The 72,089-nt window shown below is 45.2% G+C and overlaps 1 protein-coding gene across 5 annotated transcripts; it reads left to right on the top strand.

Annotated features, from left to right (window-relative positions):
* The first annotated feature begins 28,553 nt into the window (after positions 1-28,553).
* On the top strand, positions 28,554-32,454 carry LOC123444037. 5 transcript variants are annotated; one of them, XR_006630935.1, is made up of 9 exons: positions 28,554-28,769; positions 28,946-29,823; positions 29,909-30,061; positions 30,205-30,417; positions 30,515-30,713; positions 30,909-30,971; positions 31,090-31,269; positions 31,846-32,020; positions 32,095-32,454. XR_006630935.1 is itself a non-coding variant. In XM_045120635.1 (8 exons), exons 2-7 carry the CDS (start codon positions 29,008-29,010, stop codon positions 31,221-31,223), a joined length of 1,578 nt encoding a protein of 525 aa, XP_044976570.1. In that variant the 5' UTR covers positions 28,554-28,769; positions 28,946-29,007; the 3' UTR covers positions 31,224-31,269; positions 32,062-32,454. The 5 variants fall into 5 exon arrangements, 3 of the variants coding, with proteins under 3 accessions (XP_044976570.1, XP_044976569.1, XP_044976568.1); XR_006630934.1 differs by having other exon boundaries at positions 32,084-32,454; XM_045120635.1 differs by lacking the exon at positions 31,846-32,020 and having other exon boundaries at positions 32,062-32,454.
* The last annotated feature ends 39,635 nt before the right edge of the window (positions 32,455-72,089 follow it).

Below are 72,089 nucleotides of genomic sequence, written 5' to 3'. Positions count from 1 at the left end.
TGTTTGAAGTTTTCTTCGGATTCCTATTCGCTCTCTCTTTTGTTTGATTGCTAGAATGATTTCTAGTATGAGTGCTTATGTGAATGATATGTTTGTTATATAGATTTCATCGAAGAGTGACGAGTAGTCTATCAAGTTATTTTCCCGAGAAATTCTTCTTCGTCAACATCACAGGCAAGTCACTTTGATCATACTATCACCTATGTTTTTATGCATCATAGTTCTACCATCCTATGCCCATTTGCATGCTGCCTAGGTACTTGGAAACTTTAGTGTAAGTTGTAGTCATGTGGTAGGAACACATCAACCCCGACACTTGGCCCCGGGACGACAATTTCTTAATGCTATGCTTGAGTAGACGGGTTATCGGTTGAGTGTATACCACGAGTGATGCGAGGTTGATATAATAATCAAGACCGGACTAAGACAAGATTTTCAAGACCTCGGATGCAATGCAACACTGGGTGAAGGACGGTTGATCGGCTCCCTGGAAAACCCAGTGGATGCCCAGGATGCTGGAGAGGCCATGTCATCCTGCGGAAAGCTTCACCCAGGCTCAAAGGGACGGACGGATATTTTCAAGACCCAAGGCTTACCTGCACAGCCACAAGTCATTATGGGCTCTGGCTTGGTTGGACAACACGGCGACTCTGGATAGGCGGTGCTAGTAGATGTAGAAGAATGGTAGGATTGGATGGGCACCGACAGGGATTCAGAGGGACTCGTTGAAAGACCATGTTTTGATCATCCGGTCTTCAAACGCCCTGGAGTGCGAGGACATACACGGAGGTGATCAAATCTTGTGGGGAACGTGTGCAAAACTCTGCAAAGTACTCAAACCTAATCGATTAGCCGTGTCCACGGTCATGGACAACTTGAGCCAAAGGAACTGAAGTTATCCGGATTTCTCAACACCATTAAATATATTTGATGTGGGAATTATTGACAACTCGGGTACGAGAACTGGTTGGCGGAACCATCTCGTTAACAACAAACCTTGTAGTAACATTTTGCCTTCAAACCCCTCTTGTTGTAGGATAAACTGGCTTTATGCAAAACTTAGCTCCACCGATCAAATATGCATGTAGAGATAGTTGATTATGACTTTACCCCTCTCTTATGTGACTTGACGGCATATTCAATATGCTGACCTACATGGCTGCAACGTCTTATGTTGCAGATATTTTTCTTCGACGAGTAAGAGTACGATTCAGGGTTACGGTCTACACTCAACTTGCCGTTGGTGTTTATTGGGACTCCACTCCCTTGACCGCTTCCGCTGGGATAATTAAGGTATATATCAGTTTTACGCTATTTACATGTGATTGCACTTTGATATATACATTGATGTACTGTGTGTGCCAGCATACTGATCCAGGGATGGCACAGAAACACAGAGGCTTGACTCGTCTTGAGTCGGGTCACTACAAGGACAGCCACATATCATTGGGAAATTGTATGTAGTGTTGAGCACCATGTTTAAGTAGAGAGTTATAGCAGGAAAATAGGTGTTACACTAATCCCAAGAGGGGGGAGAGTTGGTGTTGACGACGGCAAGATTGCTGATCTAAATCGTCGTCACACTCCTTGCCCCGTCAGCACTCCGGCACCAACGAGAGGGGGTGAGATTCCCCCTCCTTCTTATTCTTCCTCGGACTCCCCTAGATGGGAGGAGAGTTCCTCCACTGGTCCATGACCTCCATGGCGGCGTATGGGCAGGAGCTCCTCCGATATTGGATCTCCCTCTCTATTATCTTGTCTTTCTCGTTCCTGTTTTCTCGCCCTTTACCATTTCTTAAATTCCCAGAGTCCGTAACTACGATCGGGATAAAATTTTGAGGGGGCTTTTATCCATAAATTAGCTTTCTTGCGCCTGAAGAAGAGCCCCAACCGACGTACGAGGTGGCCACTACGTACCACCCCGCGCTAGGGGGTATGGGTCGCACCCTGGTACCTAGTGGAGGCCGTGGGCCTCCGTTTGCGTTCATTCCACCTCCCAAAAATCACATATATTCCAAAATAATTCTTTGTAAATTTTTATCGCGTTTGGACTTCATTTGATATGAATATTTTGCAAAAAAATAATATACAACAAATAGGAACTCACACTTGGCACTGGATCAATATGTTAGTCCAACAAATCATATAAAATGTTGCCAAAAAAACATGGAAGTTGTATAATATTGGCAAGGAAAGATAAAAAATTATAGATACAACGGAGACGTATCAGTTCACATCTTGTGAGATGCTTTGACTCAAGTCTTTGAGTAAAGCTCCCCTTTGATGTGACATCCCCCTAAGAGGGACAAACTAACCTTGGCTTTTGTCGTAGAAGACTTCATCTAGGTTGATACGTCTCCAACGTATCTATAATTTTGATGGTTCCATGCTATTATCTTCTCAAACTTTAGATGTTTTGTATGCCTTTTATATCTTTTTTGGGACTAACTTATTAACTCAGTGCCAAGTGCCAGTTCCTGTTTTTTCCGTGTTTTTGACCCTTATCAGAGGAGAATATTAAACAGAGTCCAAACGGAATAAAACCTCTGAAAAGATATATATATTTTTTTCCGGAACAGAAGATACGCACGGAGCGTGAGAACCAAGGCAGAGTCCACGAGGGGAGGTCACAAGCCCCCTAGGCGCAGCCAGTGGGGCCCGTGCCTAGCAGGCTTGTGGGCCCCCTGTGGCACCTCTTCCCTACTTCTTCCGCCTATAAATCCCCGAAAAAATCCAAAACCACGGGAGAGATCCATGAAAATACTTTTCCACCGACGCAAGCTTCTGTCTCTGCAAGATCCCATCTGGGGCACGTTCTGGTGCCCTGCCGGAGGGGGGATTCAGATACGGAGGGCTTCTTCATCAACACCGTTGCCTCTCCGATGATGCATGAGTAGTTCACCATAGACCTTCAGGTCCATAGCTAGTAGTTAGATGGCTTCTTCTCTCTCTTGGATCTTCAATATAAAGTTCTCCATGATCTTCATGGAGATCTATCCGATGTAATCTTCTTTTGCGGTGTGTTTGTCGAGATCCGATGAATTGCGGATTTATGATCAGATTATCTATGAATCTTATTTGAGTTTCTTCTGATCTCTTATATGCATGATTTCATATCCTTGTAATTCTCTTCGAGTTGTGGGTTTTGTTTGGCCAACTTGATCTATGATTCTTGCAATGGGAGAAGTGCTTGGTTTTGGGTTCATACCGTGCGGTGACCTCACCCAGTGACAGAGGGGTAGCGAGGCACGCATCATGTTGTTGCCATCAAGGGTAAAAAGATGGGGTTTATATCTATTGCATGAATTTATCCCTCTACATCATGTCATCTTGCTTAAGGCGTTACTCTGTTTTTCATGAACTCAATACACTAGATGCATGCTGGATAACAGTCGATGTGTGGAGTAATAGTAGTAGATGCAAAAAGTATCGGTCTACTTGTCTCGGACGTGATGCCTATATGTATGATCATTGCCTTAGATATCGTCATGACTTTGCGCGGTTCTATCATTGCTCGATAGTAATTCGTTCACCCACCGTAATATTTGCTATTTCGAGAGAAGCCTCTAGTGAACACTATGGCCCCCGGGTCTACTTCACATCATATTTTCAGCCCTACACTTTTACTTTGTTGCACTTTCCGCCTTCAGATCTCACCTTGCAATCAGTCGTGAAGGGATTGACAACCCCATTGTAGCGTTGGGTGCAAGTTTGCTGTTTTTGCGCAGGTACATCGGTGCTTCATCTTGATACTCCTACTGGATTGATACCTTGGTTCTAAAAACCGAGGGAAATACTTACAGCTACCGTGCTGCATCACCCTTTCCTTTTCAAGGGAAAAACCAACGCAAGCTCAAGAGGTAGCAAGAAGAATTTCTGGCACCGTTGCCGGGGAGCATCAAGTCAAGAATAGTCTTCCTCCAACGTGTCAATCTCTGGCATCAAGTCAATTGAAGCTTATCCAAGTAACCGTCGCAAACTCATCTCTTGCATTTACTTTTTTGCCTCTCGTTTTCCTCTCCCCCACTTCTGAAAAACAAAAATTTACAAAAATATTTGCCTTTTTCGTTTGCCTTTCCTTTTCTTGTGTGCTATGTGCCTTCAATATGCTTGCATCTTCGCTTGCTGAAAATCTGTTGATATGGATCCTCGTCCACTTGCTGATCTCTTTAAGATATCCAATTATGTTGATCCAATTGCTAGTGAGTTGAGTGCACTTGACTTTCTCTATGGAGTTTTGCTTGAGATGCGTGAATCTGAAAATCGTGATGAAGAAATTTATGAAGTGATTCACGAGGGCTCCTTGAATGAAAAGCATGATTGCAATGGTTTCACTATAAATCCTATTAGTGTCAATCATGCTAAAAATATGCAAAACCCTAAGTTTGGGGATGCTAGTTTTGCTATGTCCACTACTCGTTGCAATGATCATGATTGGGGTAATGATTTTTCTTATGATCTTGAAATTTTTCTTAAGCCTCATGATGAATATGATATTTCCAATAATATTGAAAGTGGATTTGGAGAAGTCATGACTTTAGTTGATGATAATCCCAGTATTTTTGAAGAGCGTCAACTTTGCATGCATGTGGATCATGAAAAGAATGTTGTATGTGCTGGTTATATTGTTGAATTCATTCATGATCCCACATGTAATTATTATGAGAGAGGAAAATATGGTTGTAGAAATTTTCATATCACTAAATCACCGCTCGTTATGTTGATATTGCTATTGTCTCTTTCTTCTTCCTTGCATATGGTAACTATTGGTTGTCTTGACAATTTGTTTTCCTATAAAATGCCTATGCATAGGAAGTATGTTAGACTTAGATGTGATTTTTACATGCTTTATGATGCTCTCGTTGTGCTTCAATTCTTGTCTTTTGTGTGAGCATCATTGAATTACCAATGCCTAGCTAAGGGCGTTAAACAATAGCGCTTGTTGGGAGGCAACCCAATGAATTTATCTTTGCTTTTTTTTCTTTCTGTTTTGTTGTGTCCACACCATAATAATTCTGTTGTGATTGTGTTTTTTGTGTTTGAGCCAAGTAAAACCTTTATGACTAGTTTTGGTGATGGTTGTTTGATCTTGCTGAAAAAGACAGAAACTTTGCGCTCACGAAATTATTTTTCATTCTTATCTAGAAAGAGCTTTTGAGTTGATTTTTTTTGTTTCTGGTTGATATGCCAATTTCCCAAGTTGTCGTAATTCTTCAAAAAATTTGAGATACAGAAGTATACGAAGTATACAGATTGCTACAGACTGGTCTGTTTTTGATAGATTCTGTTTTTGTTGTGTTGATTGCTTATTTTGATGAAACTATGGATAGTATCGGGGGTACTAGCCATGGAAAAGTGAGAATACAATAATCTAACACCAATATAAATAGAAATAAAGTTTGCTACAGTACCTCAAGAGGTGGTAGTTTGTTTTCTTGTGCTAATGATATCACGAGTTTCTGTTTAAGTTTTGTGTTGTGAAGAAGTTTTGGGTGATGTTCTCATGGACAAAGGGATAAAGAGTGGAAAGAGCTCAAGCTTGGGGATGCCCAAGGCATCCCAAGCCAAATTCAAGGACACCAAAAAGCCTAAGCTTGGGGATGCCCCGGGAAGGCATCCCCTCTTTCGTCTTAAATCCATCGGTAACATTACTTAGAGCTATATTTTTATTCACCACATGATATGTGTTTTGCTTGGAGCGTCGTGTATTATAGGAGTCTTTTCTTTTTGTTGTGTCACAATCTTCCTTGCTGCACACCTTTTGAGAGAGACATGCACTCATCGTGAATTTGCTAGAATACTCTTTGAGCTTCGCTTATATCTTTTGAGTTAGGCAGTTTAGCTCACATGTGCCTCACTTATATATTTTGAGCTAGATAACTTTGCTCTGAGTGCTTCACTTAGATATTTTAGAGCACGACGGTGTCATATTTTGGAGAAATAAGAACTCTCGATCTTTACTTATATCTTTTTGAGAGTGATCTCTCTGAGTAACTTGGTAGTTGGCTTGGGCTATGAAAGTAGTCCCAAAGGTGATAGGCACCCAAAGAGGATACAATAAAACTTCCATCTTCATGTGCATTGATTAGAAAGAGAAGTTTGATTCCTCTCAAATAGTTTTGAGACATGGATTTGGTAATATTAGGAGTTATGTTAGTAGGGTGTTGTGAATCTAGAAATACTTGTGTTGAAGTTAGTGATTCCCGTAACATGCACGTATGGTGAACCGCTATGTTAGGAAGTTGGAGCATAATTGAATTATTGATTGTCATCCTTTGTGTTGTGGTTGGGATCGCGCGATGGTTAACACCTACCAACCCTTCCCCTATGAGTATGCGTTTAGCACTTTGTTTTGATTACTAATAAAAACTTTCGCAATAAGTATGTTAGTTCTTCATGACTAATGTAAGTCCATGGTATAAATGCACTTTCACCTTTCACCATTTCTAGCCTCTCTAGTGCCGGGCAACTTTCGCCGGTGCACAAACCCACCATATGCCTTCCTCAAAACAGCCACCATACCTACCTACTATGGCATTTTCATAGCCATTCAGAGATATATTACCATGCAACTCCCACCGTTCCGTCTCATGACATCTGTCGTCACTTTCATATTGCCGTTGCATGATCGTAAGATAGCTAGCGAGATGTTTCAACGTCATACGCCAAGCTAGATTGTTGCACATCCCGGTACACTGCCGGAGGCATTTCCTATAGAGTCCTCATCGTTCTAAGCATTGAGTTGTGAGTAAATTAAAGTGTGATGATCATCATTATTAGAGCATTGTCCCATGTGAGGAAATAAAAAAAAGAGGCCAAAGTTGCCCACAAAAAAGAGAGATATGGAAAGAGGCCAAAGAGCCCAAACAAAATAAAATAAAAAAAGAGAGAAAAAGAGAGAAGGGACAATGCTACTATCTTTTCCACATTTGTGCTTCATAATAGCACCATGTTCTTCATGATTGAGAGTCTCTTGTTTTGTCACCACCATATGCAAGTGGGAATCTTCATTATATAACTTGGCTTGTATATTCCAATGATGGGCTTCCTCAAAATTGCCCTAGGTCTTCGTGAGCAAGCAAGTTGGATGCACACCCACTAGTTCTCCTTTTGAGCTTTCACATACCTTTAGCTCTAAGTGCATCCATTCCATGGTAATCCCTATGCTTTCACATTGATATCTATTAATGGGCATCTCCATATCCCTTTGATACGCCGAGTCGATGTGACCGTCTCCTCCTTTTTGTCTCACAACCTCCACCACACTCTATTCCACCTATAGTGCTATATCCATGCATCACGCTCATGTATTGCGTGAGAGTTGAAAAAGGTTTGAGAAAGTAAGAGTGCGAAAACAATTACTTGGCCAATACCGGGGTTGTGCATGATTTAAATTAGTTGTGTGGGGATGATGGAGCATAGCCAGACTATATGATTTTGTAGGGATAATTTTCTTTGGCCTTGTTATTTCGAAAGTTCATGATTACCTTGCTAGTTTTCTTGAAGTATTATTGTTTTCATGTCAATAGCAGACCATTGTTTTGAATCTTACGGATCTGAACATTCATGTCACATGAAAGAAGTTACAAAGGACAAATATGCTAGGTAGCATTCCACATCAAAAATTCAGTCTTTATCACTTCCCTACTCGAGGACGAGCAGGAGTTAAGCTTGGGGATGCTTGATACGTCTCCAACGTATCTGTAATTTTTGATGGTTCCATGCTATTATCTTGTCAAACTTTAGATGTTTTGTATGCCTTTTATATCTTTTTTGGGACTAACTTATTAACTCAGTACCAAGTGGCAGTTCCTATTTTTTCCGTGTTTTTGACCCTTATCAGAGGAGAATATTAAACATAGTCCAAACGGAATAAAACCACTGAAAAGATTATTTTTTCCGGAACAGAAGATATGCACGGAGCGTGAGAACCAAGGCAGATTCCACCAGGGGAGGCCACAAACCCCCTAGGCGCGGCCAGTGGGGCCCGTGCCTAGCAGGCTTGTGGGCCCCCTGTGGCACCTCTTCCCTACTTCTCCCGCCTATAAATCCCCAAAAAATCCAAAACCACGGGAGAGATCCACGAAAATACTTTTCCGCCGCCGCAAGCTTCTGTCTCTGCAAGATCCCATCTGGGGCACGTTCTGGTGCCCTGCCGGAGGGGGGATTCGGATACGGAGGGCTTCTTCATCAACACCGTTGCCTCTCCGATGATGCGTGAGTAGTTCACCATAGACCTTCGGGTCCATAGCTAGTAGCTAGATGGCTTCTTCTCTCTCTTGGATCTTCAATATAAAGTTCTCCATGATGTTCATGGAGATCTATCCGATGTAATCTTCGTTTGCGGTGTGTTTGTCGAGATCCGATGAATTGTGGATTTATGATCAGATTATCTATGAATCTTATTTGAGTTTCTTCTAATCTCTCTTATGCATGATTTCATATCCTTGTAATTCTCTTCTAGTTGTGGGTTTTGTTTGGCCAACTTGATCTATGATTCTTGCAATGGGAGAAGTGCTCGGTTTTGGGTTCATACCGTGCGGAGACCTCACCCAGTGACAGAAGGGGTAGCGAGGCACGCATCATGTTGTGGCCATCAAGGATAAAAAGATGGGGTTTATATATATTGCATGAATTTATCCCTCTATATCATGTCATCTTGCTTAAGGCGTTACTCTGTTTGTCATGAACTCAATACACTAGATGCATGCTGGATAGCGGTCGATGTGTGGAGTAATAGTAGTAGATGCAGAAAGTATCGGTCTACTTGTCTTGGACGTGATGCCCATATGTATGATCATTGCCTTAGATATTGTCATGACTTTGCGCGGTTCTATCAATTGCTCGACAGTAATTCATTCACCCACCGTAATATTTGCTATTTTGAGAGAAGCCTCTAGTGAACACTATGGCCCCCGGGTCTACTTCACATCATATTTTCAGCCCTACACTTTTACTTTGTTGCACTTTCCGCCTTCAGATCTCACCTTGCAATCAATCGTGAAGGGATTGACAACCCCTTTGTAGCCTTGGGTGCAAGTTTGTTGTTTTTGCGCAGGTACATCGATGCTTCATCTTGATACTCCTATTGGATTGATACCTTGCTTCTCAAAACTGAGGGAAATACTTACTGCTACTGTGCTGCATCACCCTTTCCTCTTCAAGGGAAAAAACCAACGCAAGCTCAAGAGGTAGCATAGGTGTACAAGTCGTGGATGCTCATTGTTGATGAATATCATCTTGATTTGGGAGCAATCCTTGTTGTTTCATACTCTTCTCACCTACATGGGTTAGTCCCACTCAAGGAACACATACAAGGATATCTATGGACATGGAGTGAAGTACATATGAGATGATGAACATAGATGCATTAATTACCTTGTCCCTTGCTCACCTTTGAGGAAATATGTGACTCCTTGAACTGATGCATAGGGTTGGAGTTGATTGCAAATAGTTCTTGCCAAAATGAAGAGAGTGAATTTTGTTGGCGGAGTCACCCCTCAAGAACTTATTTAGTTCTTCTTCTTGGGTACCCGAATCAACTTGATGGGGATCATTGTAGTTGAGGTGTCGATTGATGAAGTAGATCTAGTGGTGGCCTTGGGAACCCACTAGACCATGGCTTGGGATTCTTCTTCAAATGGGTCAATCTCCTCTTGAAGCTTGTCCTTGCCCTTGAGCTTGTGTTCTTGTGGTGGAAGGTCATCTTGAACATTTGTTCCCTTGGGGAGAGTAGGATCATACTTCTCCTTTTGGGGAACAAACTTTTGAATTGGGGTATTGACCTTCTTCCCATTCAAATCCATTAGCATTGAAGTAGCCAATTCCTTGTTTCTTCTGGTGTCCTCCTTACTTGCGTACAATCTCCTCGAATTGCTTACTTCCGACAAGACTCTTGAAGACACCTCACTCTATAATTCATTTCAATAATTTTTTTTCGTTCTCAAGTGTAACTTGTCTAAGAGAATCATTACTATAATCAATAGAGCTACTAGAAACAATATCATTTGATCTAACACTAGTGTTGTTGTTACTAGATGAAGAAACTTTCTTGCCTTTGTTACTAGTTTTGCTTAGACTTAACTTGTGGAACAAAATTAGACAAGAGTAACTGTTTGGCTAGATAAGAAAAACTCTTCTTTAGAAGATCATCATTGATCGCTTTAAGAAACTCATGCTCGTGCTCTAAATTTAGCTTCTCGGAGCGTAGCTTCTCATGAGTTCTTACGAGCTCTCTATGATCTTCTAGAGTGGATTCATGGGCTAACTATAGAGTGTTTAATTCTTTAGTTAGACGCTCATTCTCCTTCTTATCATCATCACACATTCACACGACTTACCTTGACTAGCATGATTATCATCAAGTTCATTTTGACTAACATTACTAGTTTTATCAAAGAGCACGTCATCCTCTCCAAGTAAGTCATCCTCATCACTATCAAAGTCAAAGTATTCAAGGTGTGATACCTTGAGGCCTTTAGCCATGAAGCAATTTCCAAATCCATCATTTGGTGAATCAAATATTTCATAGTAATTGGAGGATACGAGTGGTAGTTAGGCAACACCTTCATCTTGACTACAGTCGGAGTTGGAGTGGTAGCTTCTTTCAGATTGGTTGTCAGATTCAGAGCCGGGTACCCATTCACCAACATGAGCTTGATGTATTCTTCTTGAGTGGCTTTGTGTAATTTCCCTTCTTATATGATTCATTGCTTCTCCGGGAGGGTCTTCGTTCACAATGATCTTCTCTACTCCTTCTCTCTCTTCGAGGTGACTCATCTCTTGCACTTCATCTTCTAGGTGACTCTTCTCTTCTTTTATGAGGGGTCGTGCACTCATTGGAGTAGTGTTTGGGCCTTCCACAGTTGTAGTAATTACGGTCACGACTAGATGAATGCTTCTCTTCATATCTTTAGTTAGAGCTTCTCTCTTTGCCTCTACTCTTGTAGAACTTGTTGAATTTCTTGACCATCAGGATTATCTCTTCAGTGGTAACAAGGTTGTCATTTGGAGTAGCAATAGTGTCACTTGAAGCTTTGTATACACCGCTTGACTTGTTATGGAGCTCTTCTTTGTCTTTGAGTGACATCTCATGAGCAACAATCCTTCCAATGACTTCCGTTGGCTTGAGATCTTTGTAGTTTGGCATCATTTGGATCAATGTGCACACGGTGTCATACTTTCCATCCAAGGCTCTAAGGATCTTCTTGATGATGAATTTATCGGTCATCTCTTCGCTTCCTAAGCCGACAATCTCATTTGTGATGAGAGAAAGCCTAGAGTACATTTCAGCGACTCCTTCACCATCCTACATCTTGAACTTGTCAAGTGACTCTATAGCACATCCAACTTAGATTCCCTGACGGATTCGGTACCCTCATGCATATCAACCAAAGTATCCCAAATTTTCTTTACATTCTCAAGACAGCTAATCTTGTTGAACTCTTCGGGGCATAGGCATTTGAGTAGAATGTCACATGCTCGAGTGTTGTATTGCATCATCTTCAATTCTTCTGCGGTCGCTTCACGGTCCGGTTCCCTTCCATCACCAAAGAATTCACCTTGCAACCCAACATGAACAACATCCCAAATGATGGGGTTATGACCAAGAATATGCATTTTCATTTTATGCTTCCAACTAGCAAAGTTTGTACCATCAAAACATGGACCTCTACAGTGGTAATTTCCTGCACTAGACGTCATACTCTCCTAGGTTGTGAAACCAATACAATGGAAAACAAAGCTCTGATACCACTTGTAGGATCCGAAGTATGTCTAGAGGGGGTGATTAGACTACGTGACCAAATAAAAACATATCCTTTTCACAGTTTTAGTTGTGGGAAACTTTTAGCAATTGTAGCAAGTCACGCACACTCTACACATGCAAGTCTAAGAGTATAGCAGCGGAAATTAAAGACATGCACATGTAAATAGAGGGTTGGTATAGGAAGATCAAACGCAAATATTAACACAGAGTTTTTTTGGCATGGTTCTGATACGTGGTGCTATCGTACGTGCGCATTAATGGATATTTCAACCCACGAAGGGTAACGGCTGCGAGAGTCCACAGAGGGCTCAACTCGTGAAGGGTCCACGGAGAAGCAACATTGTCTATTCCACCGTGGCTTACGTCCACGAAGGACTGGCCCCACTCGAGGTAGATCTTCATGAAGTAGGTGATCTCTTTGCCCTTGCAAACTTCTTGGTTCAACTCCACATGAAGTTGGAGTCTCCCAAGCGACACCTAACCAATCTACGAGACACCACTCTCCAAAAGGTAATAGATGTGATAGTATGATGAACTCCTTGCTTTTGTGCTTCAAAAGATAGTCTCCTCAACACTCAATCACTCCCTCATGGGTTTGTCTTGAGTAGAAGAGATTGATTGGGTGGAAAGCAACTTGGGGAGGCTAGAAATCAAGATTCATATGGTAGGATTGGAATATCTTGATCTCAACACGTGAGCAGGTGGCTACCTCTCAGAAAATGGATGGGGCAAGTGTTGGTTCGTTTTAAGTGCTTCCTTTACGAATGAGAGGCAGGTGGAGGGGTATATACAAGCATCTCCAAAGCTCCAACCGTTACAACATTATTGTCCAACTCGGCGAAACCGAAGTAAAAAAACACGGTTACACCGACTAGTGCAAAATGTGGCAACTTTAGGCTTTTTGGTGAGACCGATATATGAATCTCGGAGGGTCCGACTTCGGCTAGCCTAGGCAGTTACCAGACTCGATGGCATCAATTTGTAAAACTTGGAAATTCTGATTTTAGCAAATGGCTATCGAGGGAGTTGGTCACTGTTTTTTGGTCCGACTGAAACCGAACTTGGTGGTACCGAGATGTTAGGGTTTGTCATAGATTATGTCTAGTGTAAAACTCGGTACAGTCGATTTGGAAGTATTAGTGGCACCGAATTTGACTATCGGGTTTGGACAAAATATTTGTGGGAGAATTTCATGAGTATTTTTGGTGGCTAATCTCTAAGCACTGGAGCAACCAGATCATCATAGACATCTCATCCCCTTTTAATATTATTGGCTTTCCTATGGACTCAAATGTGATCTCTCACAAAGTGTAAAATGTAGAGTCTTGAAGCTTGAAGCTTGGTCGTCCTATTCCTTGCATCTAGGGGTTTCTCCTCACAATCCTTAGCCAATCCATCATTGAATTTTTCGTGAAATATACTAGATATAATCATTAGTCCATTGACATATATGTTGTTATTAATTACCAAAACAACCTAGGGAGAATTTGTGCTTTCAATCTCAAAATTCTACGTTCTCACGAAGTCCTTTTTGTAAAAACCGACTACTTTTGTGTCGCGTGTGAAAAAGAAATTTTCCTACAGAGGAGCAAAGTTGGACATTCGGAAGACATTTGATACAGTCAATGTGAGTATATTATTGACCTCCTTTATTGTAGGGGATTCCCGGGCATTTTTCGAGATTGGATAACCGCCCTACTTTGCTCCTCTTCCTCGTGGATTCTTCTCAATGGCGTCACTGGCAGCCCAATCTTCCCTGGCCAGGGCTTTCGGCAAGGGCACCCTCTGTCCCCCTTGCTATATGTGATTGTGATCGACACACTGCAAAGAATTATTGAGGTGGCGGCTAGTAGAGGGCTATTCCATAAAATCCATGGCCGTCGGGTTCTTTTATGTCGGGACCCCGATCCTAAGCCATAGGAATCTAGCCTGTAACCCATCGCATCCCTTTGTGGTCTCACGCACGGTTAACTCCACGGCTGCAGCCTTACCTTAGCCGGGACCGTTTGCGTCTTTTGACTCACGTATGCGATAGTATCACTAGCAATCCAATGTCAAAGAACCCGGATCGACATGTCTAGTCATAAACCAAAGTGGCAGTACCGCACAAGGACAGGCATACATGACCCAACAAAGCAGCTGTCGGTCATCGGCGAATGTAGACGAGTCGTAGCAAGCTACAAGGACTCCATTACATCGCGTGACATTTCCCCAAAGGGGACAGACACAGCAGCTAAGAAGGACACATGCCGATCAACCAATGTGTCCGGAGCAGTAGCGAACTACCAAGGCTCGTTGGACCACAAAGGGGCATTTCCTTGTAAGGAGTGCTACTAAAGTTCACGACTAGGTAATCGAACCCCATACATATCAAGTACGACACACGTACGCATGGCATACCGATATGTATAGATGCATCGATGGCATCACAACATAACCATAAACATACAAGCTTTATTTAAGAGGCTCGGAAGAGCCACACACATAATATTACACATTAAGGGTCTCACGACCCATAATAGCAGTCATACAATACAAGCCAGCGGAAGAGTTATAAACTGTCTGAGTACAGACAAGGCAACTAGTAGGCACGTGGCCTGACTATACTACAGAGCCGGCATAGGTCCAGATCGTAGCTGGGACACCAGCTACTCGTCGTCGTCGATGTCTACGAAGAACCCTCCATTAGGGTCATTAGCAACCTCTGCAACATTTATTAAGCAAACATGAGTACGAAGGTACTCAGCAAGACTTTAGGAGAACTAACTACTCATGCAAGGTATCAAAAGGTATTGTGGGGTTTCATGCGGGAAGCCAGCATTTGTCTCGTGGCTAGACAACTTGCTTTTTGAAATTAGTTTTGACAACTTGATTTCTCGCACCCGAGTCCACTAACACCACAACAATACACTATCGTGGAATCATTCCGTCTCCATACGGAAATGCCGTCCACGACACTCACGCTTATCTTGACAATTTTATGAGTAGCCATTGAAGTTATCTATGAACAACATATGTCTCCAAGTAGTCCATATCCGAGGACGCGGCTATTCGAATAGATCATAACCCTGCAGGGGTGTACCTCGTCACACACGCTCTCGCCACTTATCGCCATGTGCACGTCATGCACCTCGGCAACCTTCAAGCGGAAGCCCAGCGAGGGAGTCGGCCACGACCGTTAACCACACTAGTACCTAGTCCAGGTTTATCGCCTATCTGAGAGTAACCCATACGGAAGTCCGGCCGAGGTTTCCACCACGGCCTCAAACGATGTGCGCAGGGTTCCCAAGCCCACCATCCGGGTGCCACTTGGTACACCGTGCCACTGCCTACCGCATCACGGTCCACCTCTCAGGTCAGCACCATGCACGGCCTCCAGCATTACTATAAACACCAGAAACTACTTGCAACTCCTGGACCGAGTACTACGCGATTAATAGGTCGAGCGGGGTCATATTTCAGGGCCCAGCATGTGGTAGTATCTAGTCTTGGATTACATACACGGAACTCAGTTCCTAAGGACGGTTCCAATGAAACAACCCGCTATGTACTCCTACACAGCCTTTCACCGGTACCTTTACCAAATCAAGTTCAACACACAACCTTTGCTCACCGAACACATTCCACATTTCTATTCATCTCCCGGATGACAGACCATACACAACTCTAAGCATAGCATGCATAGCAGGATAAGGCACATCATAGCTCAAGCAACTACCAGGTATGCTAGGTTGCAAGGTTCGGCTATTTACTGTGACAAGGTTAAGTCATGCAAAGGAAGTGGGTCCAACTATCGTGGCAAAAGCAGTTGAAGCATTTGATCCTAATGCAATAAATAGGTGCAGGAGCAAGAACATAGGAGTTATCGGGATGATCAAAAGGGTTGCTTGCCTTGTTGCTCAGAGGAGGAACGGTATCCGTCAGACGGATATTCGGTGGAATCCGGGGGTGCGGAGCCTACCGAAATGGATGGCAACATTCAATAACAATCATATGCAATCAAAATGATGCATGAGCATGGCATGAGAATGCAAAGTGATAAGTTATTATAATCAAGATGTTTTAGGTTTAGAGTTGATTTGAATCACATTCGAATAGTAATTCAAACGGGTATTCTCGGATACCGGTTTAATTGATTCGACCTGATGCTCAGATCAACCTAATGTTAACATGCATGAAATGTCATGTTATGGTACTGATTTATATCTAGGGCAGTGTGTGATCATTGCATTTATAATGAAATTTGGATATTTTTTGCAAATTCCATTTATAAAGTGATTAAAGAATTGAATTATTCCTTATTTCACAATTTAGGGTCCTGTAACTTTTTCAAACATAGTTGAAAATAGCATAATCAGAATCCTTGAATTTTTCTGATACTTTTTCATATATAATTTATTTTCATTGGAGTTACAGATTAATTTCTATGATTTTTGCAATTTTTAGCAATTTCCTGAATTAGTTTTAAACTGGAAATTCCATTTATTGCATCAGGCTGACATCAGCAGGTCAGCCGACCTGTTCAGGTCAAACCTGACAGGGGGGCCCCACTGGTCAGCCTCTCTGGGACTAATCCCGCGCTGACCAGCCCTAACTGAGGTTTGACTTGGCCTTGGGCCCACTTGTCAGCGAGTGATTAAGTCACTAATCGGCTGGGTTAGCTTGCCACGTCGACCTCCACCGGCGGCGAGGTCGTCCTCGCCGGCGGGGAGCCTCCGGCGACCACCAGCACGGCGGAGGGGCTCGGAAACGGCGCACAGGGGGCCAAATGCTACGCGGAGAGCACCAGAGGAACGACACGTCTCCCGCAGCTTCATTTCTGCGCCTAGCCGGGGCTGATCTGGCCGGAGATGACGCCGGCGACGAGCTTGGCGGCGGCCAAGGCTCGGGCGTCATCGGGGTCTTTGAATCAGAGGGATCTACGCTCGGTTCTTAGCTGCTACGGCATCTACGCGTCGTCCTGGAGCTGTTGGTGCCCTCGGAAGGACGAGCTGGACATCGGAGGGCTACCGGCGACGAGCGGCAGCGGCGGTCCTCGTCGGGCTCCGGTGAAACTAGGGCTAGAGGAGGGGATCGACGGGGAAAACTTAGGGGAAATGACTGCATGCTCACAGGGAGTGCAGAGCAGAGCTTAGACGGCTCGGGGAAGGCCTGGGGGCGACGAATCGACAGGGGAGGTCCGGCGGCCGGAGGAGGAAGATGACGGCGTTGCGGGCGTTGCAGGGCTCGAGGAGGCTTCGGCTTCTGCAGAGACGACCAGGGCGACGAGGCGGAGCTAATGGCGTGCTCTGGGAGGGGATCCTATGGCCAGGGGCACGGGCAGCTCGAGCTCGAGCTCGGCTCTAATGGCGGCAGCAGGGAGAAGGAGGGGATCCGGGAGGAGGGGAAGAACCGAGGTGGGGAATGGATAGGGGAAGCTCTGGGGAGCTTATCCCCGTCGTCGCCAGCGCGAACCGGCGGCCAGGCAGGCACGCAGGTGTGTGGCCGCGCCGGAGGAGGCGGCGGCCACCTCCTGCTGCCTACTGGCGCGAGGGAGGGGACGAGCGGGGAGATGGGCCGGGCCAGGCTTGGGCGACAGGTAAGTCTTTTTCCATTTCCTCTGTTTTTGTTTTTCTGTTTTGCTAATTATTGTATTGCTAATTAATTGAGCTCGAAAACAAAAAGTTAAAACTATTTTAGACCTCCTTAAATATTTGTTATAATATCCCCACTCATTTCCAAGGTTTTCAACATTTTTGGAAAATTATAGTTTCTGATTTCAATTTTTAAATTTGAAACCAGTAACTTTTGCATTTATTTAAAATGCTTAAAGTGTCAAGAAAATAGTTTTCTCCAATGCTCATTTACTTTCATGATTTATCAGAAAGTTTGAACATTTCTTGAGGCCATTTTGGGTTCATTGATTTTGAACTAGTTGAAATTTCCTTTAATTGAAATGGTGGCTAGGGTTTTGAGTTTTTCCTTTGCCACTTTGTTGTTTTTGTTGAAACTTCTTAGATGCAAATGCAAAGAAGACATGAGCACAATGCTATCTTGCTTAAGGGTTAGGGATGTCACATTTTATGTGAACCTTGCTTTATGCAAACAACGCAACAGTCTTCATGGCACCTATCAAACGTGATATTGACCACCTCTCCAGCATCCTTCGTCTCTTTGGCGATGTCACCAGTCTATCCACCAACTTTCACAAGAGCTTGGTCGTCCCGATCCGTTGTGGGCACTTCAACCTGCCGAACATCATTCAAAACTTTCCGACAGCGTGCAGATCCTTCCGTAAGAAATACTTAGGCCTTTCGCTCTTTGTGTGGTGGCTTGGGAAGGTGGAATTTCAATTCCTGGAGGATAAGGCAATGACAAAGTTGCAGCCTTGGGACGGGCAAAACATCACGTCTATGGGACACACCGCCTTGGTCAAGTCGGTGCTTGCCTCCCAAGCCATCTACTTCATCACTACGCTCTGTTGGAATTATGCCCTAGAGGCAATAATAAATATAGTTATTATTGTAATTCCTGTATCAAGATACGTTTATTATCCACGCTATAATTGTATTGAATGAAGACTCATTTACATGTGTGGATACATAGACAAAACACCGTCCCTAGCAAGCCTCTAGTTGGCTAGCCAGTTGATCAAAGATAGTCAGTGTCTTCTGATTATGAACAAGGTGTTGTTGCTTGATAACTGGATCACGTCATTAGGAGAATCACGTGATGGACTAGATCCAAACTAATAGGCGTAGCATGTTGATCGTGTCATTTTGTTGCTACTGTTTTCTGCGTGTCAAGTATTTATTCCTATGACCATGAGATCATATAACTCACTGACACCGGAGGAATGCTCTGTGTGTATCAAACGTCGCAACGTAACTGGGTGACTATAAAGATGCTCTACAGGTATCTCCGAAGGTGTTAGTTGAGTTAGTATGGATCAAGACTGGGATTTGTCACTCCGTGTGACGGAGAGGTATCTCGGGACCCACTCGGTAATACAACATCACACACAAGCCTTGCAAGCAATGTAATTTATTGTAAGTTGCGGGATCTTGTATTACGGAACGAGTAAAGAGACTTGCCGGTAAACGAGATTGAAATAGGTATGCGGATACTCACGATCGAATCTCGGGCAAGTAACATACCGAAGGACAAAGGGAATGACATACGGGATTATATGAATCCTTGGCACTGAGGTTCAAACGATAAGATCTTCGTAGAATATGTAGGATCCAATATGGGCATCCAGGTCCCGCTATTGGATATTGACCGAGGAGTCTCTCGGGTCATGTCTACATAGTTCTAGAACCCGCAGGGTCTGCACACTTAAGGTTCGACGTTGTTTTATGCGTATTTGAGTTATATGGTTGGTTACCGAATGTAGTTCGGAGTCCCGGATGAGATCACGGACGTCACGAGGCTTTCCGGAATGGTTCGGAAACGAAGATTGATATATAGGATGACCTCATTTGATTACCGGAAGGTTTTCGGAGTTACCGGGAATGTACCGGGAATGACGAATGGGTTCCGGGAGTTCACCGGGGGGGCAACCCACCCCGGGGAAGCCCATAGGCCTTGAGGGTGGCACACCAGCCCTTAGTGGGCTGGTGGGACAGCCCAAAAGGGCCCTATGCGCCTAGGAAAGAAAATCAAAGAGAAAAAAAAAGAGGAGGTGGGAAGGGAAGGAAGGACTCCCACCCACCAAACCAAGTCCAACTCGGTTTGGGGGGGGGAGCCTTCCCCCTTGGACTCGGCCGACTCCCTTGGGGTTCCTTGAGCCCCAAGTCAAGGTCCCATCCCTCCCACCTATATATACGGAGGTTTTAGGGATGATTTGAGACGACTTTTCCACGGCAGCCCGACCACATACCTCCACGGTTTTTCCTCTAGATCGCGTTTCTGCGGAGCTCGAGCGGAGCCCTGCTGAGACAAGGTCATCACCAACCTCCGGAGCGCCGTCACGCTGCCGGAGAACTCTTCTACCTCTCCGTCTCTCTTGCTGGATCAAGAAGGCCGAGATCATCATCGAGCTGTACGTGTGCTGAATGCGGAGGTGCCGTCCGTTCGGTACTAGATCGTGGGACTGATCGCGGGATTGTTCGCGGGGAGGATCGAGGGACGTGAGGATGTTCCACTACATCAACCGCGTTCAATAACGCTTCTGCTGTACGGTCTACAAGGGTACGTAGATCACTCATCCCCTCTCGTAGATGGACATCACCATGATAGGTCTTCGTGCTCGTAGGAAATTTTTTGTTTCCCATGCGACGTTCCCCAACAGTGGTATCAGAGCTAGGTTCATGCGTAGATGTCTTCTCGAGTAGAACACAAAAGTTTTTGTGGGCGGTGATGTGCGTTTTGCTGCCCTCCTTAGTCTTTTCTTGATTCCGTGGTATTGTTGGATTGAAGCGGCTTGGACCGACATTACTCGTACGCTTACGAGAGACTGGTTTCATCGCTAGGAGTAACCCCGTTGCTCAAAGATGACTGGCAGGTGTCGGTTTCTCCAACTTTAGTTGAATCGGATTTGACCGAGGAGGTCCTTGGATGAGGTTAAATAGCAACTCATATATCTCCGTTGTGGTGTTTGCGTAAGTAAGATGCGATCCTACTAGATACCCATGGTCACCACGTAAAACATGCAACAACAAAATTAGAGGACGTCTAACTTGTTTTTGCAGGGTATGCTTGTGATGTGATATGGCCAACGATGTGATGTGATATATTGGATGTATGAGATGATCATGTTGTAATAGAAAATATTGACTTGCACGTCGATGGTACGGCAACCGGCAGGAGCCATAGGGTTGTCTTTATACTAACGTTTGTGCTTGCAGATGCGTTTACTATTTTGCTAGGATGTAGCTTTAGTAGTAATAGCATGAGTAGCACGACAACCCCGATGGCAACATGTTGATGGAGATCATGGTGTGGCGCCGGTGACAAGAAGATCGTGCCGGTACTTTGGTGATGGAGATCAAGAAGCACGTGATGATGGCCATATCATGTCACTTATGAATTGCATGTGATGTTAATCCTTTTATGCACCTTATTTTGCTTAGAACTACGGTAGCATTATAAGGTGATCTCTCACTAAAATTTCAAGACGAAATTGTGTTCTCCCCGACTGTGCACCGTTGCTACAGTTCGTCGTTTCGAGACACCACGTGATGATCGGGTGTGATAGACTCAACGTTCACATACAACGGGTGCAAAACAGTTGCGCACGCGGAACACTCGGGTTAAGCTTGATGAGCCTAGCATGTGCAGACATGGCCTCGGAACACATGAGACCGAAAGGTCGATCATGAATCATATAGATGATATGATTAGCATAGGGATGCTTACCACTGAAACTATACTCAACTCACGTGATGATCGGACTTGAGCTAGTGTAAGTGGATCATGAACAACTCAAATGACTAGAGAGATGTACTTTTTGAGTGGGAGTTTAGCAAATAATTTGATTAAGTTAAACTCTAATTATCTTGAACATAGTCTAAGTCCACTTTGAATATATTTGTGTTGTAGATCATGGCTCACGCAACTGTCATCCTGAATTTTAATACGTTCCTAGAGAAAGCTAAGTTGAAAGATGATGGAAGCAACTTTGTAGACTGGGCTCATAATCTTAAGCTAATCTTACAAGCTCGGAAGAAGGATTATGTCCTTAATGCTGCGCTAGGAGATGAACCACCCGCTACGGCTGATCAGGATGTTAAGAACGCTTGGTTAGCACGTAAGGAGGACTACTCAGTAGTTCAATGTGCAGTTTTGTATGGCTTAGAACCGGGACTTCAACGTCGCTTTGAGCGTCATGGAGCATTTGAGATGTTCCAGGAGTTGAAGTTCATCTTTCAGAAGAACGCCCGCATCGAGAGGTACGAGACCTCCGATAAATTCTATGCTTGCAAAATGGAGGAGAACTCATCTGTCAGTGAACATGTGCTCAAAATGTCTGGGTACTCAAACCGTCTAGCTGAGCTGGGGATTGAACTCCCGCAAGAGGCTATCACTGACAGAATCCTTCTGCCGCCAAGCTATAAAGGCTTTGTGTTGAACTACAACATGCAAGGGATGAACAAGTCACCCGGCGAGTTGTTTGCGATGCTGAAAGTCGCAGAGTCTGAACTCCGTAAAGAACATCAAGTGTTGATGGTGAATAAGACCACTAGTTTCAAGAGAAACGGCAAAGGCAAGAAGGGTAATTCAAAGAAGAGCGGCAAGCCTGTTGCCAATCCGACGAAGAAACCCAAAGCTGGACCTAAGCCTGAAACAGAGTGCTACTATTGCAAGGGTATGGGTCACTGGAAGCGCAACTGCCCCAAGTATCTGGCTGATAAGAAGGCGGCCAAAGAAAAATCAGGTATATTTGATATACATGTTATTGATGTGTACTTAACCGGCTCTCGTAGTAGTGCCTGGGTATTCGATACCGGTTCTGTTGCTCATATTTGCAACTCGAAACAGGAACTGCGGAATAGACGAAGGCTGGCGAAAGATGAAGTGACGATGCGCGTAGGAAATGGTTCCAAGGTTGATGCAATCGCCGTCGGCACAGTTTCACTTCAGTTACCATCAGGATTAGTGATGAACTTAAATCATTGTTATTTAGTGCCTGCGTTGAGCATGAACATTATATCTGGATCTTGCTTAGTGCGAGACGGTTACTCTTTTAAGTCAGAGAATAATGGTTGTTCTATTTCTATGAGTAACATCTTTTATGGTCATGCACCTAATGTGAGAGGATTGTTCATATTGAATCTTGATAGCGATACACATATACATAACACTGAGACCAAAAGAGATAGAGTTAACAATGATAGCGCCATATTTTTGTGGCACTGCCGCTTAGGTCATATTGGTGTAAAGTGCATGAAGAAACTCCATGCTGATGGACTTTTGGAGTCACTTGACTTTGATTCACTTGACACGTGCGAACCATGCCTCATGGGCAAGATGACTAAGACTCCATTCTCCGGAACTATGGAGCGTGCAAGTGACTTGTTGGAAATCATACATACCGATGTGTGTGGTCCGATGAGCATAGAGGCACGCGGCAGATATCGTTATTTTCTCACCTTCACTGACGATTTGAGTAGATATGGTTATGTCTACTTGATGAAACACAAAGTCTGAAACATTTGAAAAGTTCAAGCAGTTTCAGAGTGAAGTGGAAAATCATCGTAACAAGAAGATCAAGTTCCTACGGTCTGATCGTGGGGGTGAATATCTGAGTTTCGAGTTTGGTGCTCACTTAAGACAATGTGGAATTGTTTCATAGTTGACACCGCCTGGAACACCACAGCGTAATGGTGTGTCCGAACGTCGTAATCGTACTTTATTAGAGATGGTGCGATCTATGATGTCTCTTACCGATTTGTCGTTATCTTTTTGGGGTTATGCATTAGAAACAGTTGCATTCACTTTAAATAAGGCACCATCAAAATCCGTTGAGACGACACCATACGAACTGTGGTATGGCAAAAGGCCAAAGTTGTCGTTTCTTAAAGTTTGGGGATGTGATGCTTATGTCAAAAAGCTTCAGCCTGAAAAGCTGGAACCCGAAGCGGAAAAGTGCGTCTTCATAGGTTACCCAAAAGAAACAGTTGGGTACACCTTCTATCTCAAATCCGAGGGCAAAGTGTTTGTTGCTAAAAACGGAGCTTTTCTCGAGAAGGAGTTTCTCTCGAGAGAATTGAGTGGGAGGAAGATAGAACTTGAGGAGGTTGTTGAACCTCTCATCCCTCTGGATGGTGGCGCGGGGCAAGGGGAAACCTCTGTCATTGCGACGCCGGTTGAGGAGAAAGTTAATGATGATGATCATGAAACTCCGGTTCAAGTTTCTGTCGAACCACGCAGGTCGACGAGACCACGTGCTGCTCCAGAGTGGTACGGTAATCCCGTCTTATCAATCATGTTGTTAGACAACAATGAACCTGCAAATTATGAAGAAGCAATGGTGGTCCCAGATTCCAACAAATGGCTAGAAGCCATGAAGTCCGAGATAGGATCCATGTATGAGAACAAAGTGTGGACTTTGGAAGTACTACCTGAGGGCCGCAAGGCTATTCAGAACAAATGGATCTTTAAGAGGAAGACGGACGCTGACGGCAATGTGACCGTTTATAAAGCTCGACTTGTGGCAAAGGGTTTTTCACAAGTTCAAGGAGTTGACTATGATGAGACATTCTCACCCGTAGCGATGCTTAAGTCCGTCAGAATCATGTTAGCAATAGCTGCATTTTTCGATTATGAAATCTCGCAGATGGATGTCAAAACGGCGTTCCTTAACGGTTTCCTTAAGGAAGAGTTGTATATGATACAACCTGAAGGTTTTGTCGATCCTAAGAATGCTAACAAGGTGTGCAAACTCCAGCGATCCATTTATGGACTGGTGCAAGCATCTCGGAGTTGGAACAAATGCTTTGATGAGGTGATCAAAGCATTTGGGTTTATACAAGTGGTTGGAGAATCTTGTATTTACAAGAAAGTGAGTGGGAGCTCTGTGGCGTTTCTAATATTATATGTGGATGACATATTGCTGATTGGAAACAACGTGGAGCTTTTGGAGAGCATAAAGGATTACTTGAATAAAAGTTTCTCTATGAAGGACCTAGGACAAGCTGCTTACATTCTAGGCATTAAGATCTATAGGGATAGATCAAAACGCCTGATAGGACTTTCACAAAGCACATACCTTGATAAAGTTTTGAAGAGGTTCAAAATGGAACAGTCCAAGAAAGGGTTCTTGCCAGTTTTACAAGGTACGAAATTGAGTAAGACTCAGTGCCCAGCAACTGATGAAGATAGAGAGCATATGCGCTCCGTCCCCTATGCTTCAGCCATAAGTTCTATCATGTATGCAATGTTGTGCACTAGACCGGATGTTAGCCTGGCCATAAGTATGGCAGGTAGGTTCGAGAGTAATCCAGGAGTGGATCACTGGACAGCGGTCAAGAATATCGTGAAGTACCTGAAAAGGACTAAGGAGATGTTTCTCGTGTATGAGGTGACGAAGAGCTCGCCGTAAAAGGTTACGTCGATGCAAGCTTTGACACAGATCCGGACGACTCTAAGTCGCAAACCGGATACGTATTTATTCTTAATGGGGGTGCGGTAAGCTGGTGCAGTTCCAAGCAAAGCGTCGTAGCAGATTCTACATGTGAAGCGGAATACATGGCTGCCTCGGAGGCGGCTAAGGAGGGTGTCTGGATGAAGCAGTTCATGAAGGATCTTGGAGTGGTGCCAAGCGCACTGAATCCAATAACCTTGTTCTGTGACAACACCGGTGCCATTGCCTTAGCAAAGGAACCACGGTTTCACAAGAAGACCAGACACATCAAACGACGCTTCAACCTCATCCGCGACTACGTCGAGGGAGAGGACATAAATATATGCAAAGTGCACACGGATCTGAATGTAGCAGACCCGCTGACTAAACCTCTTCCACGGCCAAAGCATGATCAACACCAGAACTGTATGGGTGTTAGATTTATTACAATGTAATTCGCATGATGATGTGAGGGCTAGATTATTGACTCTAGTGCAAGTGGGAGACTGTTGGAATTATGCCCTAGAGGCAATAATAAATATAGTTATTATTATAATTCCTGTATCAAGATAATCGTTTATTATCCATGCTATAATTGTATTGAATGAAGACTCATTTACATGTGTGGATACATAGACAAAACACCGTCCCTAGCAAGCCTCTAGTTGGCTAGCCAGTTGATCAAAGATAGTCAGTGTCTTCTGATTATGAACAAGTTGTTGTTGCTTGATAACTGGATCACGTCATTAGGAGAATCACGTGATGTACTAGACCCAAACTAATAGACGTAGCATGTTGATCGTGTCATTTTGTTGCTACTGTTTTCTGCGTGTCAAGTATTTATTCCTATGACCATGAGATCATATAACTCACTGACACCGGAGGAATGCTTTGTGTGTATCAAACGTGGCAACGTAACTGGGTGACTATAAAGATGCTCTACAGGTATCTCCGAAGGTGTTAGTTGAGTTAGTATGGATCAAGACTGGGATTTGTCACTCCGTGTGACGGAGAGGTATCTCGGGGCCCACTCGGTAATACAACATCACACACAAGCCTTGCAAGCAATGTAACTTATTGTAAGTTGCGGGATCTTGTATTACGGAACGAGTAAAGAGACTTGCCGGTAAACGAGATTGAAATAGGTATGCGGATACTCACGATCGAATCTCGGGCAAGTAACATACCGAAGGACAAAGGGAATGACATACGGGATTATATGAGTCCTTGGCACTAAGGTTCAAACGATAAGATCTTCGTAGAATATGTAGGATCCAATATGGGCATCCAGGTCCCGCTATTGGATATTGACCGAGGAGTCTCTCGGGTCATGTCTACATAGTTCTCGAACCCGCAGGGTCTGCACACTTAAGGTTCGACGTTGTTTTATGCGTATTTGAGTTATACGGTTGGTTACGGAATGTAGTTCGGAGTCCCGGATGAGATCACGGACGTCACGAGGGTTTCCAGAATGGTTCGCAAACGAAGATTGATATATAGGATGACCTCATTTGATTACCGGAAGGTTTTCGGAGTTACCGGGAATGTACCGGGAATGACGAATGGGTTCCGGGAGTTCACCGGGGGGGGGGGGCAACCCACCCCGGGGAAGCCCATAGGCCTTGAGGGTGGCACACCAGCCCTTAGTGGGCTGGTGGGACAGCCCAAAAGGGCCCTATGCGCCTAGGAAAGAAAATCAAAGAGAAAAAAAAAGAAGAGGAGGTGGGAAGGGAAGGAAGGACTCCCACCCACCAAACCAAGTCCAACTCGGTTTGGGGGGGGGGGGAACCTTCCCCCTTGGACTCGGTCGACCCCCTTGGGGCTCCTTGAGCCCCAAGGCAAGGTCCCCTCCCTCCCACCTATATATACGGAGGTTTTAGGGCTGATTTGAGACGACTTTTCCACGGCAGCCCGACCACATACCTCCACGGTTTTTCCTCTAGATCGCGTTTCTGCGGAGCTCGGGCGGAGCCCTGCTGAGACAAGGTCATCACCAAACTCCGGAGCGCCATCACGCTGTCGGAGAACTCTTCTACCTCTCCGTCTCTCTTGCTGGATCAAGAAGGCCGAGATCATCGTCGAGCTGTACGTGTGCTGAACGCGGAGGTGTCGTCCGTTCGGTACTAGATCGTGGGACTGATCGCGGGATTGTTCGCGGGGCGGATCGAGGGACGTGAGGACGTTCCACTACATCAACCGCGTTCAATAACGCTTCTGCTGTACGGTCTACAAGGGTACGTAGATCACTCATCCCCTCTCGTAGATGGACATCACCATGATAGGTCTTCGTGCGCGTAGGAAAATTTTTGTTTCCCATGCGACGTTCCCCAACGCGCTCGTCGTCCCTCTAAATACCCTCAAAAATCTCAACTAACTTGAGCGAGCGTTCCTTTGGGAAGTAACAAACAAGATCACCGGGCCAAATGCAAGGTTAATTGGGACACCGTTTGCCGCCCAATTGCCAATGGGGTTCTTGGAGTGCGAAACATGGAGAAATTTGCTAGGGCGCGTAGGCTTCGCTGGATTTGGTTTGAGTGCAAGGAGCCAACTAAGATGTGGGTTGGCATGGGCAACCCATGCAGTGATGCAGATTACAACTTCTTCTATGCCTCCTCAACTATTATCGCGGGCAATGGTGCACGCACTCCCTTTTTGGACTCTTCGTGGGTGCAAAACCGCAAACCCGTGGACATGGCCCCTCTCATCTACGCGGCATTAATGAGGAAGAATTGGAAGGTTAGGGAAGGACTAAAGGATGGTGATTAGGTTAAAAAGATCAAGATGTCGTCCAGTTTCTCCATAGAGCACTTCAGGCAATTTCTCAAGATTTGGGTCACCATTTAGGATTTCCACCTACAAGAGGATATTGACGACGACATTGTTTGGAAGCATTCTGCTAGTGGCCTCTATACATCATTGTCCGCCTACAAAGCACAATTTCTTGGGCTCATTCGCTCTCCCTTGGAGCATGTAGTGTGGAAAATCGAGGCTCCGCACAAGGTAAAATTCTTTGCTTGGGTGTCCATCCAAAACAGAGTCTCGACCGCGGATCGATTGGCAAAGCGTGGTTGGCCAAACTGTGTCACATGCCCCTTATGCATGCGTTAGAATGACTTGGTTGGCCATCTCTTGTTCAAATGCCGGTTCACCATTCGTCTATGGGGCTTGATCAAGGCGGGGCTGCAACTCATTCATGTTGATACCTCCACTTGGGCCCTGAGGCATTCCACCTTAAATTGGTGGCTTGGGTTGACCGATGCTTCCGTCCCCAGCCGAAAGGCCATGGCCTCGCTCACCATGCTCACCACGTGAATGATCTGGAACGAGAGAAACACGCGTCTTCGGCAACAAAGGCCGCTCCACCTAGAGTTATTCACGACAACATCAAAAGAGAGGCATCATTTTGGGTCGCCGCCAGACCTAAGAAATTAGGGTCCATCATGCCGGAAGAGTGATTTTTAATTGTATTTTATGGTTTCTTTGTAACACAAAATCTATTCTCTCTTGATTAATACACGTGGCAAATCTTTTGCCCATTTAAAAAACAATTTCAATGTTAAAAATGGCTTTTCACGATAAATTGATTTATGTTTTTTACACAAGCCACAAAAAATGACGGTTTCCCGCAAAACTAAACGCACAAACAAAGAATATCAAGATATATGCCTCCATTTTTTGTTTAATTTTTTTGATATTTTGAAATGCTTTTTTGAATGGTAGGAGCATATGCTCCCATATGCCAAAGTGAATTTCCGGCACCCACCGTAACAATTATTACGGTGGTTCTCCAACCCCCATCTGTCCACCCACCCTCCATCACACCACACGCCCCTGCTCGCAAACCCCTCTCATCTGCTCGCAATCCATGGCAATTGCGCTACGGAGAACTTGGTGAGGGGTGGTCGCCGGCTCAAGGTAGTGATTTGGAGACGCCGGCGCGATCTGCGGCCTTGCCAGGTACGGCCCCTTCCCACTCAGGTGCCCATTGTCTTACGAATCTAGGTTCTTACTGCCGGGCATGAGAAGCGCGCTCTCTCCATTTGTTCATAGTTCCTCCTTCCGTCATCAGCTAGTTTAAACTTCAAACCAATGGATCGATCACGCGCTCACTCGTATATCCTTTTTTTTTGCAGCGCGTTGTTCTAGAGGAGTCAGCGAAATTTACCTGTGTGCTGTCTGTTAGTTAGTTCGCCACATGGTGGCGCCACTGGACCAGGCGGCACCGCATGCCACATTGGAACAAGATCAGCGAGACGCCGCCACAGCCACAGAGAACAGCGGCAGGGATCACGGAGCTGCCGACATAGCGGATGCTGATCCAGGGGAAGCAATCTGCGCTCCTGGATCCGCACCTTCTGTCACGTCAAGGATTTCGGTGCAGAAGGTGTGCTCACTCGTGGGCAAGTTCAACAAATTCAAGAGGGATTTGGTCGAGGAGATCGGCTTTGGTGGGATGCTGGGGATCAAGATGCTGGCAAAGTTGAATTTGAAATTCAGCGCGTGGCTAATGGAAAGAGTCGAGGTCGAGTCGAGTGCACTGAAAATAGACGAGCAGAGGGTTCTGCAGATCCAGGACCATGATGTCCAGAAGGTATTCAGTCTGCCATGCGGCACCAGATCGATATGCCCCGATACAACCGAGCCGTCCGAAGCTTGCAAGGAGTTCATCCGAGCTTCTGCGTATTTGAGTAAAGGTGCACATAGTCTAAAGGCCGCGGAGGCTTATCTCCTGAGAGATGATATCAATGCAGATTCCAGCAAGGTCCGGATAGATTGCTTCAAGATAGCCTTTGTCATTTTTGTTGTTGGGCACCTGTTGGCTCCATCCACTAAGCATGACTACATCACCATAGATTTCTGGGCTGCACTCAATGATATCTCGCAAATTAAAGAATTTAATTGGTGTGCTTATGTGCTCGAGCATTTGAACAGAGCTGTTGGGAAGTTGAAATCTGACATCCGCAACCGGAACATCACTGTACATCTTGTTGGCTGCCACCTGTTTCTTCAGGTCCTTGTTTCTTCCTATTGTTTGTGTATTCTCATAATTTTGTTCAGCTCAGACCATAATATTTGAATGTACAAATGCCGTGTAGGTATTCTACTTGGACAATCTTGATGTTGGTCCACTTTCCAAGACAAAAGACCATCTACCAAGGATTAGTCTTTTTGACTACGAGTCCATTAAGAAGATGATAGAAGTGATCACTACCAACGTGGACGGAGATACATCATTCGCTGGGGCCAATGTGAGACTTCTTCCATTTAAATTTGCATACATACAGTATGTGCTGTCACAGAATGACAGAATTGTGTGCGGTTCAGTAACTGAACACATGCAGTGGTCATGTGCACGTTCACATTTTTTATCCCTTCCTGTTTTACATGCCAGTTTAGGCGCGCTCAAGATGTTTGCTACTCCAGAGTCCACTACGAAAGCCACACGCACCGACCAGATGTAGCTTCTGACCTGCCCCATCATGCCCCAGGTTTTGTTGGCACAAAGCACCAACACAACCCAATTACTCCCATGCTACGAAGCAGCTTCATTGAAACTGGACAAGAAGATCTCTCCAACCATCTCCGATCAAAATACCCGTCACTTGTGAGTCAGTAATTTCTTATTATTAGTTGTGATTTCTTCATGTTACATCGAATTGCGCTGCCTTCTGTTTATATGTAACTAATAGTGCAAAATGCAGGCAGACCACCCGCTTATGACCATTTTGGAAGAACATAATGCACACATGATGGAAAATATATCTGAAATTAAGCGAAGTTGCCAAGTGGCGATGTCTACCTTTGCGGACAAGCTTCTTGGCTATATATCCGAGAACCGCTGTTGCTGCAGAGCGGCAGGGCGAACCGATTGTTTACTGAGGTCGCCGCACACAATTCATGGTGAGAAGCACTAGAGCTTTTTTGTTTCAGGGTTTCCACCCCCTCTTGCATAACTAGCAAGCAACATCTTTGCTTCTCAAGGAAACACGGTTGGCACACCTACACGTCAATCCTGATTTTTTTATTGGGGCCCTGTTAGCCCCCCCCCCCCCCCCCCCCCCCTACTGATTTATTTTTTCTCATTGGGTGTACCAGAGATTTCAACCGAGCAGAATTCACTCTCTCACAAACGGGATGCACCTGGGTCCACTGGAGCAGGTAGAGCTTGTACACAGCAAATTTCAGACAATGGTCCATTTCCATTATTAAAACATGACATAGGATACAAATTATCTTATCTCTTGGTCACAATTCATGACACCTCTTTTTTGGGTAGGACATCACAAGAAGATCCGGGTGAACCAGCCTGTAGTTGAAACAGACCTTCAAGCAAGTATACCTGGATGCTCAACTAACAACAGTCTACCCCGCAGTCCTTTACAAGTTGACATCAACCTGGCTGCACCGTAGTCCAGATGAGGGTCTTTATTTTGCGTCCAGCATCGACTTTCACGCTGTATGTAACACTGGATCAGCAGCCCTCATGTCACTAGAGATGTCTTCGTAGTATAGTGTCTTAGGCTTTCATCACCAACTTGCACGATATATGTGAACTCTGATTGTTCACAGCTTAGGTTGCTGCATACTGTCTTAAGCGATCGTTTGGTGACTCTAGTCAGGCTAACATGTTTCTCCCTGAGTTGCTTAACCAATCAAGTCTTTTATGCACTTGCCAATGTCCCGTTGAGATTGCTAACACAACACCTCTCCACAAGTTTTGGACCATGGTCATCATGATTGAGGCTTATTCTGTGTTCACTAATGCACTGTCCGCCATCATCAGACATATCTTTATATTCTTTTCGGTCTCAACACTTCCATACCAAGTTTATGAAGGCTTTCAATTACCATTTTATGGGAGTTGGTTTCGACATTATTTTTTTCTTGGGGTTGCACACTTTAGACATGATGTTATATTATTGCTCCATTAGATATAAACCAGCACAAGTCACAGTTGATTGAAAGTGTTGTTAAGATCTGAAGTTTCATTGTTGTTCTTTTCTTCTTACACATGCTACACCACCACCATCAGGAAATGTTCATTCCTAGCTGGTTCAGGCATTTCTGAATGTGGAAGAAGCCAGATATACCGCAGCTAAAACTGCAGAGCTCAACCTCAGGCATACTATAAGCACCGGTGCTGGTTATTTGACAAGGCAACAGTTTTGGCATCATGACAGCAAAACCGCGATTTCTCCCTACAAAAAGTACGGTGCATATTATACTTATTCCTTGTTCTTGTCTTCAGTTGGATCGTCATTCTGGATCAGCTCCTCTGCAGGCAAACTCAAACTCTCTAGGAAGAAAAAAAAAGACAATGTTGTGAGACTGGGACTACATTGACCATAAAACACAAGGAGTTTGCTGCTTAGGATGCGCAGATGAGGAGTACCATCATTGTCTGCAGATGCATAGGAAGATCGGTGGGCACGGGCATTTTGTTGAGTAGGCTGAAAAGAAGAACAGGAAACACAAGTGAAGAGATTAACTTGGCACAACATAGTTTTGCAAGTTGACTTCAACATTGCTATTTTTAGTAATGAAAGACGTGCTGTGAAGATTCAAGCAATGAGAATGGACAGCATACTTTGTAAAGCTAAGCTAAAACTGCATGATCAGGATATCCACTGATTTTACAGTATAAGAGCAACTCCAATGGAGCGACCCAAACGGACGACGATTTCGTCCGCTTTTTGTCCGTTTGGATCGGCGTCCGTCCTGTTTTAGATATGGGTCGGCAGCGCGCTCAACGCGCCGACCCATATGTGCCGTCTGGCCGCCCTATTTTGCATGAATTTGCATAGTTTTAATCAAATAACATAATTTGGACCGAATAAAATAGCATAGTTATTACAAGCCGAATAAAAATAAAAATGTCTCACATAGTTTTGCAAATGAATAAAAAAAGATAAATCTATTGGTTGCCAACATGAGTCCACGTATGCTCAACCAAATCATTTTGCAGTTGCACGTGAGTTTTCCAATCACGCATGTCTTGATGAAATTATGAAATTGCATGAACTGTTCAAATGTTGCCGCTCCTCCATGCTCTGGCACAATATTCTCACCCTGAAACTGAAACTCTTGATCGTACAGACGTTCTGGGGGCTCGTCTTTTACGATCATATTATGCATGATCACATAATCAGACATCACCTCCCACAGTTTCTGCGTGCTCCAGGTATTAACAGGATACCGAATGATGCCCCATCGAGATTGCAAAACACCAAAGGCACGCTTGACATCCTTCCCAGCACTCTCTTGCTCTTGGGCAAATCTTTTCCTCTTCTCTCCGACAGGGTTGGGTATTGTCTTGACAATAGTGGTCCACTGATGATAGATACCGTCACCCAGGTAGTGTCCTTTGTCGTTGTCACATCCCTAACCCTTAAGCAAGATAGCATTGTGCTCATGTCTTCTTTGCATTTGCATCTAAGAAGTTTCAACAAAAACAACAAAGTGGCAAAGGAAAAACTCAAAACCCTAGCCACCATTTCAAATAAAGGAAATTTCAACTAGTTCAAAATCAATGAACCCAAAATGGCCTCAAGAAATGTTCAAACTTTCTGATAAATCATGAAAGTAAATGAGCATTGGAGAAAACTATTTTCTTGACACTTTAAGCATTTTAAATAAATGCAAAAGCTACTGGTTTCAAATTTAAAAATTGAAATCAGAAACTATAATTTTTCAAAAATGTTGAAAACCTTGGAAATGAGTGGGGATATTATAACAAATATTTCAGGAGGTCTAAAATAGTTTTTACTTTTTGTTTTGGAGCTCAATTAATTAGCAATACAATAATTAGCAAAACAGAAAAACAAAAACAGAGGAAATGGAAAAAGACTTACCTGTCGCCCAAGCCTTGCCCGGCCCATCTCCCCGCTCGTCCCCTCCCTCGCGCCAGTAGGCAGCAGGAGGTGGCCGCCGCCTCCTCCGGCGCGGCCACGCACCTGCGTGCCTGCCTGGCCGCCGGTTCGCACTGGCGACGACGGGGATAAGCTCCCCAGAGCTTCCTCTATCCATTCCCCGCCTCGGTTCTTCCCCTCCTCCCGGATCCCCTCCTTCTCCCTGCTGCCGCCATTAGAGCCGAGCTCGAGCTCGAGCTGCCCGTGCCCCTGGCCATAGGATCCCCTCCCAGAGCACGCCATTAGCTCCGCCTCGTCGCCCTGGTCGTCTCTGCAGAAGCCGAAGCCTCCTCGAGCCCTGCAATGCCCGCAACGCCGTCGTCTTCCTCCTCCGGCCGCCAGACCTCCCCCGTCGATTCGTCGCCCCCAGGCCTTCCCCGAGCCGTCTAAGCTCTGCTCTGCACTCCCTGTGAGCATGCGGTCGTTTCCCCTAAGTTTTCCCCGTCGATCCCCTCCTCTAGCCCTAGTTTCACCGGAGCCCGACGAGGACCGCCGTTGCCGCTCGTCGCCGGTAGCCCTCCGATGTCCAGCTCGTCCTTCCGAGGGCACCAACAGCTCCAGGACGACGCGTAGATGCCGTAGCAGCTAAGAACCGAGCGTAGATCCCTCTGATTCAAAGACCCCGATGACGCCCGAGCCTTGGCCGCCGCCAAGCTCGTCGCCGGCGTCATCTCCGGCCAGATCAGCCCCGGCTAGGCGCAGAAATGAAGCTGCGGGAGACGTGTCATTCCTCTGGTGCTCTCCGCGCAGCATTTGGCCCCCTGTGCGCCGTTTTCGAGCCCCTCCGCCGTGCTGGTGGTCGCCGGAGGCTCCCCGCCGGCGAGGACGACCTCGCCGCCGGTGGAGGTTGACGTGGCAAGCTAACCCAGCCGATTAGTGACTTAATCACTCGCTGACAAGTGGGCCCAAGGCCAAGTCAAACCTCAGTTAGGGCTGGTCAGCGCGGGATTAGTCCCAGAGAGGCTGACCAGTGGGGCCCCCCTGTCAGGTTTGACCTGAACAGGTCGGCTGACCTGCTGACGTCAGCCTGATGCAATAAATGGAATTTCCAGTTTAAAACTAATTCAGGAAATTGCTAAAAATTGCAAAAATCATAGAAATTAATCTGTAACTCCAATGAAAATAAATTATATATGAAAAAGTATCAGAAAAATTCAAGGATTCTGATTATGCTATTTTCAACTATGTTTGAAAAAGTTACAGGACCCTAAATTATGAAATAAGGAATAATTCAATTCTTTAATCACTTTATAAATGGAATTTGCAAAAAATATCCAAATTTCATTATAAATGCAATGATCACACACTGCCCTAGATATAAATCAGTACCATAACATGACATTTCATGCATGTTAACATTTGGTTGATCTGAGCATCAGGTCGAATCAATTAAACCGGTATCCGAGAATACCCGTTTGAATTACTATTCGAATGTGATTCAAATCAACTCTAAACCTAAAACATCTTGATTATAATAACTTATCACTTTGCATTCTCATGCCATGCTCATGCATCATTTTGATTGCATATGATTGTTATTGAATGTTGCCATCCATTTCGGTAGGCTCCGCACCCCCGGATTCCACCGAATATCCGTCTGACGGATATCGTTCCTCCTCTGAGCAACAAGGCAAGCAACCCTTTTGATCATCCCGATAACTCCTATGTTCTTGCTCCTGCACCTATTTATTGCATTAGGATCAAATGCTTCAACTGCTTTTGCCACGATAGTTGGACTCACTTCCTTTGCATGACTTAACCTTGTCACAGTAAATAGCCGAACCTTGCAACCTAGCATACCTGGTAGTTGCTTGAGCTATGATGTGCCTTATCCTGCTATGCATGATATGCTTAGAGTTGTGTATGGTCTGTCATCTGGGAGATGAACAGAAATGTGGAATGTGTTCGGTGAGCAAAGGTTGTGTGTTGAACTTTATTTGGTAAAGGTACCGGTGAAAGGCTGTGTAGGAGTACATGGCGGGTTGTTTCATTGGAACCGTCCTTAGGAACTGAGTTCCGTGTATGTAATCCAAGACTAGATACTACCACATGCTGGGCCCTGAAATATGACCCCGCTCGGCCTATTAATCGCGTAGTACTCGGTCCAGGAGTTGCAAGTAGTTTCTGGTGTTTATAGTAATGCTGGAGGCCGTGCATGGTGCTGACCTGAGAGGTGGACCGTGATGCGGTAGGCAGTGGCACGGTGTACCAAGTGGCATCCGGATGGTGGGCTTGGGAACCCTGCGCACATCGTTTGAGGCCGTGGCGGAAACCTCGGCCGGACTTCCGTACGGGTTACTCTCAGATAGGCGATAAACCTGGACTAGGTACTAGTGTGGTTAACGGTCGTGGCCGACTCCCTCGCTGGGCTTCCGCTTGAAGGTTGCCGAGGTGCATGACGTGCACATGGCGATAAGTGGCGAGAGCGTGTGTGACGAGGTACACCCCTGCAGGGTTATGATCTATTCGAATAGCCGCGTCCGCGGATATGGACTACTTGGAGACATATGTTGTTCATAGATAACTTCAATGGCTACTCATAAAATTGTCAAGATAAGCGTGAGTGTCGTGGACGGCATTTCCGTATGGAGACGGAATGATTCCACGATAGTGTATTGTTGTGGTGTTAGTGGACTCGGGTGCGAGAAATCAAGTTGTCAAAACTAATTTCAAAAAGCAAGTTGTCTAGCCACGAGTCAAATGCTGGCTTCCCGCATGAAACCCCACAATACCTTTTGATACCTTGCATGAGTAGTTAGTTCTCCTAAAGTCTTGCTGAGTACCTTCGTACTCATGTTTGCTTAATAAATGTTGCAGAGGTTGCTAATGACCCTAATGGAGGGTTCTTCGTAGACATCGACGACGACGAGTAGCTGGTGTCCCAGCTACGATCTGGCCCTACGTCGGCTCTGTAGTATAGTCAGGCCACGTGCCTACTAGTTGCCCTGTCTGTACTCAGATAGTTTATAACTCTTCCGCTGGCTTGTATTGTATGACTGCTATTATGGGTCGTGAGACCCTTAATGTGTAATATTATGTATGTGGCTCTTCCGAGCCTCTTAAATAAAGCTTGTATGTTTATGGTTATGTTGTGATGCCATCGATGTATCTATACATATCGGTATGCCATGCGTACATGTGTCGTACTTGATATGTATGGGGTTCGATTACCTAGTCGTGAACTTTAGTAGCACTCCTTACAAGGAAATGCCCCTTTGTGGTCCAACGAGCCTTGGTAGTTCGCTACTGCTCCGGACACATTGGTTGACCGGCATGTGTCCTTCTTAGCTGCTGTGTCTGTCCCCTTTGGGGAAATGTCACGCGATGTAATGGAGTCCTTGTAGCTTGCTACGACTCGTCTACATTCGTCGGTGACCGACACCTGCTTTGTTGGGTCATGTATGCCTGTCCTTGTGCGGTACTGCCACTTTGGTTTATGACTAGACATGTCGATCCGGGTTCTTTGACATTGGATTGCTAGCGATACTATCGCATACGTGAGTCAAAAGACGCAAACGGTCCCGGCTAAGGTAAGGCTGCAGCCGTGGAGTTAACCGTGCGTGAGACCACAAAGGGATGCGATGGGTTACAGGCTAGATTCCTATGGCTTAGGATCGGGGTCCCGACAGTCGTAGTTGTGGTCGTTGACAGTAAAGTTCACCGGTGGGCTGTTGCCTTCGGCAAGCCTAGCAAACACCAGCGAGCGCTGAAGCACGTTGATATCATTGTGTGCTCCGACCATGCCAAAGAAAGAGTGCCAGATCCAGAGATCTTCAGACGCCATGGCCTCTAATATGACAGTGCAAGCTCCGACATGGCCCTTATACTGCCCTTGCCAAGCAGAAGGGCAGTTCTTCCACTCCCAGTGCATGCAGTCTATGCTACCAAGCATCCCTGGAAAGCCCCTGCTGGCATTCATCGCCAACAAATGGGATGTATCTTCAACAGTCGGCTCTCTCAAGTACTCAAGGCCAAACACAACAATAACAACCTTGCAGAACTTATACACGGACTCTAGGCAAGTAGACACGCTCATACGGACGTACTCGTCAATGAGATCACCGGGCACTCCGTATGCAAGCATTCGGATGGCGGCAGTGCATTTCTGATAAGAGAAAAAACCTATCTTGCCAACGACATCCTCTCTGCACACGAAATAGTCATCATAGCCGACCACCCCCTCTCTAATATGGTTGAAAGGATACATAGTCTTACGGAAACGGCGGCGGAATTTTTGATGTTTGAACAACGGGTTTTTTTGTATCAAAGTAGTCCCTCCAAAGAAGAAAATGCCCGCTCTCTCAGTTGCGATTCAACGTCGGAAGGTGGCCCGGAATGGAGCCACGGAACAACGGCCGCTGGCTGTTGGGGTGGTGATGGTCCAATACGGCAACCAATATCTCCTCCTCATCATGGGACGACGAATCATCGGAGTCGCAAATGAAATTGTGAAAAAAGAACTCGTCGGCTGAGTCCATTTTGTACCTTGGCAAACTGTTGAACAGCTTGCGGGCGTTGACGAAGGAAACGGCCAGCGAAGGGAGTCGCGGCACGCACGGACCAGCTAGCTGCCCTGCCAGCGTCCGACGAACGTGCCGGTGAGGATCTGGCCAGGCGGCGAGGCGGCTTCTTGGTCGGGGGCGGGCTGTGTGGTGGGGGGGGGCAGGGGTGGGAAGCAGTCGGCTCCCCGGCGGCAAGATGGCGGCGATGGGCGACGTGGGAGTGGGCGACGTTGTTGGGCGGATGTGTAGGCGTCGGCAGCTGGCAGAGTCGTCGGCAAAAATGGGCGGCGGAGTCGGCGACGAAGGAGGCGGGCGAGGGTTGGATGAGGGGAGACCAATGTGCCACCGACCAACGGGCTCGGGGGAGGAGAAGGCGAGCGTGCGCCCGTCCGTCGCGTGTCTGCGCCGACGCAAATCCGGCTCAAAAATGGGCCGGGAATGGGTTGCCCGCAGACGAAAACCGGACGCGCGTCCGTTTGGGTCGACGCGCTGGGTCGGCTTTTGTGTCCGTGCCGACCCAAACGGACGGCGACGGACGAAATGGGTCGCCCCGTTGAAATTGCTCTGAGGAGCACAGATAATTCAACTATATATCTTATAATAAAAAGTAAAAAAAAACCAGAATACTGAGAGCATAAGCTGAAGTTTGCATCTGATGAGCATTAGTATCGATACCTGGAGTTTTGATCTAAGAGCTTCAAGGGGCCCTTTAGGTTTTGGTCTAAGAGTTTTCTTGATTGCTGCCTCCTGCAAGTAACCATACAAGCACTGCGCTAATTAACACGTGGCCATACAAGTTTGGAACAAAGATCACATGAATAATATACATGCAAGAGGCCAAGACCCCCCAAAAATGGTACCGGGAAAAGATAGTACTTCAATATGGTACCGGGAAAAGACAGTACTTCCTCTTGTGTCGAGGGCTGGCACTGCCTTCATTCTGATCTTGAGTTTCTTCTACCTTTTCACGAGGAACTTCTCCTTCAAGACCCACCTCAGCACTTGCATCGTCACATGGTATTCCAGACGTAGTGAAACTAAGCTGCGACAGAGGAGTTAAATTTCATGAATTATAATCCGCATTCATGGTACAAACCTACATTGTTCACAGCAGATTTTTTTCTTCGAAAAGGAGGATATACCCCGGCCTCTTCATCTATACGATGCATACAACCATTTTATTAATTATTCACAAAGACCATACACAGTAATACATCAGTCAACCTGGAACCACCGTCTAGGCAACATCTGTTGCTACTCCTATCGCTTGAAGAAGGCGTGTCAAATATTCGGGCCAAATATCAAACAAACATTGCACCAAATCCTAACATCTATAGCCGGATGCCCCAACCCAGCCACACACTGGGGCTGGATCCCATACCGGTCCGACGCACTCTCAGAGGCTGCCTCCATCATCTTACACCGGTCCATCTTCAGAGTTAGAACAGACACATCTTCCTTGCTAGGCCTGCCGTCGACGTCACCACGACACCAGACAACGCCACCATCCTGCACGTATCCATCTACACGCGCCTGTGAACGAACCACCGCAGCGCCATGCCGCCGGGATCCGCCGTAGGACTCGCGGTAGATCAAACACCGCTCCTCCACTTGTGTCGTCCACCTAGCACATACTCCAAACGATGCCTTCAGGAGGAAAACGACATCGAAGATGCCATCATCGTCCGACCGATAGATCCAGATCTAGGGTTTCACCCGGAGCATAACAAGTGGGGTGCCACGACCTACAACAACGATGTTGTTGGGGAACAACGCATGGGAAACAAAAATTTCCTACGCGCACGAAGACCTATCATGGCGATATCCATCTACTAGAGGAGATTTGGATCTACATACCCTTGTAGATCGCACAGCAGGAAGCGTTAAGAAACGCGGTTGATGTAGTGGAACGTCTTCACGTCCCTTGAACCGCCCCACGAACTGTCCCGCGATCCGTCCCACGATCCGTCCCGCGATCCGTCCGACGAACCGTCTCGCGATCCGTTGCACGAACCGTCTTGCGATCCTTCTCATGATCCGTTTCGATCTAGTGCCGAACGGACGACACCTCCGCGTTCAGCACACATACAGCTCGATGACGATCTCCACCTTCTTGATCCAGCAAGAGAGACGGAGAGGTAGAAGAGTTCTCCGGCAGCGTGACGGCGCGCCGGTGGTGGTGATGATCTACTCCGGCACGGCTTCGCCTAAGCTCCGCAGAAATACGATCTAGAGGAAAAACTGCGTGGAATAGGGTCGAGCAACACGTGGCAAAGTTGTGTCTCAAAAACCCTCAATACCTCTAGTATATATAGGAGGGAGGGAGGGTAGGACACAACCTCAAACCCTCAAGGTTTGGCCGAAATTGGAGGTGGAGGAGTCCTACTCCAATCCTACTTGGAGTAGGATTCCACCTTCCAACTTGGAAACTCTTTCCACCTTGTGTTTTTTCCTTCTCAAACCTTATGGGCCTTAGTGGGAACTTATTCCAGCCCACTAGGGGCTGGTTTATCTCTTCCCATAGCCCATGAGACCCCTTGGGGTGTGACACCCCTCCCGATGGTCCCCGACACCCCTCCCGGCACTCCCGGTACACTACTAATGAGCCCGAAACTTTTCCGGTGACCAAAACAGGACTTTCTATATATCAATCTTTACCTCCGGACCATTCCGGAGCTCCTTGTGACGTCCTGGATCTCATCCGGGACTCTGAACAACTTTCGGTTACCAACACCTATAACTCAACTATACCGGAACCTCAACGAACCTTAAGTGTGCAGACCCTGCGGGTTCGAGAACTATGTAGACATGACCCGAGACACTCCTCGGTCAATATCCAATAGCGGGACTTGGATGCCCATATTGGATCCTACATATTCTCCGAAGATCTTATCAGTAGAATCTCAGTGTCAAGGATTCATATAATCCCGTATGTCATTCCCTTTGTCCTTCAGTATGTTACTTGCCCGAGACTTGATCGTCGGTATCCACATACCTCGAGATGGTAACGACGTCCTAGACACCGCCATCATCCGCCATAATCGAAGTTGGCGCGGTTTTCACCGGAAGTCGCGTCCCCCCGATCTCGCGGCTGGGTGGAACCCAGGGGGGCTCGTCGTGTAGACGAGGACCACCGTCGACATGCTGGCAGGGGGCCTCCAGCCGCCCCTCGCCGATCCTCCTCGCGCCGCCGGCCGACCAAGGTAAAACCGTGAGGGATCTGGACAGGACAAGCCAGATCCGCATCCCTCGAAGCCAGCCAATGCGCGCAGCCGCCGCCCTCTAGGGCATATTTCCAACAGTCTCCCACTTGCACTAGAGTCAATAATATACTTCACATCACCATGTGATTTTAATGAATCCAACACCCATATAGTTCTGGGGTCTGATCACGTCTTGCTCGTGAGAGAGGTTTTAGTCAACGGTTCTGAATCTTTCCGATCCATGTGTGCTTTACAAATCTTTATGTCATCTTATAGATGCTGCTACTACGTGCTATTCAGAAATACTCCAAATATCTACTCTAATATACGAATCCGTTTTATTACTCATAGTTATTTGGATTAATGTCAAAGCTTGCATCAACGTAACCCTTTATGATGAACTCTTCAACCACCTCCATAATCAAGAAAAATTCCTTAGTCTATTAGTTACTAAGGATAATTTTGACCGTTGTTCAGTGATTCAATCCTGGATCACTCTGTGTACCTCTTAACAGACTTGTGGCAAGGCACACATCAGGTGCGGTACATAGCATGGCATACTGTAGAGTCTATGGCTAAGGCATAGGGTACAACCTTCGTCCTTTCTCTTTCTTTTGCCATGGTCGGGCTTTTGAGTCTTACTCATATTCACACCTTACAACACAGCCAAGAACTCCTTCTTTGCTGATCTATTTTGAACTCCTTAAAAAACTTGTCAAGGCATGCATTTCATTTGAAAGTTCTGTTTAGCATTTTTGATCTATCTCCATAGATCTTGATGCTCAATGTTTAAGTAGCTGTATCCAGGTCTTCCTTTGAAAAACCCCTTTCAAACAACCTTTATGCTTTACAGAAATTCTACATTACTTCCGATCAACAATATGTCAACCACATATACTTATCAGAAATTCTATAGTGCTCCCACTCACTTCTTTGGAAATACAAATTTCTCATAAACCGTGCACAAACCAAAAAGCTTTGATCATCTCATCAGAGCGTATATTCCAACTCCGAGATGCTTGCACCAGTCCATAAAAGGATCGCTGGAGCTTGCATACTTGTTAGTATCCTTAGGATCGACAAAACCTTCTGGTTGTATCACATACAACCTTTTCTCAAGGAAACTGTCGAGGAAACAATGTTTTGACATCCTATGTGCAATATTTCATAAATAATGCAAGAACTACTAACATAATTCCAACTAACTTTTAGCATCGCTACGAGTGAGAAAGTCTCATCATAGTCAACTCTTTGATCTTGTCGAAAACATCTTTGCGACAAGTCGAGCCTTTTTTAATGGTGACTTTTCACCATCATCGTCTGTCTTCCTTTAAAAGATCCATCTTTACTTAATAGTCCTACGACCATCAAGTAGTTCTCCCAAAGTCTACACTTTGTTTTCATACATGGATCCTCTCTCGGGTTTCATGGCCTCCAGCCATTTGTCGGAATCCGGTCCCACCATCGCTTCTCCATAGCTCATAGGTTCATTGTTGTTCAACAACATGATCTCCAAGATAGGGTTACTGTACCACTCTGCAGTAGTATGCGACCTTATCGACCTACGAGGTTTGTAGTAACTTGATCCATAGCTCAATGATCACCATCATTAGTTTCTACTTCAATTGGTGTAGTCGCCACAGGAACATCTTCCTGCGCCTTGCTACATACTGGTTGAAGTGACGGTTCACTAACCTCATCAAGTTCCACTACCCTCCCACTCAATTCTTTCGAGAGAAACCTTTCCTCGAGGAAGGACCCGTTTCTTGAAACAAACACTTCGCTTCCGGATCTAAGATAGGAGATGCACCCAACTATTTTGGATATCCTATGAAGATGCATTTATCTGCGTTGGGTTCGAGCTTATCAGACTGAAACATTTTCACATAAGCATCACAGCCCCAAACTTTTAAGAAACGACAGCTTAGGTTTCTCCAAACCATAGTCTATAGTGTGTCATCTCAACGGAAATACGCGGTGCCCTATTTAAAGTGAATGCGGTTGTCTCTAATGCATAACCCATAAACGATAGTGGTAATTCGATAAGAGACATCATAGTATGCACCATATCTAATAGGGCATGGCTATGACGTTCGGACACACCATCACACTATGGTGTTCGAGGTGGCATGAATTGCGAAACAATTTACACATTGTCTTAACTGTGTACCAAAAACTTGTAACTCAGATATTCATCTCTATGATCATATCGTAGACAGTTTATCCTCTTGTCACGACAATCTTCACTCTGAAATAGCGTTGAACTTTTCAATATTTCAGACTTGTGATTCATTAAGTAAATACTCATGTATCTACTCAAATCGTCAGTGAAGTAAGAACATAACGATATCCACTGCGTGCCTCAGCACTTATTGGACTATACACATAAAAAATGTATTACTTCCAACAAGTCACTTTGTTGTTCCATGTGGTATTATTTTTCATGTCTCAAGTGATTCAAAATCAGGTGAATCCAAATGTTCCATCCGCATGGAGTTTCTTCATGCGTTTTATACCAACAGGTGTGGTTTGCATGTCTCAAACGTTTCAAAAATGAGTGAGTACAAAGATCCATCAGCATGGAGTTTCTTCATGCATTTTACACCAACATGACTCAAGTGGCAGTGCCACAACTAAGTGGTACTATCATTATTACTTTGTATCTTTTGGCACCAATATTATGAACATGTGTAACACTACGATCGAGATTCAATAAACCATTGAGGGTAATTATTCAAGCAAATAGAGTAACTATTTTTCTCTTTAAATGAATAATAGTATTGCAATAAACACGATCCAATCATGTTCATGCTCAATGCAAACACCAAATAACAATTATTTAGGTTTTACCACCAATCCCGATGATAGAGGGAGTGTGCGATGTTTGATCACATCAACTTTGGAAACACTTCCAACACATATCTTCACCTCGCATTTAGCTAGTCTCCGTTTATACCGTAGCTTTCATTTCGAGTTGCTAATCACTTAGCAACCGAACCGGTATCCAATACCCTCGTGCTACTAGGAGTACCAGTAAAGCACACATCAATATCATGTATATCAAATATACTTCTGTCAACTTTGCCAGCCTTCTTATCTACCAAGTATCTAGGGTAGCTCCGCCTCAGTGACCGTTCCCCTCATAACAGAAGCACTTAGTCTCGGGTTTGGGTTCAATCTTGGTTTCTTCATTAGAGCATCAACTGGTTTGCCGTTCCATGAAGTATCCCTTCTAGACCTTGCCCTTCTTGAAACTAGTGGTTTTACTAACCATCAACAATTGATGCTCCTTCTTGATTTCTACTTCCGCAGTGTCAAACAATGCGAATCAGTGAAGGATCATCATATCTATCCTTGATATGATATAGTTCATCACGAAGCTCTAGCAGCTTAGTGGCAGTGACTTTGGAGAACCATCACTATCTCATCTGGAAGATTAACTCCCACTTGATTCAAGTGATTGTTGTACTCACACAATCTGAGAACAGGCTCAACGATTTGAGCTTTTCTCCTTTACTTTGTAGGCAAAGAATCTTGCCGGAGGTCTTATACCTCTCAACAAGGGCACGAGCATGAAATCTCAATTTCATTTCTTAGAACATCTCTTATGTTCCGCGACGTTTTCAAAACGTCTTCAGCGCCTTGCTTCTAAGCCATTAAGTATTGCGCACTGAACTATCACGTAGTCATCAAAAACGTGTATGTCAGATGTTCGCAACATCCATACATCCATAGCCGATGCTCGAGGTGCAGCACACCGAGTGGTGCATTAAGGACATAAGCCTTCTGCGTAGCAATGAGGACAATCCTCAGTTTTACGGACTCAGTCCGCAAAGTTGCTACTATCAACTTTCAACTAAATTTTCTCTAGGAACATATAAAAACAGTAGAGCTATAGCGCAAGCTACATCGTAATTTGCAAAGATCATTAGACTATGTTCATGATAATTAGTTCAATTAATCATATTACTTAAGAACTCCCACTCAAAAGTACATCTCTCTAGTCATTTGAGTGGTACACGATCCAAATACACTATCTCAAGTCCGACCATCACGTGAGTTGAGAATAGTTTCAGTCGTAAGCATCTCTTTGCTAATCATATCAACTATACGATTCATGCTCGACCTTCCGGTCTCATGTGTTCCGAGGCCATGTCTGCACATGCTAGGCTTGTCAAGCTTAACCCGAGTGTTCCGCGTGTGCAACTGTTTTGCACCCGTTGCATGTGAACGTTGAGTCTATCACACCCGATCATCACGTGGTGTCTCGAAACGACGAACTGTCGCAACGGTGCATAGTCGGGGGGGGGACACAATTTCGTCTTGAAATTTTAGTGAGAGATCACCTCATGATGCTACAGTCGTTCTAAGCAAAGTAAGGTGCATAAAAGGATTAACATCTCATGCAATTCATAAGTGACATGATATGGCCATCATCATGTGCTTCTTGATCTCCATCACCAAAGCATAGTCACGATCTTCTTGTCACCGGCGCCACACCATGATCTCCATCAAGGTGTCTCCATCGGGGTTGTCGTGCTACTTATGCTATTACTACTAAAGCTACGTCCTAGAAATATAGTAAACGCATCTACAAACACAAACGTTAGTTTAAAGACAACCCTATGGCTCCTACCGGTTGCCGTATCATCTACGTGCAAGTCGATATTAACTATTACAACATGATCATTTCATACATCCAATATATCACATCACGTCATTGGCAATATCATATCACAAGGGTATTCTGCAAAAACAAGTTAGACGTCCTCTAATTGTTGTTGCCTGTTTTACATGGCTGCTATGGGTATCTAGTAGATCGCATCTTACTTACGCAAAAACCATAACGGAGATGTGCAAATTGCTATTTAACCTCTCCAAGGACCACCTCGGTCAAAACCAATTCAACTAAAGTTGAAGAAACCGACACCCGCCAGTCATCTTTATGCAACTAGGTTGCATGTCAATTGATGATACCAGTCTTTCGTAATCGTACGAATAATGTCGGTCCGGGCCGCTTCAATCCAATAATACCGCCGAATCGAGAAAAGACTAAGGAGGGCAGCAAAGCGAACATCACCGTCCACAAAACCCTTTGTGTTCTACTCGAGATAACATCTACGCATGAACCTAGCTCATGATGCCACTGTTGGGGAACGTCGCATGGGAAACAAAATTTTTCCTACGCGCCCGAAGACCTATCATGGTGATATCCATCTACGAGAGGAGATTTGGATCTACGAACCCTTGTAGGTCGCACAACAGGAAGCGTTAAGAAACGCGGTTGATGTAGTGGAACGTCTTCACGTCCCTCGAACCACCCCACGAACCGTCCTGCTATCCATCCCACGATCCGTCCCGCGATCCGTCCGATGAACCGTCTCGCGATCCGTTGCATGAACCGTCTTGCGATCCGTCTCATGATCCGTTTCGATCTAGTGCCGAACGGACGACACCTCCGCATTCATCACACGTACAGCTCGATGACGATCTCCACCTTCTTGATCCAGCAAGAGAGACGGAGAGGTAGAAGAGTTCTCCGGCAGCGTGACGGCGTGCCGGTGATGGTGATGATCTACTCCGGTAGGGCTTCGCCTAAGCTCCGCAGAAATACGATCTAGAGGAAAAACTGCGTGGTATAGGGTCGAGCAGCACAAGGCAAAGTTGTGTCTCAAAAACCCTCAATACCTCTAGTATATATAGGAGGGAGGGAGGGTAGGAGGAAGCCTCAAACCCTCAAGGTTTGGACGAAATTGGAGGTGGAGGAGTCCTACTCCAATCCTACTTGGAGTAGGATTCCACCTTCCCACTTGGAAACTCTTTCCACCTTGTGTTTTTTCCTTCTCAAACCTTATGGGCCTTAGTGGGAACTTATTCCAGCCCACTAGGGGCTGGTTTATCTCTTCCCATAGCCCATGAGACCCCTTGGGGCGTGACACCCCTCCCGATGGTCCCCGGCACCCCTCCCGGCACTCCCGGTACACTATTGATGAGCCCGGAACTTTTCTGGTGACCAAAACAGGACTTCCTATATATCAATCTTTACCTCCGGACCATTCCGGAGCTCCTCGTGACGTCCTGGATCTCATCAGGGACTCTGAACAACTTTCGGTTACCAACACCTATAACTCAACTATACCGAAACGTCAACGAACCTTAAGTGTGCAGACCCTGCGGGTTCGAGAACTATGTAGACATGACCCGACACACTCCTCGGTCAATATCCAATAGCGGGACCTGGATGCCCATATTGGATCCTACATATTCTCCGAAGATCTTATCAGTAGAACCTCAGTGTCAAGGATTCATATAATCCCGTATGTCATTCCCTTTGTCCTTCGGTATGTTACTTGCCCGAGATTTGATCGTCGGTATCCGCATACCTATTTCAATCTCGTTACCGGAAAGTATATTTACTCGTTCCGTAATACAAGATCCCGTGACTTACACTTAGTCACATTGATTGCAGGGCTTGTGTGTGATGTTGTATTACCGAGTGGGCCCCGAGATACCTCTCCGTCACACGGAGTGACAAATCCCAGTCTTGATCCATACTAACTCAACGGACACCTTCGGAGATACCTGTAGAACACCTTTATAGTAACCTAGTTACGTTGTTACGTTTGATGCACACAAGGTATTCCTCCGGTGCCAATGAGTTATATGATCTCATGGTCATAGGAACAAATACTTGACACGCGGAAAACAATAGCAATAAAACAACACGATCAATATGCTACGTTTATAGTTTGGGTCTTGTCCATCACATGATTCTCCTAATGATGTGATCCCGTTATCAAGTGACAACACTTGCCTATGGTCAGGAAAACTTGACCATCTTTGATCAACGAACTAGTCAACTAGAGGCTCACTAGGGACAGTGTGTTGTCTATGTATCCACACATGTATTTGAGTTTCCAATCAATACAATTCTAGCATGGATAATAAACGATTATTACGAACAAGGAAATATAATAATAACTAATTTATTATTTCCTCTAGGGCATATTTCCAACAGATTTCTTGAGATGGTAACGACGTCCTAGACGCTGCCATCCTCCGCCATAACCGAAGTTGGCGCGGTTTTCACCGGAAGTCGCGTCCCCCCGATCTCGCGGCTGGGTGGATCCCAGGGGGGCTCACCCTGTAGATGAGGACCATCATCGGCATGCTGGCAGGGGGCCTCTAGCCGCCCCTCGCGGATCCTCCTCGCGCCGCCGGCCGACCAAGGTCAAACCGTGACGGATCTGGACATGACAAACCAGATCCGCAACCCTCGATGCCAGCCAATGCACGCAGCCGCCGCCCTCGCTGGATGAAGCTCCGCCACCGCCGCCATTCAACCTCCGACCACGGCTGGCCATGGAGGCCTCGAACGCCGCCGCGCAGCATGGACGCCGCCCCCTTCCTCCCCGCACGCGACGACCTCTCCGCCTCACAAGGGATCCGCGGCTACCACCCGTCGTGGTTCTAAGGCACAGGGCCCGCCGCCACCGTGGCCCTTGCCGGCGGCAGCGGCGGTCGGGGAAGGAAAAAGGTGTGTGGCGGCTAGTATTTCGGGGCCGCTGACGTCGCCCGAGGGGAGGCGACGCGAGGGGTACCACAGCAGGTAGCATATGAACAAAAGGGAGAGAACATTTCAGATTTTCAATGAAGTTATTCGTGTTTCTCTCAGAACAAGAGCGGGGATACACAACACATGCTTCATTTACTTCGTTCCATGTCAACATCAATGTAAATGAAAAGGATGATTAATAGTGATTTCTTATATTTTATAGCCGCACTTCGGTACAACCCCTCCCAAAACGTATAAGGGGTAGGGGGTCCTTTCATATGTTGTATAGCGCCCGTGTCGTACAGACCATCCGTGTCGCCGTAAAGACCGCCCGCGTACACCCATGTCTACCGCACATGTACGTCCCGCACGTGCCACTCCGCCAGTACGAGTAAAAGAAAAAATAGTTTGTCCGATCGAGCGACTGCCGCCCGTGTACGCCTTCCCAGCAGCCGCTGATACGTCTATTTTGCATCATGCTTTCAAGTTGATATTTATTGCTTTATGGGCTGTTATATTACTTTGTGGTACCATATTTATGCCTTTTCTCTCTTATTTTGCAAGCTTTATTTGAAGAGGGAGAATTCAGGTAGCTGGAATTCTTGACTGGAAAAGGAGAAAATCTTAGTCCACTATTCTGCACATCTCCAAATGCCCTGAAAAGTTACAAGGATTTTTTTTGGATTATATAAAAAATACTGGGCTAAAGAAGTACGAGAGGGGGGCTACCAGGGCCCCACAAGCCGTGCCACCGCCACCCCCTGGTGGCGGATGGCAAGCTTGTGGGCTCCCTGACGGCCCACTGGCCCCCCTCTTTTGCTATATGAAGGGTTTCGTTCCAGAAAAAAATCAATCGGGAGCTTTTTCGTGGTTTCGCCGCCGCCACGAGGCGGAACTTGAGCAGATCCAATCTAGAGCTCCGGCAGGACGATCCTGCCGGGGAAACTTCCCTCCCGGACGGGGAAATCGTCGCCATCGTCATCACCAACACTCCTCTCGTCGGAGGGGAGGCATCTTCATCAACATGTTCATCAGCACCATCTCCTCTCCAATCCCTAGTTCATCTCTTGTAACCAATGTCCGTCTCACGACTCCGATTGGTACTTGTAAGCTTACTAGTAGTGTTGATTACTCTTTGTAGTTGATGCTAGTTGGATTACTTGGTGGAAGAGTTTATGTTCAGATCCTTGATGCTATTCATTACACCTCTGATCATGATTATGATTATGCTTTGTGAGTAGTTACTTTTGTTCCTGAGGACATGGGATAAGTCATGTTAATAATAGTCATGTGAATTTGATATCTGTTCGATATTTTGATATGCTGTATGTTGTTTTTCCTCTAGTGGTGTTATGTGAATGTCGAATACATAACACTTCACCATATTTGGGCCTAGAGGATGGCATTGGGGAGTAGTAAGCAGATGATGAGTTGCTGGAGTGACAGAAGCTTAAACCCGAGTCTATGCGTTGCTTCATAAGGGGCTGATTTGGATCCATTAGTTTAATGCTATGGTTAGACGTTGTCTTAACTCTTCTTTCGTTGTTGCGATGCTTGCGAGAGGGGTTAATCATAAGTGGGATGCTTGTCCAAGTAAGGGCAGTACCCAAGTGCCGGTCCACCCACATATCAAACTATAAAAGTAACGAACGTGAATCATATGAACATGATGAAACTAGCATGATAGAAATTCCCGTGTGTCCTCGGGAGCGTTTTTCCTCATATAAGACTTTGCTCAGGCTTGTCCCTTGCTACAAAAGGGATTGGGCCACTTGCTGCACCATTGCTACTACTTGTTACTTGTTACTTTTCGCTTGCTACGTTTCACCTCACTACACCATCACTTGTTAGCGCTACTTTCAGTGCTTGCAGTTATTACCTTAGTGAAAACCGTTTATCAGAGCCTTCTGCTCCTCGTTGGGTTTGACACTCTTACTTATCTAAAGGACAACGATTGATCCCCTATACTTGTGGGTCATCAGCCGCCGCCGGCGAAAACCTAGATCCCTCCGTCATTCGCGTCGCCGTAAATTTTTTGTCGGCGACATCGTCACCCGACCACGCGCTGTTTTCCCTGCCATCGACGTTGGCCGCCTATGTTGGGCCGCCTACACACTGTCTTCGTCGCCTGAGTCATCGGTCACCATGGACGATCGCGACCTCTCGGACGACAATGACAAGGTAGGCGAGCTGTCAATTTTTCTGTAACATCGCATTGATTTCTCATTGTAATGTGATGAAAAAAATTTAGGTAATAGTTTACTGTATCAAATTCTGCGACGTTTGTTAAGCAATTTATTATGAAACTGATTATATTTGCCATGATTTCATGTGATGTTTCATTTAATCTAACACTGGATATAAATGTCGTGTATAGATGGACGAAGAGACGGGTTATGATGACAATGATTGGAGAAGCGAGGATGGATCCTGGACATTGAATGTAGACCATCATGTTGAGGAGAACTATATGAGTTTGGATGAATCTTATAGTGACAATGTACGTGTCATGAACATGGACAAAAATATAAAATACAAACATATGCAAAGACACTTACATGTAATTTTTATTTTTTGACTTTGTACAGGTAGATGAGGATGATGACAATGAGAATATGGATATAGATGATTTCATATGCTGAAAGCGGTAGTCAGGTAAAATTCATATATAATGAGGTCATGCGGTGACATAACTCTTGGGGAACGTCGCATGGGAAACAAAAATTTTCCTACGCGCACGAAGACCAATCATGGTGATGTCCATCTACGAGAGGGGATGAGTGATCTACGTACCCTTGTAGATCGTACAACAGAAGCGTTAGGGAACGCGGTTGATGTAGTGGAACGTCCTCACGTCCCTCGATCCGCCCCGCGAACAACCCCGCGATCAGTCCCACGATCTATTACTGAACGGACGGCACCTCCGCGTTCAGCACACGTACAGCTCGACGATGATCTCGGCCTTCTTGATCCAGCAAGAGAGACGGAGAGGTAGAAGAGTTCTCCGGCAGCGTGACGATGCTCCGGAGGTTGGTGATGACCTTGTCTCAGTAGGGCTCCGCCCGAGCTCTGCAGAAAACGCGATCTAGAGGAAAAACCGTGGAGGTATGTGGTCGGGCTGCCGTGGAAAAGTCGTCTCAAATCAGCCCTAAAACCTCCGTATATATAGGTGGGAGGGAGGGGACCTTGCCTTGGGGCTCAAGGAGCCCCAAGGGGGTCGGCCGAGTCCAAGGGGGGAGGACTCCCCCCCCCAAACCGAGTTGGACTTGGTTTGGTGGGAGGGAGTCCTTCCCTTCCTTCCCACCTCCTCTTTTTATTTCTCTCTTGATTTTCTCTTTTTGGCGCATAGGGCCCTTTTGGGCTGTCCCACCAGCCCACTAAGGGCTGGTGTGCCACCCTCAAGGCCTATGGGCTTCCCCGGGGTGGGTTGCCCCCCCGGTGAACTCCCGGAACCCATTCGTCATTTCCGGTACATTCCCGGTAACTCCGAAAACCTTCCGGTAATCAAATGAGGTCATCCTATATATCAATCTTCGTTTCTGGACCATTCCGGAAACCCTCGTGACGTTCGTGATCTCATCCGGGACTCCGAACAACATTCAGTAACCAACCATATAACTCCAATACGCATAAAACAACATCGAACCTTAAGTGCGCAGACCCTGCGGGTTCGAGAACTATGTAGACATGACTCGAGAGACTCCTTGGTAAATATCCAATAGCGGGACCTGGATGCCCATATTGGATCCTACATATACTACGAAGATCTTATCATTTGAACCTCAGTGCCAAGGATTCATATAATCCCGTATGTCATTCCCTTTGTCCTTCGATATGTTACTTGCCCAAGATTCGATCGTCAGTATCCGTATACCTATTTCAATCTCGTTTACCGGTAAGTCTCTTTACTCGTTCCGCAATACAAGATCCCGCAACTTACACTAAGTTACATTGCTTGCAAGGCTTGTGTGTGATGTTGTATTACCGAGTGGGCCCCGAGATACCTCTCCGTCACACGGAGTGACAAATCCCAGTCTCGATCCATACTAACTCAACTAACACCTTCGGAGATACCTGTAGAGCATCTTTATAGTCACCCAGTTACGTTGCGAGGTTTGATACACACAAAGCATTCCTCCGGTGTCAGTGAGTTATATGATCTCATGGTCATAGGAATAAATACTTGACACGCAGAAAACAGTAGCAACAAAATGACACGATCAACATGCTACGTCTATTAGTTTGGGTCTTGTCCATCACGTGATTCTCCTAATGACGTGATCCAGTTATCAAGCAACAACACCTTGTTCATAATCAGAAGACACTGACTATCTTTGATCAACTGGCTAGCCAACTAGAGGCTTGCTAGGGACGGTGTTTTGTCTATGTATCCACACATGTAAATGAGTCTTCATTCAATACAATTATAGCATGGATAATAAACGATTATCTTGATACAGGAATTATAATAATAACTATATTTATTATTGCCTCTAGGGCATAATTCCGACAGTCTCCCACTTGCACTAGAGTCAATAATCTAGCCCTCACATCATCATGGGAGTTACATTGTAACAAATCTAACACCCATACAGTTCTGGTGTTGATCATGTTTTGGCCGTGGAAGAGGTTTAGTCAGCGGGTCCGCTACATTCAGATCCGTGTGCACTTTGCATATATTTACGTCCTCTCCCTCGACGTAGTCGCGGATGAGGTTGAAGTGTCGTTTGATGTATCTGGTCTTCTTGTGAAACCGTGGTTCCTTTGCTAAGGCAATGGCACCAGTGTTGTCACAGAACAAGGTTATTGGATTCAGTGCGCTTGGCACCACTCCAAGATCCGTCATGAACTGCTTCATCCAGACACCCTCCTTAGCCGCCTCCGAGGCAGCCATGTACTCCGCTTCACATGTAGAATCTGCTACGACGCTTTGCTTGGAACTGCACCAGCTTACCGCACCCCCATTAAGAATAAATACGTATCCGGTTTGCGACTTAGAGTCGTCCGGATCTGTGTCAAAGCTTGCATCGACGTAACCTTTTACGGCGAGCTCTTCGTCACCTCATACACGAGAAACATCTCCTTAGTCCTTTTCAGGTACTTCACGATATTCTTGACCGCTGTCCAGTGATCCACTCCTGGATTACTCTCGAACCTACCTGCCATACTTATGGCCAGGCTAACATCCGGTCTAGTGCACAACATCGCATACATGATAGAACCTATGGCTGAAGCATAGGGGACGGAGCGCATATGCTCTCTATCTTCATCAGTTGCTGGGCACTGAGTCTTACTCAATCTCGTACATTGTAGAACTGGCAAGAACCCTTTCTTGGACTGTTCCATTTTGAACCTCTTCAAAACTTTATCAAGGTATGTGCTTTGTGAAAGTCCTATCAGGCGTTTTGATCTATCCCTATAGATCTTAATGCCTAGAATGTAAGCAGCTTCTCCTAGGTCCTTCATAGAGAAACTTTTATTCAAGTAATCCTTTATGCTCTCTAGAAACTCTACGTTGTTTCCAATCAGTAATATGTCATCCACATATAATATTAGAAACGCCACAGAGCTCCCACTCACTTTCTTGTAAATACAAGATTCTCCAACCACTTGTATAAACCCAAATGCTTTGATCACCTCATCAAAGCGTTTGTTCCAACTCCGAGATGCTTGCACCAGTCCATAAATGGATCGTTGGAGCTTGCACACCTTGTTAGCATTCTTAGGATCGACAAAACCTTCGGGTTGTATCATATACAACTCTTCCTTAAGGAAACCGTTAAGGAACGCCGTTTTGACATCCATCTGCCAGATTTCATAATCGAAAAATGCAGCTATTGCTAACATGATTCTGACGGACTTAAGCATCGCTATGGGTGAGAATGTCTCATCGTAGTCAACTCCTTGAAGTTGTGAAAAACCCTTTGCCAGAAGTCGAGCTTTATAAACGGTCACATTGCCGTCAGCGTCCGTTTTCCTCTTAAAGATCCATTTGTTCTAAATAACCTTGCGGCCCTCAGGTAGTACCTCCAAAGTCCACACTTTGTTCTCATACAAGGATCCTATCTCGAACTTCATGGCTTCCAGCCATTTGTTGGAATCTGGACCCACCATTGCTTCTTCATAATTCGCAGGTTCATTGTTGCCTAACAACATGATTGATAAGACGGGATTACCGTACCACTCTGGAGCAGCACGTGGTCTCGTCGACCTGCGTGGTTCGACAAAAACTTGAACTGGAGTTTCATGATCATCATCATTAACTTCCTCCTCAACCGGCGTCGCAATGACAGAGGTTTCCCCTTGCCCTGCGCCACCATCCAGAGGGATGAGACGTTCGACAACCTCGTCAAGTTCTATCTTCCTCCCACTCAATTCTCTCGAGAGAAACTCCTTCTCGAGAAAAGCTCCATTTTTAGCAACAAACACTTTGCCCTAGGTTTTGAGATAGAAGGTGTACCCAACTGTCTCTTTTGGGTAACCTATGAAGACGCACTTTTCCGCTTTGGGTTCCAGCTTTTCAGGCTGAAGCTTTTTGACATAAGCATCACATCCCCAAACTTTAAGAAACGACAACTTTGGCCTTTTGCCATACCACAGTTCGTATGGTGTCGTCTCAACGGATTTTGATGGTGCCCTATTTAAAGTGAATGCAGCTGTTTCTAATGCATAGCCCCAAAATGATAACGGCAAATCAGTAAGAGACATCATAGATCACACCATCTCTAATATAGTACGATTACGACGTTCGGACACACCATTACGCTGTGGTGTTCCACGCGGTGTTAACTGTGAAACAATTCCACATTGTCTTAAGTGAGCACCAAACTCGAATCTCAGATATTCACCCCCACGATCAGACTGTAGGAACTTGATCTTCTTGTTACGATGATTTTCCACTTCACTCTGAAATTGCTTGAACTTTTCAAATGTTTCAGACTTGTGCTTCATCAAGTAGACATAACCATATCTACTTAAATCGTCAGTGAAGGTGAGAAAATAACGATATCCGTCGCGTGCCTCCACGCTCATCGGACCACACACATCGGTATGTATGATTTCCAACAAGTCACTTGCACGCTCCATTGTTCCTGAGAACGGAGTCTTAGTCATCTTGCCCATGAGGCATGGTTCGCACGTGTCAAATGAATCAAAGTCAAGTGACTCGAAAAGTCCATCAGCATGGAGTTTCTTCATGCGCTTTACACCAATATGACCTAAGCGGCAGTGCCACAAAAATATGGCGCTATCATTGTTAACTCTAACTCTTTTGGTCTCAATGTTATGTATATGCGTATCGCTATCAAGATTCAATATGAACAATCCTCTCACATTTGGTGCATGACCATAAAAGATGTTACTCATAGAAATAGAACAACCATTATTCTCTGACTTAAAAGAGTAACCGTCTCGCAATAAACAAGATCCAGATATAATGTTCATGCTCAACGCAGGCACTAAATAACAATGATTTAAGTTCATCACTAATCCTGACGGTAACTGAAGTGACACTGTGCCGACGGCGATTGCATCAACCTTGGAACCATTTCCTATGCGCATCGTCACTTCATCTTTCGCCAGCCTTCGCCTATTCCGCAGTTCCTGTTTCGAGTTGCAAATATGAGCAACAGAACCGGTATCGAATACCCAGGCACTACTACGAGAGTGGGTTAAGTACATATCAATAACATGTATATCAAATATACCTGATTTTTCTTTGCCCGCCTTCTTATCTGCCAGATACTTGGGGCAATTGCGCTTCCAGTGACCCATACCCTTGCAATAGTAACACTCCGTTTCCGGCTTAGGTCCAGCTTTGGGTTTCTTCATCGGATTGGCAACAGGCTTGCCGCTCTTCTTCGAATTGCCCTTCTTGCCTTTGCCGTTTCTCTTGAAACTAGTGGTCTTATTCACCATCAACACTTGATGCTCTTTACGGAGTTCAGACTCTGCGACTTTCAGCATCGCAAACAACTCGTCGGGAGACTTGTTCATCCCTATCATGTTGTAGTTCAACACAAAGCCTTTATAGCTTGGCGGCAGTGATTGAAGGATTCTGTCAGTGATAGCTTCTTGCGGGAGTTCAATCCCCAGCTCAGCTAGACGGTTTGAGTACCCAGACATTTTGAGCACATGTTCACTGACAGATGAGTTTTCCTCCATCTTGCAAACATAGAATTTATCGGAGGTCTCATACCTCTCGATCCGGGCGTTCTTCTGAAAGATAAACTCCAACTCCTGGAACATCTCAAATGCTCCATGACGCTCAAAGCGACGTTGAAGTCCCGGTTCTAAGCCATACAAGACTGCACATTGAACTATTGAGTAGTCCTCCTTACGGGCTAACCAAGCGTTCTTAACATCCTGATCAGCCATAGCGGGTGGTTCATCTCCTAATGCAGCATTAAGGACATAATCCTTCTTCCCAGCTTGTTAGATTAGCTTAAGATTACGAGCCGAGTCTACAAAGTTGCTTCCATCATCTTTCAACTTAGCTTTCTCTAGGAACGTATTAAAATTCAGGATGACTGTCGCGTGAGCCATGATCTACAACACAAATATATTCAAAGTGGACTTAGACTATGTTCAAGATAATTAGAGTTTAACTTAATAAAATTATTCGCTAAACTCCCACTCAAAAAGTACATCTCTCTAGTCATTTGAGTGGTTCATGATCCACTTACACTAGCTCAAGTCCGATCATCACGTGAGTTGAGTATAGTTTCAGTGGTAAGCATCCCTATGCTAATCATATCATCTATATGATTCATGATCGACCTTTCGGTGTCATGTGTTCCGAGGCCATGTCTGCACATGCTAGGCTCGTCAAGCTTAACCCGAGTGTTCCGCGTGCGCAACTGTTTTGCACCCGTTGTATGTGAACGTTGAGTCTATCACACCCGATCATCACGTGGTGTCTCGAAACGACGAACTGTAGCAACGGTGCACAGTCGGGGAGAACACAATTTCGTCTTGAAATTTTAGTGAGAGATCACCTCATAATGCTACCGTCGTTCTAAGAAAAATAAGGTGCATAAAAGGATTAACATCACATGCAATTCATAAGTGACATGATATGGCCATCATCACGTGCTTCTTGATCTCCATCACCAAAGCACCGGCACGATCTTCTTGTCACCGGCGCCACACCATGATCTCCATCAACGTGTTGCCCTCGGGGTTGTCGTGCTACTCATGCTATTACTACTAAAGCTACATCCTAGCAAAATAGTAAACGCATCTGCAAGCACACACGTTAGTATAAAGACAACCCTATGGCTCTTGCCGGTTGCCGTACCATCGACGTGCAAGTCGATATTTCTATTACAACATGATCATCTCATACATCCAATATATCACATCACATCATTGGCCATATCACATCACAAGCATAGCCTGCAAAAACAAGTTAGACGTCCTCTAATTTTGTTGTTGCATGTTTTACGTGGTGACCATGGGTATCTAGTAGGATCGCATCTTACTTACGCAAACACCACAATGGAGATATATGAGTTGCTATTTAACCTCATCCAAGGACCTCCTCGGTCAAATCCGATTCAACTAAAGTTGGAGAAACCGACACTTGCCAGTCATCTTTGAGCAACGGAGTTACTCGTAACGATGAAACCAGTCTCTCGTAAGCGTACGAGTAATGTCGGTCCAAGCCGCTTCAATCCAACAATACCGCGGAATCAAGAAAATACTAAGGAGGGCAGCAAAACGCACATCACCGCCCACAAAAACTTTTGTGTTCTACTCGAGAAGACATCTACGCATGAACCTAGCTCTGATACCACTGTTGGGGAACGTCGCATGGGAAACAAAATTTTTCCTACGCGCACGAAGACCTATCATGGTGATGTCCATCTGCGAGAGGGGATGAGTGATCTACGTACCCTTGTAGATCGTACAGCAGAAGCGTTAGGGAACGCGGTTGATGTAGTGGAACGTCCTCACGTCCCTCGATCCGCCCCGCGAACAATCCCACGATCAGTCCCACGATCTAGTACCGAACGGACGGCACCTCCGCGTTCAGCACACGTACAGCTCGACGATGATCTCGGCCTTCTTGATCCAGCAAGAGAGACGGAGAGGTAGAAGAGTTCTCCGGCAGCATGACGGCGCTCCGGAGGTTGGTGATGACCTTGTCTTAGCAGGGCTCCGCCCGAGATCTGCAGAAAACGCGATCTAGAGGAAAAACCGTGGAGGTATGTGGTCGGGCTGCCGTGGAAAAGTCGTCTCAAATCAGCCCTAAAACCTCCGTATATATAGGTGGGAGGGAGGGGACCTTGCCTTGGGGCTCAAGGAGCCCCAAGGGGGTCGGCCGAGTCCAAGGGGGGAGGACTCCCCCCCCCAAACCGAGTTGGACTTGGTTTGGTGGGAGGGAGTCCTTCCCTTCCTTCCCACCTCCTCTTTTTTTTCTTCTTTTCTCTTGATTTTCTCTTCTTGGCACATAGGGCCCTTTTGGGCTGTCCCACCAGCCCACTAAGGGCTGGTGTGCCACCCTCAAGGCCTATGGGCTGCCCCGGGGTGGGTTGCCCCCCGGTGAACTCCCGGAACCCATTCGTCATCTCCGGTACATTCCCGGTAAATCCGAAAACCTTCCGGTAATCAAATGAGGTCATCCTATATATCAATCTTCGTTTCCGGACCATTCCGGAAACCCTCGTGACGTCCGTGATCTCATCCGGGACTCCGAACAACATTCGGTAACCAACCATATAACTCCAATACGCATAAAACAACGTCGAACCTTAAGTGTGCAGACCCTGCGGGTTTGAGAACTATGTAGACATGACCCGAGAGACTCCTTGGTCAATATCCAATAGCGGGACCTGGATGCCCATATTGGATCCTACATATTCTACGAAGATCTTATCGTTTGAACCTCAGTGCCAAGGATTCATATAATCCCGTATGTCATTCCCTTTGTCCTTCGGTATGTTACTTGCCCGAGATTCGATCGTCAGTATCCGTATACCTATTTCAATCTCGTTTACCGGTAAGTCTCTTTACTCATTCCGTAATACAAGATCCCGCAACTTACACTAAGTTACATTGCTTGCAAGGCTTGTGTGTGATGTTGTATTACCGAGTGGGCCCCGAGATACCTCTCCGTCACACGGAGTGACAAATCCCAGTCTCGATCCATACTAACTCAACTAACACCTTCGGAGATACCTGTAGAGCATCTTTATAGTCACCCAGTTACGTTGCGAGGTTTGATACACACAAAGCATTCCTCCGGTGTCAGTGAGTTATATGATCTCATGGTCATAGGAATAAATACTTGACACGCAGAAAACAGTAGCAACAAAATGACACGATCAACATGCTACATCTATTAGTTTGGGTCTAGTCCATCACGTGATTCTCCTAATGACGTGATCCAGTTATCAAGCAACAACACCTTGTTCATAATCAGAAGACACTGACTATCTTTGATCAACTGGCTAGCCAACTAGAGGCTTGCTAGGGACGGTGTTTTGTCTATGTATCCACACATGTAAATGAGTCTTCATTCAATACAATTATAGCATGGATAATAAACGATTATCTTGATACAGGAATTATAATAATAACTATATTTATTATTGCCTCTAGGGCATAATTCCAACAATAACAACCTTATTAATACTTACATAAATTATTTTATATCTTCACAGATGGATGCAGATGGGTACTATGGACGGAATATAGTCGATGATTACATTAACTAGAGCGATGTTGATGCATCTTACGATGAGAGCTCGAGCAAAGTAAGTTTTGAAGATAAGTTATATATGACAGTCGTCGTACAACAACTGACTAACATACATGGTTCTATGTATTTTTTATGCAGGGAGACGTTGCAGGCCCTAGTGGAAAAGATGAGCATGACGTTGGTGATGAGTGTAATTTTGACGTTGGCTATGATAAATTTCAGCAAAAGAGTCACTGGACAAGCATTGGAAGGTGATGGCCACTACATGCAGGTCACAAGAGGAGGCGTACGATTTCTATAATGTGTATGCGAAGGAACGTGGGTTCAACATGAGAAGGAACTAGGTGAGACGGAAAAAGAATGCCGAGGGAACTATGCGCTTTAGACGGTTTCTGTGTTCTAGGGCCGGAAAATGATAGGCCAAGTTTTATACCATGGAAGGGAGAACCCGTAGGCTCAGATCGGAGAGTCGTTGCTTGTGTGAAGTCTATCTAACACTGACGCTTGATAATGACTTTGCAATTTGGTACGTCAGCAATTTCAGCGATGTTCATAATCACATTCTTGCTAGACCAGACGAAGTTGTGTTTCTCGAGTCACATAACCGGATAAGGAAATTTCACAGGCTTGAGATTTTCGCTTGTGAGGTGCTGGGATGAAAAAACACATTATTTTTGACAACTTCGTCAGCAGGTACGGGTCCTATTCTAAGGCTGGTTTTGAGAGGAGAAAGATTTATAACATGTGCTACACGGAGAAGATGAAATTTCTTGCAAAGGGTGATGCTGAAACTGCCGCTGGGATCATGATGACTAGAAAGGAGAGAGATCCATATTTTTTTCTTTGAGCACACAGTTGACGATGAAGGGAGGCTCAAAAACCTATTCTGGTGCGATTCACAGTCACGTCGGGATTATCTTGACTTTGGTGATGTTACCATCTTTGAAAGCACATACAAGATGAATAGGTATGGAATTCTGTTTACACCTTTCGTGGGTGTGAACAATCATCGTTGCACTATGGTGTTCGGTTGTGCTATTGTCTCTGATGAGATGGAAGGTACATATATGTTTGGTTGCTTCAGACGTTCTTGAGAGCTCACTATCAGAAGAAGCCCAGATCCGTAATTACCGATGGAGACACATCCATGATAAGGGCCATAAGGAACGACCTTCCGGACGCGTGGCATCGACTTTGTTCGTGGAACATAGAGAAGAACATGCAGAAACACCATCATCTCAAATCTCTGAAGGAGTTCAAGTCTCTTATTTACAATGCCACTACACATAGAGTCTTTGAGGAGAGATGGATAACGTTTACTGCTAAATGGTAGTCGAATAAAACTAAGACATGGTTGCGTAGGATGTATAGGAAGAACAGATTGTGGCAGCATCATATACGTGTGGTGGGTTCTTCCTTGGGATGCGGAGTCACCAGAGGAGTGAGAGTCTGAACTCGTGCCTCCATATGCATCCGGACTCTGGTATGACCATTGTTAACATGGTTGTGCACTACGAGAACTGCATCATTCGTCTACATGAAAACGAGGCGCATGATGACTGTACGACCACTCATACACTCCCAGTAGCAATTCTCGATGAGTTTAAACACATTGAGAAAGCCGCTGCCCATGAGTCCACTGCGACATAATTTTACATGTTACAACAAGATATGAAGAAGGCAGGAGAGCTTCAAATCGTTGAAAGACTAAGAGGAGTATCCGGTTAGAGATTTGTAGTGGCATGGAAGAATAATAACGATCTCTTATTTAAAGTGGACTATGCACCTGATAACTCTGAAGAAACAGTGAAGTGGAGTTGTCGAAGTATGATGCACAAAAGTCTTCCTTGCAAACATATTCTTTACATGTTGACATAGTTGAGCTTAAGTGAAATACCTAAGTGTTTAGTACTGCAGAGATTCACCAAAAATGCTAGAGGTGGGTTGCTCGTCAAGCGCACTAGCGATATGTTTGCATGGGGATGGGCTGGTACTGAGCAGAGAGCTAAGTATAGTGAGTTGACTATATTATCTACAGAAGCATCTCATGCCGCATGTCATAAACCATTTTTATTCGGTAAGATGAAGGCTTGTCTGCAGAATATAATAGCGAATAAATACGTTGATGAGTGTGATTATGCGAGTCAGCATAAGGTTGCGAAGGATGATGCATTTGAGCCAAATCACGACCATGTGTTGGTTCGTGATCGAGTGAAAGTTTCAACTAAAGGGTGTAACAACCCGGAACTGACGCTCGAGAAGATTCCCTTTTATTTTGTTATCGCAGTTATGACTTATTTGTTTATTGCATTCATCATGTTATCATGCCATCACGTCATTAAATTTTTGCAATTAAAATAAATTAATGGTATGGATCTTTGATCCATTTAAATCAAGGGAAATTCACATGGTGATTTCTCTTTATAAATTATAAGATATCCTCCCAATATTTAGGGAGCAAAAATTAATATTCCATTAATTGGAATTAACCATACCTCACTTGCAAAATAAACTGAATGGCTTCTCTATCTCAATTCTTGCCCTCAAACGTTGCTTATAAATTGTTTCATCACTTTCTTAAGCTCTATCATAGTTCTCAACTTTTTGGACACTTCTTAAACCTATTCCTAGTTCAAACTATTTGAATTAAGTTCAAATGAGTCTGAATTTAATCGTTCATTCATGCAAACTTCTATTTTCCGTGGGACTAGCGCATTTATGTGAGGCTAGGAAAACTGACCCCTTACCCAAAGTCCACCAGAAATCATTTCTTTTCTCTCTTGTTCTTTCTTTGCTATTTCTGAAAATAGAAAAGAATTGAAAAGGGAAAGAGAGAGAAGTCCAACCAACCACTTGGGCCTCCAAACCAGCCCAGCCGAACCCCTCCTTAACCCCAACCAATCTCCGGGGAGGATCAAACCCTAGCCAACCGATCCCTGTCTCTCTTCCCTCGATCTCCTCTCCCTCTTCTCGATAGCCCCGCAACCCAACACACGCAGGCACACATCCCAGCCAGGGGAGGCGATCGACTCGCTCTCCCTCGAGCTCGCCTCCCATGGCGCCCACCCTTTCCGCTTCTCCGGACCCAGCCGCCGCTCGAGCCCCGCTCGCTCCTGTGCGCCTCTGAGCCACCGCACCCTTGTTCCACAGTCCAGACTCGAGCTCTTCGTGCACCTCACCTCAAGCCCACCACGCTAGTTCTCCGCGACCTCGCCGGAGCTCCAACGGATCCGTCACCACTCTCCTTCCTCTTCCCAGCATGCAAATTGAGCCTCCTCCCATTGGCATCTCGCGCCCATGGACAAACCGTGACCACCTCGTGGGCGACCAACCCCGCCTTCCCTTGATTGGTCCTCCTCTGCACACCTTCTCTGCTGCGTGCAAACAACATCGGGCGTTGTCCCTTCTTGATGTCTCTGTGGCCCATGACCAGTGCGTTCATCCTTTGTTGTATCTTCGTCGCCACCACCTCGAACCCCACACTTGTGTGCGCTCCGGCCACTCAACTCACCCCTAACCATCTCCTTCTTCTCAAGCCTCCTGTGCCACAAGCCCCTGCTGCCCCTGCTCTCATGCCACCGCTGCTCATCTTTTACCTCAAGCCATGAAATTTGGTCACACCAAGATGGCTATGCCCTGCTGTTTTTCAATGTCCCACTTCCAGAACCACCAAGATCGACTACCCGGATGCCAAGTATCCCAAGACCCGAACATCGACGACCATCGTGAGTACCACTACTTCCACGATGTCCATGAGGACCCTTGAACATCTACACCGCTTCGACTCGATACGCTCCAAAATGCACGCATCCAAGGTATAACAATGAGACAACCGCCTGTGGACGAATGTTGTGATGTATGAGATGCTTGTGTTTGCATGGTGTGTGAATTATCTCTTGCATGCTTCTCGTTTGCAATGCCACCGACTCATGGGAACCCGATTACAAGGATCATCTGATGACGAGTTGATGGATATACTTCTCGCCCCTCGTTGGTTACCCCAAGTGGAAGGTGGAGATGTCGTCAGCAGCAGATTTCCCTTACACGGGGACTGTAAGGTTTATCAAACCAGGAGGACTCCGAGGATCAACAAGTAGGTGTCCGCTGCTCTGGTGCTAGCAGAAGACGTGGACCTGCACACACAACAAATAACTTTGCTCCCAACGAGTTCAGAGAGGTTGTCAATCTCTCCGGTCTTGTAGTTTGCAAAGGATCAAAACACAAGCGGGAATAGTGATAGTGATTGCAATGGAAAAGTAAATAAAAGCATTAAATGGCGGAGGTGTAAACAATGGTGGTAATATGGACCTGAGTCACATGATGTTTACTAGTGATGTCTCTCTCCCAAAAGACTATAAACAACTATGCTGGGTAAACAAATTACAGCTGGATAATTGACAGAATTATAAACGCACCGCAATGCTAATCATGCTACAAGAAAGTTAGAAGCTCAAAATTAATGGGCAGTACGCCAAGACAAGTAGACCGTTTATCCATCAGAATTTACTCTCTAATCATCCACCTTGAGATATCTATCCAGAACATCTCGCTGGTATTAAGTTGCGAGCCCCACTCAAAGTGTAAACTCAAAACTACGGAGAACTGCATTAACGAACTTTGCATATGGTAAACAATCCTTGCAACCGTGGTCACAAGCACCGTTGTTTTCTCCCTGGTGTTTTCTCCCTGGTGGCAACATCACATCCCCTAGTCTCATGTTTCTGTCACTCAAGCCAGACATCAGGGGGCATGAACCCACAATCATGCATAACGCTCCCTCTTGGAGTTACAATCTACTACTCGGCCAAAGCAATAAAAAGCAACGGTGAACATGCATGAATTACCTAAGAACATAATATAAAAGGAGAACCAAATATACAACTCATCACAATCTGAACATAATCACATAATCCATTGGATCCCGGCAAACCAAGCATAGCAATAGCAGGAAAATTACATAGATGCCTTGATCATGTAGGGCAACTCACAAGGGCTAAACATTGAAGCACAAGATTGGAGAGAAGACATCACATAGCTGCTGGTCATGGACTCATGGTCCAAGGAGGACTACTCATGACACGTTCGGGAAGCGTCCATGGTGGTGGAGAAGCTCCCGGAGGTCAATCCTCCCTCTGGTAGGGTGCCGGGAAGAGATCTCCTGACGCTCCCGATCTCGGAAGCGCTGCGGCGGCGGAACGATGGAGAAATTCGCGATTCTGGATGTGTTATGTGGGTTTCCTATCGGAGAGGTAAATATAGGCCGAAGGAGGGCACCAGAGGAGGTGGGACCCACCCAGGCGGCCTGGTGGCGCGGCCAGGGGGTGACCCGCGCACGGAGGCCGTCTGGGCGAGCCCTGGCCCACCTTGGTGCCTCTTGAAGCTTCCGTCACGCTGATTTTTATATATTTTTCTCGAGATTTTTGGGACTTTGTAAATTGGGGTAAAAGTCCCTGTAAAAAAGACGTCAGTAGACAAAAACTGGCCCTGGGTGCACTGAGTTAGTAGGTTAGTCCAAATATGTGTAAAAGGGTATCAAAGTGTAGCAAAACATATAACAATGTCACCCAAAAGATCATGGAACAAACAGAAATTATAGATACATTTGGGACGTATCATCATCCCACCATCTTTTCCATGTTCCACACGTTCGCACATTTGTTCTTTTGCACCGACTTCTCAATGAGTTGTCGAAACTGGAAACTTTGTCGTGGCATCGTTTCCATCATTCGTTGTCGTGGAACCCCTTTCCGCCACGGCGGCAAATTCATCATATTTTCATGAATTGTATAATACTTGAATATGTCATGTGCATCCATGTTAAAACATTTAAATGAGGGTCGCATTAAAAATTTACTAATGCCATGTGATAAAAGGTTTGCCTCATAACTAATTGACCATAGCTGTGATTAAAATGATATACATATGTAACTTGACCAGAAAAATGTGTAGAATAACATGGTGACATTTATTTTCCTATTTAATAAATCTAAAAATTGTGTTCTAGGCAGACCTGTAGCAAATTTGAAAAATTACATATGGGAACTTTTCATAATTGTTATTCGTTGCCCGACCTCATTTAAACTTGCCTAGAATTTTATGTAGCTCCATGATATCTTGTTGCATCCATTTTAACATTCTTGTGGTTGTCATTTGTATACATTTTGCATTCATAGCATATCATCTTGTATTGCTCATATCTTTTAAACGGTAGCTCCGTTTTAGATGATATATCTCCCCTAATAATAAAGCGCGAAACGCTTCTGTCGTCCGCTGTCGGTCATTTTGTAGAAAAGCCCTCGCTGTTTTAGGTAATTAACCCGCAGTCCAATTTTAAGTCACAACGAACCGTTTTCTGTCATTTTGGAGAAAAGCCCTCACAATTTTAGATAATCAACCCGCAGTCCATCTTTTAGTCACAAACGAACCTTTTTTTGCATTTTTCAGAAAACTCCCTCATGTTTCACGTAATTAACCCGCCCTCCATATTTAAGTCAGCCGAAACGTTTTTTTTGTTTTAACAAAAAAACCCTGACTTTTCAGTTAATCAATCCATATTTTATCTAAAACAAAATTATCCATATCTTTAAACTGTAACTCCGATTTTAACATGTTATATATGAAATTTGATTGAAAAAATGTGTAGAATCTAAATAGGATGTTAGTTTTAGCTGTTGAATACTTCTTAAATATTATTTTTGGTGCAAACTTAATCTGTAGTGCACGGTCCTTTTTTTCTCTCTTTTCGGCGACCATACGAATTGCAATAAACATCAATTAAATCAAAACCAAATTGAGAGGAAAGAAAACATCGTTAACCACACATGCACACCTTTGGAAAATCTCGTGGGGAGAAACAACATATTTCTCATCTTATTCTGAGTGACTGTACATTCAAACACGTTTTTATTGTGTGCGCATTGAGGCCATCGTCGGCAACACAAATGTGATGCCATATGAAAATATATTGCGTTCAGAGCGTGTGTTATTTTCTCTTCCGTTGCAACGCACGGGCTTTTTTGCTAGTATATGTAAATAGACTAGAATGACGTGTAGATTCACATGGTCCACTTTATTTTGTTGTTTAGTAAACATAAAATATGTTTAGTTCATATCTGGACTAATTTCGAAATTAACATATGGAGTTATTTTGAAAATACTATATGTTGTTTCCGACCTCATTTAAAATGCCTAGATAACTTAGTTTATTTATGCTTCACCTCTTGCCATGTTTAACAACATTTAATATTGTCGTGTATCTAAACGAGAGTGAACTAAGCAATTAAAATGTGGAGTTTCATCAATATGCAAATCGTTGCATATTGAGCTTCATTTAATTTGTACTATTAATGGTTGTGCTTTGTCATGCCTCTCATAATTGAAATTGACATGCATATATTGATTGTGCATCTTGTCATGAATATGTGTGGTGTTATCGTGGGTTGATTGTTGTTTCCGATTGTTTCTTCTCAATAGAGTTTCAAAAGCGTGTCGAAGTGTGAGGATTCGTTCGACTACGTTGGGTTGTCTACTTCACGGATCCGTTCTTCTTCCAAGTGGGATCACAAGCAAGATTATCATTTCCCTATATACCACTGCTATCATTGTCATGCTAGTTGTCTCGTTTCTTACGATATGTCTCGCTACCTACCGCTGTTATGACAAGCCTCCCAACATTGCCATGAAAGCCTCTAACCCCCTCCACATCCCAGCAAACCTCTGTTTGGCTATGTTACCACTTGCTCAACCTTCTTATAGCGTTGCTAGTTTCAGGGGCAGTTGCTTTCCATGTGACAATATGGGTTCTTTTGAATATCACTATATTATTTTTATTTATTTTAATGCACCTATATACTTGGTAAAAGGTGGAAGGCCTGGCTTCTAGCCTGGGATTTTATTCTATCTTTGCCGCCCTAGTTACTTGTGTACCGGTGTTATATGGAGACCCCCTTGATTTTCATTTCGGGATAAAATTCTTTTGGAAAGGCCCAACATTTGTACTATATTTTCTCAATATAATAACTGAACACTGTTAGTAAAGCACAGGGAGTTAGCGCTACCCATGGATTAGTTCAACATAATACAAAGGGGGCCAATGCTGATGGTGTTGGTCTTAAACGGGCAGACTGCGGGGGCACCACGGGGAAACTCAAGGTTTGGTTTTACTTGTAGTGTGACCGACCGGTAGTGCCCCAAGAAAGAGATACAAGCATATCCTATTGGGATCTGGCCTGCCGGGCAGTCTTGGTGGTTTTGTTTTACTCTTATCGAATATCTTATGTGAGGGGTTCCGAGGATACTTTGGTCTATCTCGAGGTTGTGGTTTTCCACAAGGAATCCGAGGAGATCACGGGTTTTTCGTGGTCGAGGTTTCCAATGCAGCTTGTGGTAGTTTGTGATGGACTAGTTGGAGCACCCCTGCAAGGTTAAATCTTTCTGAGAGCCGTGCCCATGTGTAAGGGCATTCTCCTGCTTAAGTGTTTTGGTGATGATGTCAACTCACTAGGTGATCTAACCGGGTGTTAAGTATGCAAGTATCATTTGTTAAGAAAAAGACAGTTAGGGATTCCCTCCAGACGGAAAAGATTGAAGACGTGTTCCCTACGTGTTTATTTTCTTTGGTCGTAAGGATCCCGTACTATTAAGAGGGAATCCACATTGGAAGTCTATGGGTGAATCAATTCTTCTCTAACACTGTTGCACCCATCGTGTTCTATCACATCTTTGAGAGGGAGGAACCCCAATTTTTCTATATTAACAGGTTGTACCGGTGCTATGGGCCGTTGTACCGCTCAGTTGCTGGGTGGCTGCACCGGCCCTCCAACGGGTCACCACCAGACACGGTTCTGTTGTACTACGGTTGTTGGGCGGTGGTGGCCCGGTTGTACAACTATATTAAATATAGCCGGTACTACCGGTGTTCTAAGAGGTTGTACCTCTTGGGACTTAGTCACGCCCAGCAGCCATGGCTGGTGACACCTCTGGGCCAACTTCCTATTTTGGCCCGGTTGTAGGGCAGTGGTTCACCGGTTGTTCCGCTAAAATAGGAACACCAGTTGTACCGGCCGAGCAACCGGTTGTACCGTCGAGTGCAATTTTTGGTGTAACAGTTAGAAATGTGTGTGTGTGTGGGGGGTGGGGGCGCTATATAAGCGGGTTGTTCTTTTTCCTCCCCCTTATCTATTACCTCTCTCTCTCTCCTCCATTGATGCACTGAAGCTTTCTTGCCCAATCTCTCTCCCTAGCAACCCAAACTTGCTGTCTTGCTAGGGATTAAAGGAGGAGACCTAGATCTACACTTCCACCAAAGGAAAATTGATCCCCAAGTTCTTGTGTGGATTTTGTTACTCTTGGTTGTTTGAGCACCCTAGACGGAAGAGGTCACCTCGGAGCCACATTCCATTGTGGTGAAGCTCTGTGGTTTTGTTGGGAGCCTCCAATTAAGTTGTGGAGAGAGCCCCAACCTTGTTGTAAAGGCCCGATTGCCACCTTCAAGGGCATCACTTAGTGGATTCATGACACCTCGCATTGAGTGAGGGCGTTAGGAGAATACGGTGGCCTTAGTGGCATATTGGGGAGCATTGTGCCTCCATGCTGCTCCAACGGAGACGTACTTCCCCTCAAAGGGAAGGAACTTCGGGAACACGCCCTCGTCTTCATCGGTTCCGCTTGTGGTTATTTCTTACATTTACTTGTATTTACTCTTTACTTATTATTATTGTGTTAGCATCATATATGTAGCTCACTTAGTTGCATATCTAGACAACCTATTTGTTGCTATGCCTAAATTGTTTAGAGAAAAGCTTAAAATTTGTTAGTTGCTTATTCACCCCCTCTAGTCAACCATATCAGTCCTTTCAATTGGTATCAGAGCCTCATCTGTTTATTAAGGGTTTCACCACCCAAAGAGTATGGCTGACAACGGGGAATGGGTTGATGAGGTGCCCGAGGGAGCTATTGCAAACTCGTTCACTCAAGAGGAATTAAATGAGGTCATGTCCACATTTAAATCCTCTGTAGCTATCAAAGTCAAAAGCATTCTTAAGGATTTCCTTGATATGTACAAACCTCCTTCCGAACCGTTGTTGGTGGCTAATCCCTCAACTTCGAATTCGGGGGCAATTCCGAAAAGGAAATTGCTAGTAGTGAAAAGGATAAAATGCCTCAAGGAATAAGTGGGGCAAATGCCTTTGCCTCTGTTCCTCCTCCCTTGGACTATGGAGGACCGGTCCACTCTCCACATATTGTTAACATAGGTTCTCCACCAAAGCTTTTTAAGAATGATTTTGCTAATTGAATTTTTCGTATCAAGTCTCATTTGAACCACAACTCAACACAACTTTGGAGAATCATTGAGCAGGGATACTACCCATATAGTCCAAGTAATCTCACGCCAAGAGAAGAGGTCGACAATTAGCTGAACCACTCCGCGTTGTTCATTCTTCAAGCAGTTGTACCTGTTGAAGACCTTCCTCACTTATGTCCCTTCACTCGTGACAAATATTGTTGGGAGCACATTATCTCCATTTACAAGGGAAGCTCTAGAATTCAACGATCCAACTATGAAGTCGTTCTTGATGAGGCTCATGAATTTGCTATGATTGGGGATGAGGACCCTCGTGAACTATATTGAAGAGTTACAACTCTTGTTGTTGCTCTTCAGGATCATGGAAGCAAAGATGTTGATGACACTTGGATTAAGCGCAAGTTTATCAAAGCCATCATGCCTTTCAACAACTCCATGTCATCCATCATTCGTCAAAGGCCATACTTTCATTCCATGTCCTCAAGTAATGTGTTGGATGAGTTTATTGCTATGATCATTCTAAACAAGACCATTGACAATGCTCTAGCACGAGTTCAACGGTCAAGAAAAGACTCCCCAACCTTGCTTTTTAGGCCAAGGCTGTTGTGGAGGAAAATGAGGAAGACGAAGAAGAATCTTGTCCTGAAGACACCAAGTATGCTTACCACGAGCATATGGCTCTTGCATCAAGGAAGTTTTGGGGCAACAAGAAAAACTCAAGGCCCAACTTCTCCAAGAACCACTTAAGTGGGTCTAAGGGAAAGCAACGCGTGATAACTTGCTACAATTGTGGCAATGTGAGTCACTTTTTGGCAGATTGTCCCTACGAGCAGAGGGAAGACAATGGTGGCAATCTCATTCGCAAAGACAAGACAAAATCTTTCCCAAACAAGAACAACTTTCCCAAGAAGATGCCTCTGAGTTGTTGGTGGATCAAGAAGAGTACCTCTCGGATGAGGATGATGACGATGAGACAAGAGGTGAAGCAATGGGAATGGCCACGGTGGCCATTGCTTCCTCTTCTTCAAGAAAGGTGTCTCTCTTCAAGGCCCATAACGAGAACCGCATTGCCCAGTGCCTGATGGCCAAGGCATCCAACAA

Source organism: Hordeum vulgare, chromosome 3H, assembly GCF_904849725.1.
Source record: "Hordeum vulgare subsp. vulgare chromosome 3H, MorexV3_pseudomolecules_assembly, whole genome shotgun sequence".
Classification (NCBI taxonomy): Eukaryota; Viridiplantae; Streptophyta; class Magnoliopsida; order Poales; family Poaceae; genus Hordeum; species Hordeum vulgare.
The sequence above is the reverse complement of the archived record's forward strand: the minus strand, read 5'-3'. Positions and strand labels throughout refer to the sequence as shown.

Bases quoted from the DNA above. Each gene is read 5' to 3' on its own strand.
- LOC123444037 (XM_045120635.1), top strand. From the start codon at position 29,008: ATGGTGGCGCCACTGGACCAGGCGGCACCGCATGCCACATTGGAACAA. The intron at 30,714-30,908 runs GTGAGAAGCACT...TGGGTGTACCAG, and splicing joins GTCGCCGCACACAATTCATG to AGATTTCAACCGAGCAGAAT. The intron at 30,972-31,089 runs GTAGAGCTTGTA...TTTTTTGGGTAG, and splicing joins ACCTGGGTCCACTGGAGCAG to GACATCACAAGAAGATCCGG.